General features: G+C 42.5%; 2 protein-coding genes and 1 long non-coding RNA gene across 3 annotated transcripts; 1 reads left to right on the top strand and 2 right to left on the bottom strand.

The window, feature by feature from the left end:
- Nucleotides 1-18125: 18125 nt before the first annotated feature.
- LOC112229640 (stathmin-like) lies at nucleotides 18126-25489 on the bottom strand. Its single transcript, XM_024395583.2, has 5 exons — nucleotides 25376-25489; nucleotides 23460-23506; nucleotides 22716-22888; nucleotides 19446-19637; nucleotides 18126-19117 (listed from the first exon to the last, which is right to left on the bottom strand). Exons 2-5 carry the CDS (start codon nucleotides 23476-23478, stop codon nucleotides 19055-19057), a joined length of 447 nt encoding a protein of 148 aa, XP_024251351.1. The 5' UTR covers nucleotides 23479-23506; nucleotides 25376-25489; the 3' UTR covers nucleotides 18126-19054.
- Nucleotides 25490-25579: 90 nt separating this feature from the next.
- On the top strand, nucleotides 25580-26152 carry LOC121841502. Its single transcript, XR_006080522.1, has 2 exons — nucleotides 25580-25842; nucleotides 25958-26152. It is a non-coding gene; the product is annotated as an uncharacterized LOC121841502 (long non-coding RNA).
- Nucleotides 26153-45251: 19099 nt separating this feature from the next.
- Nucleotides 45252-68395, bottom strand: LOC112229641 (cAMP-dependent protein kinase inhibitor alpha-like). Its single transcript, XM_042310549.1, has 3 exons — nucleotides 68143-68395; nucleotides 45948-46123; nucleotides 45252-45736 (listed from the first exon to the last, which is right to left on the bottom strand). Exons 2-3 carry the CDS (start codon nucleotides 46090-46092, stop codon nucleotides 45654-45656), a joined length of 228 nt encoding a protein of 75 aa, XP_042166483.1. The 5' UTR covers nucleotides 46093-46123; nucleotides 68143-68395; the 3' UTR covers nucleotides 45252-45653.
- Between the last annotated feature and the right edge of the window lie 3694 nt (nucleotides 68396-72089).

The raw sequence follows: 72089 nt of genomic DNA, 5'->3' as shown, positions 1-72089 counted from the left end.
GGAACAAGTATGCTAATGCCCTATTGTTTTTAAAGCCTCTCTCTCTCCTAGCTGCTCTAACTTATAGCATTATGAAAGCCTTCACGGCAATCTCCTCCATTTGTCACGCTGCCACCGCGAAAGTTCACCGACAGAAATAAAACCAGGGAAATGGAGGAGCTGGGAAATGATTTACTGTAAAGTCAAACATGATAGTCTATAAGGTTGTAGGGAAAAGGTGATATTGGTTTTGTTTATGTTTGCCTGCCATATGTAACATTTGGCATGACTGTCTATGTTGATTTACACAGGGAAATGGATGCTTGGTTGTTTGTTGATTGCATATTAAAAAAACATATAGTAGCTCATAAAACTTCTGTCCTGTATGGTTGGGTGGAAAGTCCATTTCTGCCTGCAACCAACCAATTTGTGGTCACCTCAAACACAATAGCAAAACATAACTGGTTTTACTTCAGAAGTCATTCTATGGCTATGCTAAAGATATGAGCTGTGTGTGTGGTATAGGCAATATACAGCTAGGGAAAAAAGTATTTGATCCCCTGCTGATTTTGTACGTTTGCCCACTGACAAAGAAATGATCCGTCTATAATTTTAATGGTAGGTTTATTTGAACAGTGAGAGACAGAATAACAACAAAAAAATCCAGAAAAACGCAAAAATTGTATAAATTGATTTGCATTTTAATGAGGGAAATAAGTATTTGACCCCTCCGCAGAACATGACTTAGTACTTGGTGGCAAAACCCTTGTTGGCAATCACAGAGGTCAGATGTTTCTTGTAGTTGGGCACCAGGTTTGCACACATCTCAGGAGGGATTTTGTCCCACTCCTCTTTGCAGATCTTCTCCAAGTCATTAAGGTTTGGACATTAAGGACGTTTGGCTAGGCCACTCCAGGACCTTAATGTGCTTCTTCTTAAGCCACTCCTTGGTTGCGTTGGCCGTGTGTTTTGGGTCATTGTCATGCTGGAATACCCATCCATGACCCATTTTCAATGCCCTGGCTGAGGGAAGGAGGTTCTCATCAAAGATTTGACAGTATATGGCCCCATCCATCGTAACTTTGATGCGGTGAAGTTGTCCTGTCCACTTAGCAGAAAAACACCCCCAAAGCATAATGTTTCCACCTCCATGTTTGACGGTGGGGATGGTGTTCTTGGGGTCATAGGCAGCATTCCTCCTCCTCCAAACACGGTGAGTTGAGTTGATACGAAAGAGCTCCATTTTGGTCTCATCTGACCACAACACTTTCCCACAGTTGTCCTCTGAATCATTCAGATGTTCATTGGCAAACTTCAGACGGGCATGTATATGTGCTTTCTTGAGCAGGGGGACCTTGCGGGCGCTGCAGGATTTCAGTCCTTCACGGCATAGTGTGTTACCAATTGTTTTCTTGGTGACTATGGTCCCAGCTGCCTTGAGATCATTGAAAAGATCCTCCCGTATAGTTCTGGACTGATTCCTCACCGTTCTCATGATCATTGCAACTCCACAAGGTGAGATCTTGCATGGAGCCCCAGGCCGAGGGAGATTGACCGTTCTTTTGTGTTTCTTCCATTTGCAAATAATCGCACCAACTGTTGTCACCTTCTCACCAAGCTGCTTGGCGATGGTCTTGTAGCCCATTCCAGCCTTGTGTAGTTCTACAATCTTGAGATTAGGAGCACTCCCTCAGCTCGTCACCTGTATAAAAGACACCTGGGATCCAGAAATCTTTCTGAGAGGGGGTCAAATACTTATTTCCCTCATTAAAATGCAAATCAATTTATAACATTTTTGACATGCGTTTTTCTGGATAGTTTTGTTGTTATTCTGTCTCTCACTGTTCAAATAAAGATGTGTGTGTGTGTACATTAGCAAGAGTGTCTGTCAATGTTGTCCTTGGTTTGCATCCCAATTACTTATATTGTGCACTACCTGTATAGGGCCCAAAAGTAGTGCACAATATAGGGATTATGGTGCTATTTGGGACGTACCCTCAGCTTGGCTATTCTTCCCTCTTTCTCTAGGGTTGGCTAGTCCTCCATCTCCTCAGACCCCGGCACCCTGTGCTCTGGTCATTTCTGAGATTTATCAGCTTTGCCACTCTGCCTTACCCCCTGTTTCATCAGATACTACCACACTGACTGAGTTCATTCTCAGAGAGAGAGAGACACTTTCTACCAGAGGGAGGAAACTTTGCTGTCCTGGCCTCAGCAAGCAGTTGGCTGGCATGTTTTATATCAAATGAAAAGAGAAAAATGAACTGACTCTTCGACCTCTCATTCCTTTCGCTTGAATCTCCTCTTTGTCCGACAGATAATAGTCCCGTCTGTCCTCGTCTCTTAAACCTTCATTTTACAGTTATTTTATTATTTTCTTTACACAAACAGAGAACATGTTCAACCTTTACAACAAACTTTTACCAAGGTAAAAGTAAGAATGCTCAAACGTAGCCTAAATCTCCAACAGTTTGAAGGCTCTCACTGTGACTGTCTGGACAATATGATCTGACCCATCACAAACAGTACATATACATCACAAGCACTGTTCATTTGATGCCCTCAGTCTGGTACAGCACAAATAGTCTCCTCTGCTTTATTCTCTCCTCTATCCCTGCCTGCCTATACCTGCTGGTTCAAAATGTCTCACTGCTGGAGAACATATCCTTGAGAGGACAGAAATTAAGTGAATGTCCACCTGTACTGAACCATTTCCCAGCAGCGTATGGCGTCTAAGGCCACTACTCCCATTAAACCCTCGTGTAATAGACCTTGGTCCAAGGTGCTTGATAAGCTTGCATGGGTTTTACTGGTACTTCTGAGTCTATAACAGCAGGGGGTAAAATTACTAGGGATGAGAGGGACCTAGCCAGCACACCATAGAGAATGGTAATACCCATATCACCCTCTCTCTCTCTGAAGAGGACAGTGTTGGGTTATTCAAGGGTTGAGGGATTAAAAGCGTGTGGTCTCGGCCACTCCGTTCTGATGGATTTCTGCTATTATCAGTGTTTATATTAATTCCTGCAGAGATAAATGGATAAATGTGTTTTATTCCCTGCAGAAGCAGTTTAGGGACACACACATACACAGTGGGAGGATGGTACAGAGCGAGACAGAGGTTATAGAGCTGAACAATAATCACCACCTCGACCAATCAGCTGCTCTGATGTGTGCATGATGTTCCTTGTTATGCAATAAGTAAGCCAACATAGATGGATGTGTTAAACTATGAGAGCATGTGAATGAGGACTGATCAGCTCCAATCTGAATGTGCACTTGTTAATTTAGTCATATTTTAGTTGAGTAGAGAGAAGATAAAGCCTGTATGCCAAATGGCACCCTATTCCCTAACGTTATAGAGTACACGCCTTTTTGACCAGCCCCAAAGTAGTGCACCATACACTACCGTTCAGAAATTTGGGGTCACTTAGAAATTTCCTTGTTATTGAAAGAAAAGCACATTTTTTTGTCAATTAAAATAACATCAAATTGATCAGAAATACAGTGTAGTCAGGGCTTGTGAGGCATCTGTTTCTCAAACTAGACACGCAAATGTACTTGTCCTCTTGCTCAGTTGTGCACCGGGGCCTCCCACTCCTCTTTCTATTCTGGTTAGAGCCAGTTTACTCTGTTCTGTGAAGGGAGTAGTACACAGCATTGTACGAGATCTTCAGTTTCTTGGCAATTTCTCGCATGGAATAGCCTTCATTTCTCCGAACAAGAATAGATTGCCGAGTTTCAGAAGAAAGTTATTTGTTTCTTGACATTTTGAGCCTGTAATTGAACCCACAAATGCTGATGCTCCAGATACTCAACTAATTGCAAAAGGCTTTACGAAAGATCAATTAGCCTTTTAAAATTATAAACTTGGATTTGCTAACATAACGTGCCATTGGAACGCAAGAGTGATGGTCGCTGATAATGGGCCTCTGTACGCCTATGTAGTTATTCCATTAAAAATCAGCCGTTTCCAGCTACAATAGTAATTTACAACATTTTTAATTTATTTTTATTTCACCTTTATGTAACGAGGTAGGCAAGTTGAGAAAAAGTTCTAATTTACAACTGCGACCTGGCCAAGATAAAGCAAAGCAGTGCGACACAAACAACAACACAGAGTTACACATGGAATAAACAAACATGCGGTCAATAATACAATAGAAAAAGTATATATACAATGTGAGCAAATGAGGTAGAACAAGGGAGGTAAGGCAAAAAATAGGCCATAGTGGCAAAATAATTACAATACAGCAATTAAACACTGAAGTGACAAATGTGCAGAAGATGAGTGTACACGTAGAGAAACTGAGGTGCAAAGAAGCAAAATAAATAACAGTATGGGGATGAGGTAGTTGGATGGGCTGTTTACAGATGGGCTATGTACAGGTGCATGAGTCTCCAGCTTCAGTGATTTTTGCAGTTCGTTCCAGTCATTGGCAGCAGAGAACTGGAAGGAAAGGCATCCAAAGGAGAAATTGGCTTTTGGGGTGACCAGTGAAATATACCTGCTGGAGTGCGTGCTACGGGTGGGTGCTGCTATGGTGACCAGTGAGCTGAGATAAGGCGGGTCTTTACCTAGCAAAAACTTATAGATTACCTGGAGCCAGTGGGTTTAGCGACGAATATGAAGCGAGGGCCACCCAACGAGAGCATACAGGTCGCTGTGGTGGGTAGTATATGGGGCTTTGGTGACAAAACGGATGGCACCGTGATAGACTGCATTCAATTTGCTGAGTAGAGTGTTGGAGGCTATTTTGTAAATGACATCGCTAAAGACAAGGATCGGTAGGATAGTCAGTTTTACGAGGGTATGTTTGGCAGCATGAGTGAAGGATGCCCTGTTGCGAAATAGGAAGCCGATTCTAGATTTCATTTTGGATTGGAGATGCTTAATTACGGCTCGAAATATGTAACTCTCATACATTCCAAGTGCAATACACCAAATTAAAGATAAACTTCTTGTTAATCTACCCATCGTGTCCGATTTCGCTTTACAGCGAAAGCACACCATATGATTATGTTAGGTCAGAGCCTAGTCACAAAAACACACACAGCTATTTTCCAGCCAAAGAGAGGAGTCACAAAAAGCAGAAATAGAGATAAAATTAATCACTAACCTTTGATGATCTTCATCAGATGGCACTCATAGGTGAATTTTCAGAGTGCCACATCAATTTACAGAAATACTCATAATAAACTTTGCTAAAAGATACAACTATTATGCACAGAATTATAGATATACTTCTCCTTAATTCAACCGCTGTGTCAGATTTCAAAAAAGCTTTACGGAAAAAGCAAACCATGCAATAATCTGAGTACGGCGCTCAGACACAAAAACAAGCCATGCAGATACCCACCATGTTGTGGAGTCAGTAAAAGTCAGAAATAGAGTCTTCATCAGAATGCACTCCCAGGAAATCCCAGTTCCACAATAAATGTTTGTTTTGTTCGATAAAGTCCATATTTTATGTCCAAATACCTCCTTTCGTTAGCGCGTTTGGTAAACAAATCCAAACTCACGTGTGCGCGCGTGATCAGCTCATGGCACTCTGGCAGGCCTCTGGTTGAATCAGCTCTCATTCGCACCCACTTCACAGTAGAAGCCTCAAATAACGTTCTAAAGACTGTTGACAGCTAGTGAAAGCCTTAGGGAGTGCAATATGACCCCATAGACACTGTATATTCGATATACAATGAGTTGAAAAACTACAAACCTCAGATTTCCCACTTCCTGGTTGGATTTTTCTCAGGTTTTCGCCTGCCATATGAGTTATGTTATACTCACAGACATCATTCAAACAGTTTTAGAAACGTCAGTGTTTTCTATCCAATACTAATATGCATATAGCTTCTGGGCCTGAGTAGCAGGAAGTTTACTCTGGGCACGCTTTTCATCCAAACGTGAAAATGCTGCCCCCTATCGCAAACAGGTTAATGTGAGTCTGGAAGGAGAGTTTACAGTCTAACCAGACACCTACAGTGCCTTGCGAAAGTATTCGGCCCCCTTGAACTTTGCGACCTTTTGCCACATTTCAGGCTTCAAACATAAAGATATAAAACTGTATTTTTTTGTGAAGAATCAACAACAAGTGGGACACAATCATGAAGTGGAACGACATTTATTTGATATTTCAAACTTTTTTAACAAATCAAAAACTGAAAAATTGGGCGTGCAAAATTATTCAGCCCTCTTAAGTTAATACTTTGTAGCGCCACCTTTTGCTGCGATTACAGCTGTAAGTCGCTTGGGGTATGTCTCTATCAGTTTTGCACATCGTGAGACTGAAATTCTTTCCCATTCCTCCTTGCAAAACAGCTCGAGCTCAGTGAGGTTGGATGGAGAGCATTTGTGAACAGCAGTTTTCAGTTCTTTCCATAGATTCTCGATTGGATTCAGGTCTGGACTTTGACTTGGCCATTCTAACACCTGGATATGTTTATTTTTGAACCATTCGAAAAGGTCGCAAAGTTCAAGGGGGCCGAATACTTTCGCAAGGCACTGTAGGTATGTGTAGTTAACAATGTCTACACTGTATTTCTTAGCAAGTTGATGTCATTTTAATGGAGAAAACATTTGCTTTTCTTTAAAAACAAGGACATTTCTAAGTGACCCCAAACTTTTGAATGGTAGTGTAGATAGGGAAATGTCATAAGGCAGCTGTCAAGGATAACTGTGCACCATACCTATGTGGCTCAGTTGGTAATAGTATGGCACTAGCAATGCTGAGGTTATGGGTTCAACTCCCGCAGGGATCACATATTGTATACATACTAAACATGTATGCATTCACTCTGGTAAGTGGTATTTAGCATTATTGCTCCTAACTCATCCCCTGTGTTATGGTGTAATATGAAACCTAAAACGCTACTCGGGCTGTTAGTGCGTGTCTGAGTTACTAAGACACAAAGCAGTCCATTAGAAAGTGTATAGAACACCCTCCCAGTCTTCAATGCACCCATTGTATAACAACATCAACCAAGAACATAATTTCATCATGCAGCAAGCACAGATTCTGGGCTGTTTTAATTCCTGTTTACGATGTCCAAATAACAGACACTGTAATTGGAGCGGTTTAATTGTTTTTAGAGAAATAAAGTATAAAAAAGATTGACTAAATCTCTGTCATTACCTTAGCAAATAGAAACCCAGAAAGATAAGAGACGCTGATGTTCAACAATGTCAACATTCTGGAGAAATTCTGAGAAATTCTAGAGATTTATTGGGAGCCTGATGCTCTCCTATACCACAAACATGTACATGTCAGCACACATACACAACGCACTGCTTATCACCTAGTTAGGTGCTTACTGAAAGCAAAGCACAGCTTTAGAAACTGTTTATACTTGTTATTATTCCATTGTAACCTCCAGCACCAAAACCGTAAAAGTTACCAAAACAACTTTAAAATGTGCAGACTGGCACTATCAAACCTTTTGATACTAGTCATACTTTTCACACTACAACAATATTTGCATAAATCCCAATGCATTGAACGGGAAAAATATGGGTCGATACTATAGTCTTCAACCGTTTTAGGGATAGCCCCCTTTTTTTCAATTTTCGGCTAAATTACTTACCCAAATCTAACTACCTGTAGCTAAAGGCCCTCAAGCAAGGATATATATATTCTTGGTACCATTTGAAAGGAAACACTTAGAGGTTTGTGGATATGTGAATTGAATGTAGGAGAATATAACACAATAGATCTGGTAGAAGAAAATACATAGGAAAAAAAAAGTTTTTTTCTACCACAATCTTTGAAATGCAAGAGAAAGGTCCCAGTTCTAGTCATCACTCTGCTTGTAATTCCGATAGTGTCCACAAGATGGCAGCAGTGTGCAATATTTCAGACAGATAACTTGAACTATGAGTGAACCACAAGACTTTTAGTGTGAAGTCCCCAGGTACATTTGGGACATTCGCATTCATATTTCATTTTTATGCAAGAATATTGTCAAATCTGTATACTTGGACTTTGATTTAGCTTTCCAAGTATTAGTAGCCATATTATAAGTTCAACATTTGCAAAAAAACAGTTTGCATAACTTCATAACTCTGAATATTCTTATAATTTTTGTCCAAAATGAAAAAGCATGCTGTCGCACAAGGTTAGTAGCTATATTTTATGACATATACATGGTTTCTGGATACTCCCGTAAAGCCCAGCTCATTGGCTATCTAGCTAGCTTTGTTTGACCCCTATTGGTGCTTACTTGACATAGATAGAGTCGTTTAAGTGATGACCATGAAGGCGTAGCTCTCTGGCCAAATATGGTGTCCTATAGGATATACTACACCCCTAATGATATAGTGAAGTCTTGTTACACTCTAGGAATACATATGAATGTGATTTGACTCAATTTTATCTAACAAAGCGACACTTCATGTTATCACAGTGTCAACCCTTTACTGGAGCTCCATTTAATATGCTTCAACTTGTTGTCATAGAAACACACACACACACACACACACACTAACAAATTTAAAACACTGCACTAGCGATTCTTTCAGAGTAGCTTTGCATAAACTAGTTTGAGTAAAAAAATACATGGCAAATAAAACACTGGATGTTCTTCAGAGATATAGTAGATGGGAGGGGTTGAGGGCAGCTGAAGGATGGGACTAAAAACAAACAAAAGATAACTAATGTAAGATATAATGTGTCCGTAAAATGTATATAGTATGTATAAACTGGAAGTAGAAGACTAATTGTTGTTGTCCATTAGTTTACTCCAATAAGGGGAGGGGTGGTAAGGTTAGGAGAAAATAATAAAGGAAAATATATTTCAAAAATATATATTTAAAATAATATATATATATATATATTTTTTTAAATAAATATATGGGGGATTGGAAATGATGCAGACAATTACACTGATAGAATCCACAATCAATTTGCAATATTAAAGCTGACCCACCCCTTAAAATATATATTTTAAAAATTTAACTAGTTTGAGTTGAAATGAAGAAGTCCAGCTAGAGGTTAAGTACCAGAACAGATTATATCAAATCTACATTTAGTGTAAACTTTTGAAAATTATTAGAGAGTAAACATATGGCATATGTCAAGTCATATTTCAATTTGTGCTCCATGTTGTGGGAGCAGAACAAACAACACATTTCTGATTAACTAAGAAACTAAGAAAGATAAGTTCTAAAGCTCTAAGTTCTATTCTAGACCAACAAGGTCTCAAACTCATCACACAATAAAAACATTAGTAGGAGGAAGCCAGTGGGAAGACATCACAGTTCTGGTATGACTGAGGCCCCACATAAACCTGGAGGCTATTGTAGGCAACCTACCAACTTGGTTTTACACTCCTACACCTGCTGTTGTACTGTTAGACTCTTCAGCTCCACAGAACCACACACTGTGATCCACTGTTTAAGTGCAATGAAGCATGTAGAACCCACCTACGCATAGATGTTTTTTTAATGTAGTGAGAAGTGTAAACCATACAACAGTGTTGATGGGCCTTAGTGAGTTCATTTACATGCACACTAATACTTCGATATTAAACTGATTATGACAGTAGGCCGAGTATGGCAATAGTCATGTAAACACTACTCCGCTTATCTTAATCGGCGTAAGGTCCAAATCGAAGTAAGCATACGCCGATTAAAACACCTGATTTTCTGAGCAATCTTTCGAATGATTAGGAAATGTACACGGTTTAATCAGCGTTCCAGCAGTGTACTTGATCAGCACCGGTAGCACAAGCCTCCCTAAGTGAGTGACTGAAGGGATTTTGGAAAAACTGAAAGTAATGCATCTTAGAAATTGTTTTTACATACAAACTTCATATGTACGAACTAGGAATCAAATATGCCTCGCCAAAATAACATGGTCGCTGTGGTAGAACGTTTTTTTGATTGACGATTTTCGGCATTTATTTAAGTCCCATTGGGAAGGCTGATTTCAGATGTGTCCATGTGAACAGGAGTATTAGGGAAATCGTTGTTCTTGCAAAGCCTGTCAACTTTTTAAACAAACTATTATAACCAGACTATTCACAATAATAGTATTGTTGTGTGCATGTAACTGTACTCGGTGAAGTGATGTGGTGTAGGCAGAGGTTAGATTATTCTGGAACTACACAGAGGGTTTGAGGGTTGAAGAGGCGAAACTGAAGGGGGTTGAGAGTGAGGAGGTGTTTAGAATGGTGGATTATATTGGATTGGTAGTGGATGTTGTTCGACAAACGGAGAATCTCTATTTTTTTGATCCGTATCCTCCTCTAAACGTTATTCCACTAAATCGACCACAGCATCTACCAATCGCCCATAGCACTCCCTCAATCCCTCGGTGTTCACTGCCTCTTATACTTACTATTCATTCAGAACATTGTCAACGTCACCCTCTTATCTCCACACGTCTTCTGTTCAACCGATATTCCTGGTCAACAATACACCCTCAACCTCCTTATATCCATGAAAGTATCTTTTAACTGACGCCTCTCAGCAGCACTCTCGTCATCCCCCCCTTACCTCACATTTGTCTCCTGTGAGAGTAGCAGGAGATTTGGTTCTGGGTGCTAAGAATACCTCACCCTGTCCCCAGTGAGTGTATGGCCTTAACCCCAGTTTCAGCCCAAGCCCCAGTCTCAACACGAGCCTCAGCCTTGCCCTATCTGTTGTGTTCCCTCCTCAGACACTTCCATTAAGATAGTGTCAGGATAAACTCAACTTCATCCTGCATTTCTGTTTACTAGAGGAAACACTGGGCTGGTTGTCTTTCAGTGTCAGTTTCCCTGTTTTACCATCTTTTAGTGTGATAAAGATATAAAAGGAGGATGGGGTAGATAGGGAGGGTATCCTGCGGAGTGTGGTGATTTGTTTTGTTCTGTCAAATGACAGGCGTGTCTTTCGTCTTTATTTCTCAAACATAGATTTAGTTGGCTCTGATGAGAGAGACGGTGAAGATACAAGGTACTGAATCACTTTGTTTAGTTTCAAAGTTGCATCAGGTTTGTCGTGAAGTCATTACCTTTGTATAAAGGAAGCCCACCAGTGAGTTATAACAAGGATATTGCCATTCCATTTGACCCTACTGAACACATCGGTTAAATATGTGTATGTGACCAATAAAATGAGATTTGATCTGGAGCACTTCCCACAGACAGCCAAGCTATTTTACATGATGACATAGGTTCGGTACCAGGAGCTGTGATCCAAAGACAGCAAGCACAGTTAATTACTGTTAAAAGCTCTATGTTCTTTGTTCTGTCTCCAGAGTCAATATAACAAAACAAAGCAATTGATACGACTCCGGCTGAGACGGAATGAATTTGATTACGATAATTACTTTTTCAGCTGGTCTATTATACAGCACAGTAGGGGTTCTCTGCAATTACATTTTCCATGATTCCACAAAGCAGCTCCGAAGAAATCAACAGGTACAGGTGCGTTAGAATATTTTCAGAATAATGTAGCTCCATTTAAAGAAAGTACTAAATTACTTTGAATTGTTAAGTGTTTTTGTGAACAACTGAACGACCAGTGCAGGTAGCCATAATACTTTAGAGAAAACCACATTCATTTACTTCGAAGAAATCAACGGGTACAGACTATATTTGTGATATTCAGAAGTTACATGAGTCATTGGTTAAAAAATCAAATCAAATATATATATGTATACTCCTGAACCAACACTTGCACTTGACCCTCCACCCTGCAGTGTACTTACTATGCCTGTGATATGTGGTTGTCCCACCTAGCTATCTTAAGATAAATGCACTAAATGTAAGTCTCTCTGGATAAGAACATCTGCTAAATTACTACATTGTAAAAAATGAAACATGGATGCCCTCGCACACACACACACTCCCATCTCATCCCCCTGGAGGGAATCATCCGTGTCTGACGTTAACAGGCATCTAGGCTGGGAGGAGTAGAACAGAAAACATCAAACTGAACCAGCCAAAACATTTCACTTATTATGGATGACCTGTTCTCCATTGTTCAAGTCCTGTCTATTCTCTCACCCATTTAAAAAAAAGAAAATGTAAAATGACAGTGCTGACAAATAGATTTTTGTAAAAGCACTTTCAGAGCACTGTCATGTAGCTATGACTTAATGAAGAGGGAACATAAAAGCTCAAATCCTAACCTCACATCACCTACACTACAGTTCCTTTTCTCATACACCCACAGTGTAACTACCCCCTGACAAAGGGAGATGCAGAAATGCGTCAGAGTTTTTCAGATGTTCCTCTGAAAACACCATAATGATAAATGCATTATACAGAGCCTTCAGAAAGTATGCACACCCCTTGACTTTTCCCACATTTTGTTGTTACAGCCTGAATTTAAAATGGATTAAATATCGATTGTGTCACTGGCCCACACACAATACCCCATAACGTCAAAGTGGAATTATGTTTTTGAAAATTTGACAAATTAATAAAAAATAAAAATCTGAAATAGTCAATAAGTATTCAACCACTTTGTTATGGCAATCCTAGATAGGTCCAGGAGTAAACATGTGCTTAACAAGTCACATATTAAGTTGCATGGACTCACTCTGTGTGCAATAATAGTGTTTATTATGATTTTTGAATGACTACCTCATCTCTGTACCCCACACATACAATTATCTGTAAGGTCACTACAGTCTAGCAGTGAATTTGAAACACAGATTCAACCACAAAGACCAGGGAGGTTTTCCAATGCCTCGCAAAGAAGGGCACCTATTGGTAGATGGGTAAAAAAGGAGAAGCAATATCCCTTTGAGCATGGTGAAGTTATTAATTACACATTGGATGCTGTATCAATTCACCCAGTCACTACAAAGATACAGGCGTCCTTCCTAGCTCAGTTGTCGGAGAGGAAGGGAACCCCTCAGGGATTTCACCATGAGGCCAATGGTGACTTTAAAACAGTTACAGAGTTGAATGATTGTGATAGAAGAAAACTGAGTATGGATCAACAACATTGTAGTTACTCCACAATACTAACCTAATTCACAGAGTGAAAAGAAGGAAGCCTGTACAGAATAAAAATATTCCAAAACATGCATCCTGTTTGCAACAAGTCACTAAAGTAATACTGAAAAAAATGTGGAAAGCAATTAACACTTTGTGTTCAGGACAAAAAGTTATGTTTGGGGCAAATCCAATACAAAACATTACTGAGTACCACTCTCCATATTTTCAAGGATAGTGGTGGCTGCATCATGTTATTGTCATGTTATTGTCATGCCCACTCCCCCTCTCTGGCGCTCGAGGGCGCCAGGCAGACCATCATTACGCACACCTGTCACCATCATTACGCACATCAGCATTTCATTGGACTCACCTGGACTCCATCACCTTATTGATTGCCTCCTCTATATATGTCTATTCCTCAGTTTGATCCCCATTTCAGCATTAATGTCATTATGATTCCCTTGTCCAGACGCTGTCCATGTTTTGTTTCATGTCTGTTATTTAGGTTGTAAGTAACAAGACATTTTCCAAAGAAATAGACCTGTCTGATATTGGCAGAAAGCTTAACTTTTTGTTCATCTAACTGCATTGTCCAATTTACAGTAGTTATTGCAGTGAAAGAATACCATGCTATTGTTTGAGAAGAGGGCACAATTTTGAACATGAAAAGTTACAAATTAGGCACATTTGGGCAGTCTTGATACAACATTTTGAACAGAAATGCAAGGGTTCATTGGATCAGTCTAAAACTTTGCACATACACTACTGCCATCTAGTGGCCAACATCTAAATTGCACCTGAACTGGAAGATTACATTATGGCCTTTCTCTTGTATTTCAAAGAACGATTCATCTTTTCTTTGTATTATTTTTTACCAGATCTATTGTGTTATATTCTCCTACATTCCTTTCACATTTCACATCAAATGGTACCAAGAATGTGCATATCCTTGCTTCAGGGCCTGAGCTACAAGCAGTTAGAGTTGGGTATGTTATTTTAGGCAAAAATTGAAAAAAAGGGGTGGATCCTTATTAAATTTGCTTGAAAATCTACAGCAAGAACTGAAAATGGTTGTCAAGCAATGATCAACAATCAATTTGACAGCTTGAAGAAATGTGAAAATAATAGGCGCAAATGTTGCATAATCCAGGTGTGGAAAGTGCTTAGAGACTTACCCAGAAAGAATCACGGCTGTAATAGCTGCCAATGTTCATTCTACCATGTATTGACTCAGGGGTTGAATACTTATCTAATCAAGATAGTGTTTTCATTTTCATTAATGTTTTACAAATGTTAGATTTTTCCTTCCACTTTAACGTTAGAGTATTTTTGTGTAGATTGATGACAAAAAATGACAATTAATTCAATTGTATCCCACTTTGTAAGAACAAAATGTGGAAAAAGTCAAGGGGTGTGAATACCTTCTGGAGGCACTGTAAATCCTATGAGTACCTTACCAAACAGCACCTCCAATTCTACTTCATGGTATTCTAACTCTATTGTAACCACATACCTCTCCCAACCCTTTTTTGTTTGTACCTTATTTTTCCTCCACCCAGAGCGTGTTATCTGAATTTATAATTTGGGTGGTTCAAGCCCTGAATGCTGATTGGCTGAAACCCGTGGTATATCAGACCGTATACCATGGGTATGACAAAACATTTATTTGTACTGCTCTAATTACGTTGGTAACCAGGTTATAATAGCAATAAGGCACCTCGGGGGGTTGTGATATACTGTATGGCCAATACACCACGGCTAAGGGCTGTGTCCTAGCAGTGTACTAAGAACAGCCCTTAGCCGTGGTATATTGGCCATATACCAAACCGCCTCGGGCCTTATTGCTTAATTATACAACGGGTGGGTCTAATCCTGAATGCTGATAGGTTAAAACCGCATTCCAGCCGGTGTCTATTCCACAAGTTACCACTGGCAAAATCTATGATGTTAAAATGCCTATTTACTCTGTTCCATCTGACTGCGCAATCCACTGTCTCATCAGCCTAGCATCGGCTTCTACCTGACCTATGGAGAGCATCAATATTGCAACGTTTTTCTCATGATCTGAGTGACGTTTCTGTATAGCTGGAAATACATGAACTATCCACCTGGGTGTACACCTGCTGCATATGGCCAACTAACCTCTGGACCAAGTGACCTTCGCTTCAGTTAACGACTGCAGGGGTCAAACGGAACATGACACCATAGTTGAACAAACTTCTTGTAAACACTGACACATAGGGCCATCACGTTCACAAAGACATTAGATTATTACCTTGAATCTTCTAGTTTACCACGTGGTCGAAAGGTAAAACCATGGGTTTGATTCATTTCTATAAAAACACCTTCACATAAGGCCTCATCAAGTCATATTATTGATATTAGATTTTAGCTAGAATCTTGGCAGCCATCCAGGGATTAATTATATTTTTCCATTTCCTCAAATGAAAGTGCTCATAAATGGTGGATACATTTTTCTCCTATCTTCCAGACTTGTTAATATAGCCTTTGACAAAATGGTTGTTTGTTGATAAGGTGAGAGATGGATGTCTCAAAGGGAAAATTTGAGATTGATATAATGAAAGGAGATGGTGAATATTTTAGATATCCTGAAAAGAGTGGAGATATGAGAAACTAGATAGTGCTCTTTCTTGAATTAAGTGAAACATTGCCACCTAGTGGTCTTACTATGCTACTTCCATGTTCAATATTCCTATGTACTGTTTGTGTTTTGCAGTCTGCACTCTTCATGATGGCCTCCGGACATTACTTCTGTGTGGCTTGAGATGCATGCTAAAACGCTGCATATCTGTCTACCATCCTAGGTCCCTTGCGGAAGAAATGTGAAGACTGTCTGTCAGCGGAACCACTGCTCCCCAAAATCTTCCAGAATGACTTACCATTGTTTGGAGTCAACCTGAGTGGATGATTGACAGCTAGAGACACGCAATATTAGATTATGTGTTCCTAGATATGACAGAAAATAAGTACTTTTTCTTCTGGATCCCTTGAGATATATGTGGCCACCTGCTCATCGAACATCTTATTCCAAAATCATGGGCATTAATATGGAGTTGGTCCCCCCTTTGCTGCTATAACAGCCTCCACTCTTCTGGGAAGGCTTTCCACTACATGTTGGAACATTGCTGCGGGGACTTGCTTGCATTCAGCCAGAAGAGCATTAGTGAGGTTGGGCGATTAGGCCTGGCTCGCAGTCAGCGTTCCAATTCATCCCAAAGGTGTTCGATGTGGTTGATTGAGGTCAGTCAAGTTCTTCCACACCGATCGACAAACCATTTCTGCATGGACTTCGCTTTGTACATGGGGGGCCTTGTAATGCTGAAACAGGAAAGGGCCTTCCCTAACTGTTGCCACAAAGTTGGAAGCACAGAATCTTATAGAATGTCATTGTAGGCTGTAGCGTTAAGATTTCCCTTCACTGGAACCAAACTTTACAATTGGCACTATGCATTGGAGCAGGTAGCGTTGTCCTGGTATCCGCCAAACGCAGATTAGTCCGTCGAACTGCCAGATTGGGAAGCGTGATTCATCACTCCAGAGAATGCATTTCCACTGCTCCAGAGTCCAATGGCGGAGAGCTTTACACCACTCCAGCAGACGCTTGGCATTGCGCATAGTGATCTTAGGCTAGTGTACGGCTGTTCGGCCATGGAAACCCAATTGTGCCGACATTGCTTCCAGAGGCAGTTTCGAACTCTGTAGTGAGTGTTGCAACCGAGGAGACAATTATTACCCGCTACGTGCTTCAGCTCTCCCGTTCTGAGCTTGTGTGGCCTAGCACTTCACGGCTGAGCCTAGACGTTTCCACTTCACCATAACAGCACTTAGTTGATTATGGAGATTTCATGCCTGTGCACTCAGTTTTATATGCCTGTCAGCAACAGATGTGGTAAATAGTGAAATCCACTCATTTGAAGGGGTGTCCACATACCCTAAACAAAAGTATCAATGCATCCCTAGCTGTGAACCTATCAACTCCCACCACGGAGAGAAGCCACATTGCTCAAACTGATATTTATGGTTCCTTTGTTTCCATTCAGAGAACATTACTATGATAACGCTAGTGACATTTTATGCAACCAAATGTAAACGCTTTGGAGCCGAGTCAAATGAAGCTAGGGCAGAATGCATTCGTTCCCAGCAACTGCAAAAATCGATTCTCATTCTATGGTGGGAAAAGTACCCAGTCGTCATACTTGAGTAAAGGTAAAAGATCCCTTAAGTGAAAATGACTCAAGTGAAAGTCACCCAGTAAAATACTTCAGTAAGTCTGGAAGTATTTGGTTATATACTTCAGTATCAAGAGTAAAAAAATAATTCCTTATACTAGGCAAACCAGACTGCATGATTAATGATTGCATCATTGATTTACAGATTGCTAAATACATTAACAAATTAAACATGTTTAGTGAGTCTGCCAAATCAGAGGCAGTAGGGATGAACAGGGATAAAAGTGTGTGAATTGGACCATTTCTGTCCTGTTAAGCATTCAAAATGTAACGAGTACTTTTGGGTGTGAGGGAAAATGGAGTAAAAAGTACACCTCTAGGAATGTAGTGGAGTAAGTTCTCAAAATATAAAGTACAGCTACACCAAAATGTTTACATCACACCCCTGCTCAGCTTAGAAAGTAAATCCTTCCAGTTTATTTTCCTTTGTCTGAACCAGACTAAAAAAAAAAGTCAACTGTCCAGCGCTTTCTCACCTCCCAAACCCCACTAGAAGGCGCATGGAGTAGAAAACCACACTAATTGACAGGACATCAGAAGCGTCAAGAGAAGAATAAAGCTAGGCCCATTGGTCCTTGTGTGTATTTACATTGTCAAAGATTAAACCCAACATCCTTCCTTGACCTTTGGGTCATGTTAAAATGGCACAAAGGTCCAAAGCACTACATCTCAGTGCAAGAGGCTTCACTAGTCCCTGGCTCAAATCCAAACAGAAGCAGAGCCACATAGGACAGGGCACAATTGGCCAAGCATCATCTGGGTTTGGTAGTCATTGTAAATAAGTTTGTTCTTACCCGAATTGCCTAGTCAAAAATAAACCTTAGCCTAGAATCTAAACAGAAGTATGGATTCCAGAACACCTATATCCACAGAATGCAATAATCTGTTCTAGCTATGCATCAAAGGATGGGCTCCAAACAGCAGAAATCTGAAGCAGCACAGGTATCAATAAAGCACACATGGAAGGGGGTTTGACAATTGTATTTATTGTTTAGTATAACCGTTAAGTCAACTAGTACCATTATCTATTGAGATGCCAAATTGCATTCCATGTGTAGGCCCAGTCTTCCAGTAACATCATAGATAGACAAGCCTGGGGGAAAAAGTTAAATTCATGGACCGACAACAGCAAAGTCATGTGCTTTGAGACAAAACCCCACTTTACATAAGCAAAAAAAACTGCAGTGGCACAAAGATTAGACTTGGGGTGAGTTGAATGGCACCCTATTCAGTGCACTACTTTTGGGTAGTGCATTAGGGAATAGGATCAGGATGCCACAGACCTTTAAAGAGAAAGAGTAGCAGTTCTCTGAATAGTAAGAGATGCTATACAACACCTGCTGTGAAAAAGGTGAAATCGATCAACATGTTAACACAGATCAACAACCATTGATCAATAACTATTAGCCAGGTGTAACAGAGACTAGATTCCAAAATGGCACTATGGAAGAGATCATGTCAAGGACCTATGCATAGAGACATGCTTCCTTGAAGAACATACTGCCAATTTCCATGAGGTCCAAAGATGCAATGACAAAAGCTAAATAGCCAAAGAAATGGTCTGTATGAAATGGTCACTAGCGGTCAAACCCTTGCCTCTTCAATTTCTCTCAAAGGACTTTAGCTCCTCTCCAATGCATTTTGAGAGGAATTGACAGCTAGTAACTTAGACAGCCATGGAATAGAAGCAACAAGGGAACAAAAAGCCACATGTAAAGCTATTGCAAGTACACTTATAGCAGGAGAGTAATTGAATTCAGAAACGGAGAACTTTATTATTTTCTTCAAAAAGGTGGGTGGCAGTGAAGACAAAAATACTGGCCATTAACTAAATATAAATCAATCTTTGGATATGTAAAAAACCCTCTAGTATACAATCCCCAATAGACAGATATTCAGTTCTCGGCACCGCCCTCTTTGGTTTCCTTCTTGGCTCGCACCTCTTCCAGTTTCTTGTCCTGAGAAGAAATAGAAGTTCAAAACAGTGACATTATCCTTCAAAACATTTAAACAGACCGTACAAAGCATGGCTTGTGTCAGTGACGACAACATACATTCATATTTTCCATCAAAAATGTGTCATGGTTGACCAGTGACATTGGTGTTAACTGTTGGTGAGAAATCAAAATGTTGATAACTTCTGAAGTCTCCCAACTCTGAACTCACTTGCAGAGGTAAGTGATCAAGTCCTTGAGACAATCCCCCCCCCTGCTACGACTGGTAGCAGGGTCAGACTGTCACTGCAAGACTGGTTTGCATGTAAACGATAGCAAGAGGCCAACATACCTTCTCCTTGAACTTCTCACTCATGGCTGCCTGAAGGGCCTCCTTGTTCTCTTTGTTGGCTTCCATCTTCTGGTTAAGCTTCTCCTCAGCTATCTTGCTGAAGTTGTTGTTCTCCTCCATGGCTTTCCTTTGCACCTCCTTCTCATGCTCCCTCTTCTCAGCTAGGTGCTTCAGAACCTCTGCTTCATGGGACTGGAGGATGGCGCAAGGGGGAGAGGAGTTTGACACCCAACAAAACATTTGACTACAGCAATACTGTAGAGCAGGGCTCCCCAAAAAGGCAGAAACCAGGCCAAATACAGCCCAAGTTCAGAGTAAATAAAGTTGAGGCTGGACATGACTCAACCAGCACCAAGTGATTTTAATTTGGGACATTTGTTACAAAGTATTACGACTCTAAAACGTAATCCTATACAAATATAAGCAAGGATTAGGTTTAGTCAAATATCAGTTTGGGCTTGTCGGTCAATTTGCAGTCTACAAATTGTGTAATTATGTTCTGGGCCCCGACTAGCCACTCAAAACAACCCTCAGCTGAATCTAGTTAATCTCAGGCATAGAGGCATGTAATGCATCATGGCAAAAGGTTAACGTGTATCCACACACTAGCTCCATCTATCTATCCTGCTCAAAAAAATAAAGGGAACACTTAAACACAATGCAACTCCAAGTCAATCACACTGAAATCAAACTGTCCACTTAAGCAACACTGATTGACAATACATTTCACATGCTGTTGTGCAAATAGAATAGACAACAGGTGGAAATTATAGGCAATTAGCTAGACACCCCCAATAAAGGAGTGGTTCTGCAGGTGGTGACCATAGATCACTCAGTTCCTATGCTTCCTGGCTGATGTTTGTCACTTGAATGCTGGCGGTGCTTTCACTCTAGTGGTAGCATGAGACAGAGTCTACAACCCACACAAGTGGCTTAGGTAGTGCAGCTCATCCAGGATGGCACATCAATGCGAGCTGTGGCAAGAAGGTTTGCCGTGTCTGTCAGCGTAGTGTCCAGAGCATGGAGGCGCTATCAGGAGACGTGGAGGAGGCCGTAGGAGGGCAACAACCCAGCAGCAGGACCGCTACCTCCACCTTTGTGCAAGGAGGAGCACTGCCAGAGCCCTGCAAAATGACCTCCAGCAGGCCACAAATGTGCATGTGTCTGCTCAAACGGTCAGAAACAGACTCCATGAGGGCCCGACGTCCACAGGTGGGGTTTTGCTTACAGGCCAACACCGTGCAGGACGTTTGGCATTTGCCAGAGAACACCAAGATTGGCAAATTCGCCACTGGCTCCCTGTGCTCGTCACAGATGAAAGACAACCCTCCATGTAACATCCTCCAGCATGACCGGTTTGGCGGTGGGTCAGTCATGGTGTGGGGTGGCATTTCTTGCCTCCATGTAATGCCAATTAGGTACTGAGATGAGATCCTCAGGCCCCTTGTGAGACCATATGCTGGTGCGGTTGATGATATGGACTGGCCAGCCCGTTCCCCAGACCTGAATCCAATTGAGCAAATCATGTCTCGCTCCATCCACCAACACTGTCCAGGAGTTGGCGGATGCTTTAGTCCAGGTCTGGGAGGAGATCCCTCAGGAGACCAGCCGCCACATCAGGAGCATGCCCAGGCATTGTAGGGAGGTCATACAGGCACGTGGAGGCCGCACACACTACTGAGCCTCATTTTGACTTGTTTTAAAGGACATTACAGCAAAGTTGGATCAGCCTGTAGTGTGGTTTTCCACTAATTTTGAGTGTGACTCCAAATCCAGACCGCCATGGGTTGATAAATTTGATTTCCATTGATAATTTTGTCAGCACATTCAACTATGTAAAGAAATAAGTATTTAAGAATATTTCATTCAGATCTAGTGTTTTATTTTAGTGTTCCTTTATTTTTTTTGAGCAGTGTGTATATATATATATATAATTTTTAAAAGGTAGTTACATTTCAGGATATAGTAATATTTATTGGGATCCAAACAGGATATAATTAATATATTGTATTGATAAAACTATTTGTACACTAGTTGGTGGTACCAAAAGTACAGTATTTTTTGTTCAATAGCTTGTTTGCTTTTTTTTTTTACAGGGAGACAGCACTTTATTGCCATGACTGAGGAAAACTCATTGTGGCTCAGTCTTGTCAATCTGCAGCAGACAAATGGTGAGCAATATGTCTGGAATATTGAAACCAGTAAAATATGAAGTAGCTTTTTTTGGTCCTCCAATAACCGGTATCTGCATTAAAAATCATAATCTGTCAACCTTTAGAGACATCACTACAGACCCTGATTTGATACTGGGCACCATCACAACCAGCCATGATCAGGAGTCCCATAGGGCAGTGTACAATCAGCCCAGCGTCATCCGGGTTAGGCAGTCATTGTAAAATAAGATTTTGTTCTTAAGTAACGTTCCTAATTAAAAAAGTAGTATACTGCTCAATCAATTTGTGACAAGTCTATTAGCCAATATGTTTTACAATAGTAACAAAGTGATTCATTTTATCTAGTAAAACAGTTCAACTAAACATCAAGAACCACAAAATGCTTAGTGATAAATTAGCTGTATTATTAGTTCAGAATTCAAAAGCTGACATTTATAGGAGCACAGAAATGTGTTCATTTTAAATAAAATTAAAGTTATTGGTTGAAATATTTTTGGTGTTCCATGCTCAAGCACATTGTACCCTCAAATATTTGCATCATTAAGAGAGAAAGTGTTCAGCTGCTCTTTTAAGGGACAGGCCATTAGTGGCAATCTGTCTGCTAGTTGCAGACAGCAACAGCAAACTAATATTGAAAAACTGCATGTGATCAAAACAATGCAACTAGCCAAGACAGACAAAGTCACACTTCAGTAGCCTCTCAGGTCAAGTCGACCAGCTTCTATATTTGGGCTTGGGATTGAAAAACTTTGCAAATTGTGTGACCGCCCAACATGGCTGGTGAAATAACATTCTTAACCATCAAAGCCAAAATATACCTGTGTAAATTTTCCACCTTAATGTCATGATAATATCCTATTGTCAGACCCCTTGCTATTCCCACACCTAGTAAATACATTCCCCAAATAGTGTCAGTCAAGGCTAGGATTTCACCCCCCAAATATGTTTAGATAGCAATACACACCCTTATTCACGGGTGAGGGTAGGCGACCTTTTTTCTGAACAAGTTTTACCTTTATAGAGGACCCCTTTTGGCTCAAGAGCACACCCATAAGCAAAACCTCAGTCTAGCATCTTTAACTGGAGCACAATCTACCTTCCTCCTTTCCTCTGCAGCCTCCAGTTTCCTCTGGATCTCCTCCAGGGACAGGTCCTTCTTCTTGGGGGGAGACAGAGGGAACTCTCCCTTGGCGTCTGGAGCTGGAGTGCCCAGGATCACCTCAAATGCCTGGCCAGATGCACGTTTGTCAATCTCCTTAACCTGAATATCTATGAGCGGACAAATTACACATGTTACTAAATCAAAGTTCATTGGTGGGCCACAGAGATGGAACGAATTGTGTGTGTTGCAACAGTGCAATAACTAACAACTTGCACATAATCCAAAAATCAGAAGCAGCAATGCCAGAGTCCAGAAAATATATAAGTGCGTATAGTCAGCATATGACTAGAAACTGTACATCAGCCATAGTCATATAATGAGCCATGACTAGAAAGCAGTATACACAAATGAACTCCAGATGAGGAATACATGCAGGCTGACAGAGATAAGGGAATGGGGCACTTTTTTGGTAAAACGTCCAAATGAGGGAGGGGACAAGAAAGTGAACATTACAGGGAGAAAGGGTAGAGAGAAGGCCACTGTGTGGACATTGAACTAGGGTTCCCCCATGTCCAAAGAAACACTGCATCTCCTGTCACCTGGACTGCTGGGAAAAGACGTGACTGGTCAAAACAATAGTGGAAGCGCTTCATTAGACTGGCTTCCACTTGGTCATTTCTTTCAGATGGAGAGGGGTGAGAAACAACTAATTTCACAGCTTCCAAAATCACAACTTACCTCCGCAGGAGGCCGCCATTTCAGCAGTGGACAGCAAGTCAATGTACCTGGAAGAAAGTTCAGTCACATTTACTTACAGCCCTTTTAACACTAGCAGTTGTCAGTGCCTTTACAGTAACCCGTCCTTAACCCCAACAACCAAGCCTGCCAACACTTGCTATTGCATTAGTACATCCTTGAACATGAAGAACCACACTCCCAAGGACTGGATGAAACTCAGTCTCATCTTTACAAGGTGCCTGAATAACAGCACTAGCACCCTCTAGTGGGATAGAAACACAATTTACTGTGTGTTTAGGTGGAAGACTGACGAAACAGCAGGGTAAAGTAAAACAAGGTCCACTCAGTGGCGACATCCTTCGGTCATGTTCAACAACGACCAAGCAACACCCTATTAATGTAGCCTATTTTAAAAAGCTGTCTGGAATTCATTCACAGCTAAATAACTACATGGCACATTAAACTACATAAGCCACATGCAAGCAAAATACTGTAGATTGGACCTTTCAATGCCCAGCTACAGCGTCTCAGTGCCATTCTGTTGCATGGATACTTTGAACTAACAGGCCATGGTTAGAACAAAAAGGCTAGAGCTTTTCGAAATGGCAGGGTATTGAAAATGCGATTGGGAAGCTGTAGAGATATTTGGCAGCTATAACCTACAGACGAAGCCAACAAACCTAATCTGAATATTCAAGCAGGATATATTCAACACAAGCTGCAATGGTGCACATAGCGAACTATCTATAAGCCACAGGGGGACAAAGAAAAGAAAAAAAGTTCCAACCGCCGCAAATTCGAGAGCAGCCCAACTGCAAGAAGAATGCGAATCGCCGCAAACATTTGCATGTACAGGAATTTGACTGAAATGGTGCTACTAAAAGACAGACAATGATGCTGAGGTGTGTAAACAGATCACGATCAATTGGGAGGGACACCTGCAGCAATCAAAAGCTGTTGTATTGAGGTTAACGAATAATTAGGTAACGTTTCAGGGTCAACACAAAACTGTCGTATAGCTTCCAAAATATAAATTAATGGCACAACAATGGCTATTTTGTTTGATTGCAATGAACGTCAATGAGACGAGTTACAAACAAAGAGGAGCGCGTGTTCAAGGCAGCTCCGCCCGTTTAGCTATTCGCATGCTGCCCCTCACCACACCAAGTGCATAACGTTAAGTTAAAAAAATAAAATAGGCTAGAACAGTATACGAGAAATAATTTAAACGTCAATAAAGCTGATAATTGTTAATGGCGACTGGACGCTTCAAATACCGATGGTAGCGTTAATTTTGCAAAGCACCCTGCAAACAAAATGTTTAAAAAGTAGTTAATGAAAACGCGCATCAGTTGATGGCTGACCAAAGTAGAAAAATGAGCTACTTTAAAAGATTCAAAGTGACGTATATTATTTCTGTAAATTCATGACTTTACTAGCAACGTCGTGTAGTCAATCAAATAATTTGCGTCAGACTATCAAGTGTGCATCCCTAACCAGCAAAACAAACACTCATTGTTCAACGACAACTAACGTTAATCACAGTCTGAAACTGAACAGATTAAATATGGTTAACGTTACTGTGGAACAACAAGTCACTCACCATCAGATCCATGTTCTTTTTACAATTGCATACATTTTTCACCAATGCATCAATGAAAGACATGAAGTTAACAATGTCTTTAACGTTGACTAGTTACTGTAGATTGGTTGCTAGTTAACGTTAAAACAAATGTATATATTTAACGACGTCGTTTAGCCAAGATTGAAGCTGAGGTAACACATTCCATCACCACTTGACAAAAAAAAATGCTTAAGGTAAAACCAGTACCATCATAAATCAGGCAAGATTACCTACAATTACAATCTTTAAGTCATATTTTTGGTACGGATAACGTTAGCAATATTACACCCACCTTAATAAACAGTGAAACAAAATTTTCCTTAACAACCAGACTTTAACCGCGAATTCTATGCTCGAGCATGGCCAGTTCGCGCATAAAAAGCCCCAAATGTGTGTCGTCAAAGCCAATTCTAGAATTCTATTGGCTGTTTCTTACTCTCTCCGCACTCCTGGTAGTTGTAGTTTTAGTGCTTTCTAGATGTCAACACAGACAGACGAGAATCCTCCAATCATTTCAGTTACTTTGGTAATGAACTTTGAATGAATATATAAATTGATTGTTTCAATTTAATTGATTTTAAAAAATATGGGTATTTTGGGGAAGAAATGTCAAAAGTGTGTCTTTGACCTACATCAGTCAGTCAGCCCTTGAATGAAGTGTGTGATGATTCAGGGTGTGCGCCATTACATAAGTCTTCATTGTTTAGCTCCAACTAACCAGATGCGCGTTCTCCACCGGGCGCTCTAGAGGACTGTAGGGTAGCTATACGATTTATTAACGTTTTGATCACGTTGTCTGCACTATTTTATTTTTTTGCAGCATTCCTCCATAGTCATGACTGTCATTGTGTCCTACTTTGTTTTTATCACACAGAGATATATGACTGCAAAGGATCCATGGAATGACCCATATTTCCTCCAGAGCCAGAAAGCTGCAGTCATACATCATTTACCAACCATTTGTCTGACGTCAGAGGACTTGCGAGGACTACACCCCCAATCCTGAAAGAAGTCAGCTTCTGTCTGTTTGTTTTTAACTAATTCATTAAAAATAAAAAGCTGAAATGTCTTGAGTCAATAAGTATTCAATCACTTTGTTATGGCAAGGCTAAATAAGTTCAGGAGTGCAAATTTGACTAACAAATCACGTAAGTTGCATGGACTCACTCTGTCTGCAATAATAGCGTTTAACATGATTTTTGAATGACTACCTCATCTCTGTACCCCAGACATAAAATGATCTGTAAGGTCCTTTAGTCATGCAGTGCATTTCTAACACAGATTCAACCACAAAGACCAGGGAGGTTTTCCAATGACTCACAAAAAGAGCACATATTGGTACTGTAGATTGGTAAAAAGAAAGAATGAAAAGCAGACATTGAACATCCCTTTGAGCATGGTGAAGTTATTAACTAAACTTTGGATGGTGTATCAATAAATCACATGAATGAGTCCCACTATCCATATTTTCAAGCATTGTGGTGGCTGCATCATGTTTTTATGTTTTATTTATTTCACCTTCATTTAACCAGGTAGGCCAGTTGAGAACCAGTTCTCATTTGTAACTGCGACCTGGCTAAGATAAAGCAAAGCAGTTCAACACATACAACAACACAGAGTTATACATGGAATAAACAAACATACAGTCAATAATACAGTAGGAAAAAATGATATATACAGTGTGTGCAAATGAGGTAAGATAGGGGAGATAACGCAATAAAATAGGCCATAGTGGCGAGGTAATTAGGATATAGCAATTAAACACTGGAGTGATAGATGTGCAGAAGATGAATGTGCAAGTAGAGATACTGGGGTGCAAAGGAGCAAAATAAATACAGTATGGGGATGAGGGAGTTGGATGGGCTATGTACAGGTGTAATGATCAGTGAGCTGCTCTGACAGCTGGTGCTTGAAGTTAGTGAGGGAGATGTGAGAAACCAGCTTCAGCGATTTTTGCAGTTCGTTCCAGTCATTGGCAGAAGAGAACTGGATGAAAAGGCGGCCAAATGAAGATTTGGCTTTGGGGGTGAGCAGTGAAATATACCTGCTGGAGTGCGTGCTGCGAGTGGGTGCTGCTATGGTGACCAGTGAACTGAGATAAGGCGGGGCTTTACCTAGCAAAGACTTGTAGATTACTTGGAGCCAGTGGGTTTGGCAACGAGTATGAAGCGAGGGCCAGCCAACGAGAGCGTACAGTAGTGGGTAGTATATGGGGCTTTGGTGACAAAACGGATGGCACTGTGATAGGCTGCCTCCAATTTGTTGAGTAGAGTGTTGGAGGCTATTTTGTAAATGACATCGCCGAAGTCGAGGATCGTTAGGATAATCAGTTTTACGAGGGTATGTTTGGCAGCATCAGTGAAGGATGCTTTGTTGCGAAATAGGAAGCCGATTCTAGATTTAATTTTGGATTGGAGATGCTTAATGTGGGTCTGGAAGAAGAGTTTACAGTCTAACTAGACACCTACAGTGAGGGAAAAAAGTATTTGATCTCCTGCTGATTTTGTACGTTTGCCCACTGACAAAGAAATGATCAGTCTATAATTTTAATGGTAGGTTTATTTGAAGTGAGAGACAGAATAACAACAACGAAAATTCAGAAAACGCATGTCAAAAATATTATAAATTGATTTGCATTTTAATGAGGGAAATAAGTATTTGAACCCCTCTCAGTCAGAAAGATTTCTGGCTCCCAGGTGTCTTTTATACAGGTAATGAGCTGAGATTAGGAGCACACTCTTAAAGGGAGTGCTATTAATCTCAGTTTGTTACCTGTATAAAAGACACCTGTCCACAGAAGCAATCAATCAATCAGATTCCAAACTCTCCACCATGGCCAAGACCAAAGAGCTCTCCAAGGATGTCAGGGACAAGATTGTAGACCTACACAAGGCTGGAATGGGCTACAAGACCATCGCCAAGCAGCTTGGTGAGAAGGTGACAACAGTTGGTGCGATTATTTAAAAATGGAAGAAACACAAAAGAACGGTCAATCTCCCTCGGCCTGGGGCTCCATGCTAGATCTCACGTTGTGGAGTTGCAATGATCATGAGAACGGTGAGGAATCAGCCCAGAACTATACGGGAGGATCTTTTCAATGATCTCAAGGCAGCTGGGACCATAGTCACCAAGAAAACAATTGGTAAAACACTGCGCCATGAAGGACTGGAATCCTGCAGCGCCCGCAAGGTCCCCCTGCTCAAGAAAGCACATATACATGCCCGGTCTGAAGTTTGCCAATGAACATCTGAATGATTCAGAGGACAACTGGGTGAAAGTGTTGTGGTCAGATGAGACCAAAATGGAGCTCTTTGGCATCAACTCAACTCGCTGTGTTTGGAGGAGGAGGAATGCTGCCTATGACCCCAAGACACCATCCCCACCGTCAAAAATGGAGGTGGAAACATTATGCTTTGGGGGTGTTTTTCTGCTAAGGGGACAGGGGACGGGGACATGTACCGTCAAATCTTTGGTGAGAACCTCCTTCCCTCAGCCAGGGCATTGAAAATGGGTCATGGGTGGGTATTCCAGCATGACAATGACCCAAAACACACGGCCAAGGCAACCAAGGAGTGGCTCAAGAAGAAGCACATTAAGGTCCTGGAGTGGCTTAGCCAGTCTCCAGACCTTAATCCCATAGAAAATCTGTGGAGGGAGCTCAAGGTTTGAGTTGCCAAACATCAGCCTCGAAACCTTATTGACTTGGAGAAGATCTGCAAAGAGGAGTGTGACAAAATCCCTCCTGAGATGTGTGCAAACCTGGTGCCCAACTACAAGAAACATCTGACCTCTGTGATTGCCAACAAGGGTTTTGCCACCAAGTACTAAGTCATGTTTTGTAGAGGGGTCAAATACTTTTTCCCTCATTAAAATGCAAATCAATTTATAACATTTTTTGACATGCGTTTTCTGGATTTTTGTTGTTGTTATTCTGTCTCTCACTGTTCAAATAAACCTACCATTAAAATTATAGACAGATCATTTCTTTGTCAGTGGGATAACATACAAAATCAGCAGGGGATCAAATACTTTTTCCCTCACTGTAGGTATTTGTAGCTGTCCACATATTCTAGGTCAGAACCTTCCAGAGTAGTGATGCTGGATGGGCCGGCAGGTGCGGAAAGCGATCAGTTGAAGAGCATGCATTTAGTTTTACTTGCATTTAAGAGCAGTTACACAGTAATGTCTCTTATAGATGGCGATTATGTTATGATATCGTTTAGGACCTTGAGCGTGGCTGAGGTGCACCCATGACCAGCTCTGAAACCAGATTGCATAGCGGAGAAGGTACGGTGGAAAATGGTCGGGCTAAGCACAGGCAAAATCCTAGGGGAAAACCTGTTCCAGTCTGCTTTCCACCAGACACTGGGAGATGTATTCACCTTTCAGCAGGACAATAACTTAAAACACAAGGCCAAATCTACACTGGAGTTGCTTACCAAGAAGACAGTGCATGTTCCTGAGTGGCCAAGTTACAGCTTTGAGTTAAATCTGCTTGGAAATCTCAAAATAGTTGTCTAGCAATGATCAACGACAAATTTGACAGAGCTTGAAGAATTCTGAAAAATATTATGTGCAAATGTTGCACAATCCAGGTGTTGAAAGCTCTTAGAGACTTACCCAGAAAGACTCACAGCTATAATCACTGCCAAAGTTGATTCTAAACATGTATTGACACAGGAGATTGAATACTTCCTAATCAAGATATATATATCGTGTTTATTTTTCCATAATTTTTTCAACAAATGTTCAACATTTTCTTCCACTTTCACATTATAGTATTTTGTGTCGATCGTTGACCAAAAATGACAATTCAATCCATTTTAATCCCACTTTGTAACACATCAAAATGTGAAGAAAGTCAAGGGGTGTGAATAGTTTCTGAAGGCACTGTAGTTGGAGGATTTCATTTGCGACAGCAGCACTGTTTACTTTCAGTGTTCTCTGCTGTTGTAGCTTATACTGCTGTAACCCACTATGGTTTTGTATTCCATCAGCATTCCCAGTCCTGCTGTGCTGTGTTGAGAGAGAAAGACAGAGTGTGTGGCTATGCGTGCGTGTGTGCACTGTGTAAGGCTTAAAAACAGCTGTAGTATTAACACTGATCACATCATTAAAGGGATAAACAGCAAGGAACTTTACCCCCCACTTAATCTATCTGAAAAAAAGGAATTAGGTTCAGTGAGACAGACATGTTTTTTATATGTTGAGTTTATGGGATAATCCCTATCACTCCATGACAAATCTTAGAAAATTGGGGTAAGGGGGTGCAAGCATACATAAGGTTAAGGCATAATACTTAGGCTATTGACGTATTAGTTAACACAATGCTTCTGTTGGTCAATAAATGCCTCAAAGAGAAGCAAGAATCACATTTCTTTAAGATATCAGACTAATATCTGTTTGGCACCTTGTTTGCCATCCTTTCAAGTCACCATATGGTGGTCCCCTTCAGGCAAGATGGTTAACAGGCGTTACATCCCCCTTTCTCATTGTCTACACCCATCTACCATCATCCAGCTAATGCATAATTAGGATTGAATGATGGTGACTAATTATGAATAATGGTGGTAAGTGGTAGAACAATGTATTCTGTCTCCCATAATGTCAGTAGTCTTTTTAGTGTGATCCCTGCCAAAATTGAATCCATGACCTTGCCATTGCCAGCACCATGCATGCTCTTACCAACTAAGCCACATACTTCTTCGGACAGCATCTTCTTCCTACATGCACCAGGAGCTATAAGATTCATGGGCAAGATGAAACTTATGTTTTGTGATTGAATACACTCAAGGCCTCTGTATTAGACACACAAAAAGAAAGGTGGTTATGTAAAGGTTAGTGTTGGGATAGAAGCAGAATTAAACTTCAATCAATTTGAAACGACAAACTATTTAATTTCATTCTATTTTTAGCTCGATTCTCTATCCTGATGGCAAAGAAAAACAATAACCCAGATTTAGAAGAGGCATTGATTTTGTTCAGGCTGTGATGTCGAGCTCTCTGAATATTTTAAACTTCCCTGGGTTTATATTTAGATTGCAATTTTGCTGTTTGTGTCACTTCGGTTCTAGCTCACTATTTAACCAATTGCATTCTATATAGGTTGCACATACCTTAGTTGAATGCACTGATTGTATTTCGGTCTGGATAAAACTAACTAAACATATATCAACTAAAAATAACTAAAATATACATACATAAGGCATTTTCAATACAAAGCTTTTGTATTGTCATGGCATTGTGTGAGAGCTTTCCAGAGTTTGTGTGACTGTACAGAGAGGATCCTGCTCTCTCTTTCCAGGCCAGTGAAGTCAGTGTTCATTGATTGAACTGCTGTAGTTCAGCATGCTACCCATTTAAACTGTCTTGCTATAATCGCTGAGTTACCTTGACCTTTCTGGTATGGCCTCATCATTTGAACTGTATATCTATCCATGGATACATCCATCCCCTGTTAGTGACAAAGCCAGAGCCTACATGATCAGGCACATTCTGTTGATTGATCTGGCATTGCCATCAAAACAAATCACATGCCATGTGTACTTGTAAAATAAACAAGCATAGTATGAGAAAATATATGTTTATTTTTGCACCTCAATCAAGGAGAGATTTCAATCACAATGTGTTCGAGTTCCCTGGTTTAATAAAGGATACTTAAAAAAAGGATCTGCTGCATTGTCTGCTCCTGTACAAATGGTTTAGGAGGGGTGCCTCATCTGTGCCCTGGAGAGCAGAATGAGCAGATGGTGCCTGCCACTGTCCCCCTCCCAACCTGCCAGCTCTGGTCTCCCCCACTGATTGGTCTGGTCCTCTATTCCACCACAGGAAAAAGACAGACAGAGTGACATCATTGACCAATATGTGCAGATGTGACATGTGTGTGGCAGGGGATTTGGGGACTAGATGAGGCAATGTCTCTCTCTCTCTCTCTATAAAGCCTTATGTTAATTTGAGGGTTCAAGTGTTTACAACAGATTAAAGCATTTTATAGTTGTTGCTCATCTACAAACCAAAACATCAAAAATGTACATTTGGGTCCACCAAAAATATCCTTGTGGGTCTTCCAAAACTATCAGATTAACCCATGTTTCAAATAACCCCCATAATCTATGTTAGATGCCCATTACCCTTTACACATCCTATTAAAAAAGTATGCGAACCATGGGAATTCTTTAACTAGGTTAGGTCCACTATGTAGTCGCTCATTCACAAAACAATTTCTGTATACAACAGGTCTTTGTTGCTGTTCGGCAGCATAAGGATTCCTCTAGTCTCTTGTACGGTGTGTGTTCTGGTAATTTAAATCCCATTTACACAATTAAATGGAGGTTATCTGACTTCAGGTTGTGATGTGCGAAGGGCAAACTGCATGGTGGATCTGTAGCCTAGAGATGAAACAGAGGCTAACTGGTACACACACACACACATTTGTTTTACTATCGAAGTGGGAACCAAAACATGTATTCATCCCATTCAAAATTCTGTTTTATTTAACCCCTAACTGTAAATCTAACCCTTAACCTTAACCCCAGACCGTAAAACTAAAACTAAACCTAACTCCTAACCCTAATTGTAATCATAAACCTAACCCCTAAGCCTAAAATATCATGTTTCCTTTTGAGGACCGACGAATTGTCCCCATTGTCAAATGTTAATCGTTTTATCCTTATGGGGATTTTTAGAACCCAAAAGGTTAGTAAAGTTAGACCACACATGCACACAAACACACACTAGGGGTTAACTGCATGGTGGCTCTCTAGCCTACACTCTTAGAAAGAATGGTGCTATCTAGAACCTAAAAGAGTTCTTCAGCTGTTCCCTTTGCACAGAGGGTTCTACAGTAGTGGCCAAAAAATTTGAGAATGACACACATATTAATTTTCACAAAGTCTGCTGCCTCAGTTTGTATGTTGGCAATTTGCATATACTCCAGAATGTTACGAAGAGTGATCAGATGAATTGCAAATAATTGCAAATTCCTTCTTTGCCATGCAAATGAACTGAATCCCCCAAAAACATTTCCACTGCATTTCAGCCCTGCCACAAAAGGACCAGCTGACATCATGTCAGTGATTCTCTCATTAACACAGGTGTGAGTGTTGACGAGGACAAGGCTGGAAATCACTCTGTCATGCTGATTGAGTTTGAATAACAGACTGGAAGCTTCAAAAGGAGGGTGGTGCTTGGAATCATTGTTCTTCTTCTGTCAACCATGGTTACCTGCAAGGAAACATGTGCCATCATCATTGCATTGCACAAAAAGGTCTTCACAGGCAAGGATATTGCTGCCAGGAAGATTGCACCTAAATCAACCATTTATCGGATTATCAAGAACTTCAAGGAGATCGGTTCAATTGTTGTGAAGAAGGCTTCAGGCCGCCCAAGAAAGTCCAGCAAGTGCCTGGACAATCTCCTAAAGTTGATTCAGCTGTGGGATCGGAGCACGACCAGCACAGAGCTTGCTCAGGAATGGCAGCAGGCAGGTGTGAGTGCATCTGCACGCACAGTGAGGCGGAGACTTTGGAGGATGGCCTGGTATCAAGAAGGGCAGCAAAGAAAAAAGCTTGTCCGGAGAAGACAAGGTGAGCGCTACCATCAGCCCTGTATCATGCCAACAGTAAAGCATCCTGAGACCATTCATGTGTGGGGTTGATTCTCAGCCAAGGGAGTGGGCTCACTCACAATTTTGCCTAAGAACACAGCCATGAATATGGAATGGTACCAACACATCCTCTGAGAGCAACTTCTCCAAACCATCCAGGAACAGTTTGGTGATGAACAATGCATTTTCCAGCATGATGGAGCACCTTGCCATAAGGCAAAAGGGATAACTAAGTGGCTCGGGGAACAAAACATCAATATTTTGGGTCCATGGCGAGGAAATTCTCCAGACCTTAATTGCATTGAGAACTTGTGGTCAATCCTCAAGAGGCAGGTGGACAAACAAAAACCCACAAATTCTGACAAACTCCAAGCATTGATTATGCAAGAATGGGCTGCCATCAATCAGGATGTGGCCCAGAAGTTAATTGACAGCAGGCTAGGGCAGATTGCAGAGGTCTTGAAAAAGAAGGGTCAACACTGCAAATATTGACTCTTTGCATCAACTTCATGTAATTGTCAATAAAAGCCTTTGACACTTATGAAACACTTGTAATTATACTTCAGTATTCCATAGTAACATCTGACAAAATATCTAAAGACAATGAAGCAGCAAACTTTGTGGAAATTAATATATGTGTCATTCTCAAAACCTTTGGCCACGACTACATGGAACCCAAAATGCTTCTAACTGGAACCAAAACGGGTTCTTCTCTGGGGATGACCAAATAATCATTTTGGAACCATTTTTTAAAAAGTGTACAATGATAAACAAAAGTCAACTGATAGCATGAGGGAGAACACAATGGGTGGTTATTGGTCTGTGGTTCTCCTGGAGGGCTACCACTGTGAAGCAGTTTTTTCTAGTATCACTACACAGACAATAACACACACACAGCAGCAGCAGCAGCAGCAGCTGATCTTCAGGAAGCATATCCCTGCGAGACAAAGGAGAAAAAAAATCCCATTTCAGGAGCACTAAGGCCTGGCTCTACGTGCTGTGGCTGGAGATGACCCACTGCTTCTAAGAAGTGGGGATGAAGTAGTCCCAGTTCCCAGTCTGGACAAACATGGCCTCATGTTGTAAAGGTCTGTTTAAGGAAACAAGGCTGATGTGATGTTTGGCTAAGTCCTCAGAGGAAGAGAGGTGGCTATAACATGTGCAGGTAGCTTGAAGCATCTATGAACTCAGTTACAGGATCTTGGATTTCTGCGACTGCAGCTATGCTGTATGGATTTACCCAGCATAACAATGTCATTTTTGCAAATATTGTATATAAGAGGCACGGAACATCTAAATGGTGTTTTGATACAACCATAACTTATATAAGGAGTGTTACATAATATCCTTCTCAGCTTCTCCTTTCTCTACTTGGGAGCCTGCGAGCTGCATCCCAGCTCCCACCTCCCTAGCTATACCATTCACTCTCCAGGCACCCGTGTGTGTGTGTATTTCAGTGTTTATGTCAGTGTGCCCACAGTGCACTCCACTGTACTGCACGGCACATGAAAACACACAGAAATACATCCCGTGCTGTCCATTTGGGTCAAAGTAGAGGAGCACAAACCGCTTGGTATTAAATTAGACTGAATATGCAAATGTGATAGCAAGGGCTACAATTCTGCTGTTTTATTTACGTGATTCTAATATTCCACTGAACAGCCCAAAATGGTTTACAATGAAATCTGGAGGGGAAATCTTGGTGAGATTTCTTTTGATTTTTGATACAATGTAGAATAATAATTAGGTCATCACACCTTTACTAAAAGTATTTGGATAAAAGACTAAGGAAATCTGAATAAGCTAATGCATTTTATGGTAGAATGTAGGTTGCATGTTTAAAGACTGATACTTAGAATACCTGTGAAGACTGTTGACAAAAAATGAATGTGCTCAATACTTTTTCAGGCCTTTTTTGTATACCCTTTGCCCTTGTAGTAAATACTATAACCTCATGTCATGCTCAAACACCTCAATGTCAAGACTTGAACATAAATACAGTGGCATTATTTGGAGGAGTGACTGAGGTCCTCCTATGCCCTCAGGTTGTTGAGGATGAGGCCAAAGCTGCCCTATCACAGCCCCAGATTAGTGATATGACCTCTTGATGACTCGGGCAGGCGTCAGACAGGGGCATCATCCTGGTGTCTCTGTCCCATTAGCTGATCAGCTCTATATTATTCTCCCTGATCTGACACATACACACAACACACATACGCCATGTCCTCGACCCCCCGATCGCTGCAGCTCACAGATAATGGTCACGTCTTGGGCCTGTTGCCTAATGAGGACCAACAGATGGGACAGACTCTCTCTCTCTCTCTCTCACAGTCTCTCTCCCAGTCTCTCTCTCCCAGTCTCTCTCTGTCTCTCCCCCACTCTCTCTCTCAAGGCATAGCATAGCTGATTGTCTCTGTGTGGAGTGGGATGGTGATAACACACTGCAGTATTTTTCCATTGACAGGGCTATTTCTAGACCACACTGTGTTGCTGCATGACGTCCGTGTCTTCGTTCTAGGAGATTAGACCTTGAAGTAGAAGTAAACAAGCAAACACATCTATTGATCAGAGGTTGATAGCTTAAATGAGTTCATGAATAATTCACTAAGCAAAGCATTAATGATAATTGCATTGGACATTAACACTGAAACTGTTCTCCATCAGCATTTCTAGATATGCATAAGGCCTACTTGTTTTAAAAACACAGTATAACCATATTACAGTTTGACCTACATCTCTGTTATTGTAGACGTATCAGGATGTTCAGCTATGTTGTGCATCCTGCGCTTTGATGATGTTTGGCCTTTTGCAATAAAGTAGAAAATGCAACTTGAGAAATGCCTATTTACCTTATATAGTCAAAACTATTAAAAAAAGCACCAACTATGTGGAAAGTGCTCAAATTACATCCTTGACCAAAAGTTATACTGATACACATAACATGGATACATATTAATTGTAGTGCTTCCCTGGCTGGCTTCCTCTATGCCCCAGAAACAGGGAAGAACCCTGCAGTGTTGGTACCAAACATACAGCAGTGAAGTGAGAGCCTGACCCACTTGGGAAACGGTTATTGCTTCATGTTAGGAGTTGTCTGAACCCTGGAGCCTGCTGGAGGCAGGGGAGCTCACAGCAGAGAGAGAGGGAGGGGGGGGAGTGAAAGAGAGGTAGAGGGAGGGAGGGTGAGGGCCTATGGAGAGAGAGCGAGAGAGAAAGGCTGGCTCAATGGATGGGTATGCAGGAGTACAGAGAGAGGGGGAGATAGAGAGAAAGAGAGGGAGATAGAGAGAAAGAGAGGGAGATAAAGAGAAAGAGAGGGAGATAAAGAGAAAGAGAGGGAGATAAAGAGAAAGAGAGGGAGATAAAGACAGAGACCTTGAGGGAGAGAGAGGCTGACTATATGATAGTGTGCAGGAGGGGTGGGTTTGGAGTCGCGTTGCTGAATCAGGGCTCGTTACCATCACAGCGTTCCTCTGGGACCATGATGTCAGGGCAGAATGGGGGGATGTGGAGGGAAGAGGAAAGCAAAGGGAGGCAAAGCTATTGGGAGGAAGGAGGAGGTAGGCAGCGAAGAGAGGAGAAGGAAGATGAAAAGGGAGGAGCAAATGAGGAGGTGGTAACCACAAGGGTATTGACAGAAGAGAGTACAGGGGTGATATAAAGTACAGATGGCTGTAATGCTACAACCTATCAACCACTAAAGTCTTTAGGGGTGAATGGAGACATATGGCAGAGAGCAATTTAGGAGTGATATCACTCTTATCCTATGATATCACTTATCTTTGGATATTACTCTAAGCCCTTTAAGCCAGAATCAATGCAGCCAGAGTTTGGTGGTATCAGTTTAATCCGTTTTACACCGGGTTGTAGAGATTAAAAATACAATCAATATCATTTTGTTTTGCTACCAACACTGAGTGGTTCAAATTGTAATCCAATCTGGATGTATTACTCTGATCCTGACATTATTATACCAACAGACTTTAATATTACAGTAAGAGATACAGCTGCCAGTGAGAACTTCTGGTGTGGTGAGGTCCAGATGCCATGTTAACTCCTGGCATGGGGGACTCTAGTCTGCCATTTCAAAGTATAATGTGACCACATCACCAGGGCTTTTGGGTGGCACTAAATTCAGCTCCATCACAACATGACAGATCTCTTTAGGGGCCCGGAATAGCAAGCGTATTTAATAACAGGTACATTCTCCGAAAGGAATGTCTCTGAACTGTTACAACCCAAAGGGAGAGACAAACAAAGTGATTGCACAGCTTTGGGCACACATTTTGTACCCCACCAGCCCCATATGGTTGGCTTGCTCGTGGTCTTTATTGGACCTAGCAGCCTCTTAGTCTCTCTCAACCTGAAAAACAGTCAGGAACTCCCCTTCTCCCCCTCCCCTTCTCATTCACATGAGTGAATTAAGGTCTGGTGGCAGCAGGGAGGAACTGTGTTTGCATAGGGATTGTACCTTGATTCATTCCAATTCCCAATGGGGGACAGCTGTTGCTGTTGAACACAGTGTGAATGGAGTCAATCAATATTCTAGTGCTACAACCGGTCACCATGTAGACCAGCAGGACAGTCACAATGGATGGGAATGATCACCATGGCAGCAGGTGTTGTCCCCTCTAGAGCAGGCTAAGTGGTATTGACAGTTGCTATCAGGACTCCGGAATCTAAGATAATAGTTTCATTTATCGATGTAACTTGGATCAAAATGTTGTTATTGACAGACCCTTAAACTCAATCATGTCGGAGACAATTTCCAATGTTTTTCTAAGATTTGTGCAAGACACTGATCTTTGGCATTTTACGCATAAAGGCATGTTATTTTAGCGATGATGATTTGATACCATATGAAAATAGTCTCTTGAGCCAGACGGCTTTCTTCCACAATCTTTGAACGCTTCATAGGCTTCCGTTTCTCCAAGGTTGGGGATATCCAAGATGTCGGATGTGAATAGGGCAAGATAATCTGCATTTTGCATTGCTGTATGAGAGCGATGCTAAGCTGAGGTTGTCTGACACAGTTTATGTGATGAGTGCGACACACGCACACACACACCACCCCAGTGTGATGCCAAGCTGACGCTGCCAGCCTCCGCCCCATGCGAGGAGGGATGATGTAATTTACTTAAATTGCACTGTTGGTTAGGGTCTATAAGTAAGCATTTCCCTGTCAGGTCTACATCTGTTGTATTCGGTGCACGTGACAAATAAACTTTGATTTGTCTGCCGCCTCAGTTGTGTGTGTCTATGTGGATGTGGGCCGTGTTCACAGCCTTGTGTTTTGTCTATGGACAAAGGCTGAAGTCACTGCCAAGCATGGCTCTGGTGGAGAGGAGGAGAAGGGGTGGTGGCGGACAGGGAGAAGAAGGAAGATGAGGAGGGGAGCCAAAATCATCAAACCTGCAGATATTTCATAAATGCCTTTTTGAAAAGAATACCTTCACCTGCTGAGCCTGCTTCACAGGATAAAAGAAAACACATGCCTAACAACAACCTTGTTTTTAGTGGTAGAGTCATGTTTTGGACTTATCTTGTACCCCCGTTATGTTCCCAGTTGGAATCTTCCAGACACTTAGGCTGGCTGACCATCATTCATAATAATGTTTTGGTCACACTTACCCAAACACAGGATTGTGCAACAGTCTAATTTGTTTTGAAAAGGGCACTGAACACAAGACTGGCCAATAGATATGGCTGTCAGTTAAAAGGTGGACTCTATGGGAGGACATCCCATCCACTACTGCTCTGGTTGCTGAAATGATCAATGGACTGCATCTCTAGTATCCACTGTGAATAGTCTTACTGGATATAAAAGTAGAAATCAAATGTACAAAATGTTACCACAAAGAAACCTCCCTCACTCTCACTCTCTCTGTCTTTCTGTCGTTCTCGCTCTTTGTCTCCCACTGCCTGCCCTTTTACCCATTCTCTATCCTCCCTATGTCTCGTCTCTCTCTTTCCTCCCTGTTCCTGCCGAGGCTGTGCTTGGGATGGATGGCACGTTGAGCTACACGTGATAAAAAGGCTGCTCCACTCTGCTCTGAGAAGGCTGGCATACACACACTCTCTCTCTGACCCTCATCTCCATGGCACCAGTACCAGCCTGATCAACAGCTCTAGATCGCTCGCTTTCTTTGTTTCTCCCTCAATTTCTCCATCTCTCGAACCCCAACTCTCTCTGTTTCTCTCTATCGGTCGGTCTCTCTCTCTGTCTGTTGGTCTGTCTTTCTGTCTCTCTCTCGGTCTGTCTCTCCGTCTGTCTGTGTAGTTACTAGATCATCCTGTGATACAGTCTTATCAGACATGCCCTGGTCATGCAGGGTGATGCAGCAATCCTAGTTCTGGAGCATTAGGGATGGGACGGAGGGAGGGGTAAGCCATTGAGTTGATGTCAAATGTATTGGAAAGTTTGACTAAAATCTGTTAGTTACATGACATTAATCTGATCGTAATAGAACCACAGTACATTTCAGCCAATCTATTATAGTACATTTCCTCAATCTGTCTGTATTGGTTTATGGTTTTAACCACATGTATTAGTTGCATTTCCTGTTAACCCTGGTGCAGTCATAGAATCTTGGACGACATATCTGATCAACTCTTATTTGGAGGAGTGCCAGTAGTACACTTCCATTATCATTACATCTCTTCTCTACACAATGTGTCTATCGTGCCCCCTCCTTCCCTCCCTCCCTTGGTACTGATACAGTCTCCATCTCAGGCTGCTTATCTTGCCAGCACACAGAACATTGTTATCCCTCGAGTTAAAAATGGGACAAAGCTCTGCTCCACTCATTGCTGTAGAAAGACACAGGCACATATGAATGTGTCCCTTTGGCTTGGGAGGATTACAGTTCAATACAAGACACTGGGGCAGTTGATAGTGTGGCAGAGAGGGAAGGAGTAGGACCTAGCTTGGGACTAGCTGTTATTATAGAATATAGATGTTTTTATTGTTGTCTATATTTTGTATGGTTATCTATGTGTGTTCATTGCTGTGTCTGTGTTGGCTGATGCAATCGAGACAGACAGACAGACAGACAGACACAAACCATCAAGCAGACAAACAGAAACATATTCACTTTCTAGACTAGAGCGAGCATCAGGACAACACAGGGTGTGTCAGCAACTCAACACTCAGCACCTGATGATTTTCATTGGTTGTGATGAACATTCTATTTGTTGGATTGGGGGTGAACAATGAATGTGCAGTAGTCTAACATTCTCTAGGTCTTTGGCATTCAATTAGTTAAGACCGATACATTTATCTATTCGATCTGGTTACAGCTCTTATTCCAGACAGTGTCTCTTTGTGCCCCAGACATAACAGAGACTGTCACAACAAGCCGACATGCTGAAGTCTGGGTGGTTAGTAAGGGAATGGCTCCCCCTGGTGGACATAGAGTACCACATTAGACATTAACACACAGCATCACTGACAAGTCCATCCCTAATGTCTAGCCATCAGTGATGGACAAAGTACCCAATTGAAATACTTGCGTAAAAGTACAAATTCAAGTAAAAGTGTAAGTCACCCAGTAAAATACTACTTCAGTAAAAGTCAAATTGGTTTTGAATATTTATGTATTATTTAACTAGGCAAGTCAGTTAAGAGCAAATTATTATTTACAATGACGGACTACACTGGCCAAACCCGCACGACGCTGGGCCAATTGTGCATCGCCCTATGGATTCGACCCAGAGTGTCTGTAGTGACACCTATAGCACTGAAATGCAATGCATTAGACAGCTGAGCCACTCGGAGCCCAAATATACTTAAGTGTCAAAAGTAAAAGTATAAATCATTTCACATTCAACAAACCAGACGGAATCATTTTCTTCTTCTTTTTTTACGGAGGAGCATACTCCAACACTCAGACATCAGAGACAGTAGGGGTGACCAGGGATGTTCTCTTGAGAAGTGTGTGAATTGGAGTAAGAAGTAAATTATTTCCTTTAGGAATGTAGTGAAGTAAAAGTAGTCAAAAATATAAAATATTAAAGATACCCCAAAAAACTACTACTACTTGCCCTGCTAGCCTTAGCCCTTGTCCTCGCCCATGCAGTGGGCAAAGCTGCTTGTAATGTCACTGGAACCAGTTTTGTCCACTGGGTGTTTTACAAAAATAATTACATTCTCCAACTTGGTACCTAGGTGATCCAATATACACACAAGTATGTGGACACCGCTTCAAATGAGTGGATTTGGCTATTTCAGCCACACCAGTTGCGGACAGTTGAATAAAATCGAGCACACAGCCATGCAATCTCCATAGACAAACATTGGCAGTACAATGGTCTTACATGCTCTAATAAATCAGTGACTTCAATGTGGCACCGTCATAGGATGCCACCTTTCCAAAAAGTCAGTTCGTCAAATTTCTGTCCTGCTAGAGCTTCCCCGGTCAACTGTAAGTGCTGTGCAACAACGGCTCAGCCGCACTCAGGAGCGCCGTGTACTGAAGCGCATACCACGTAAAAATCGTCTGCCCTCGGTTGCAACATTCACTACAGAGTTCCAAGCTCTGGAAGCAACGTCAGCACAATAACTGTTTGCCTGGAGCTTCATGAAATGGGATTCCATGGCCAAGTAGCCGCACACAAGCCAAAGATATGTAAATCTCACTGCCATTGGACTCCCGAACAGTGGAAACGCGTTCTCTGGAGTTATGGATCACGCTTCACCATCTGGCAGTCCAATGGACGAATCTGGGTTTGGAGGAGGAAGAATAATGGTCTGGTGCTCTTTTTCATGGTTTGGGCTAGGCTCCTTAGTTCCAGTGAAGGGAAATATTAACCCTACATCATACTAGGGGACCAACTCCATATTAATCCCCATGATTTTGGAATTCGTTTTTCGAAGAGCAGGTGTCCACATACTTTTGGTCATGTAGTGTACTTTACAATATGCAAAACATGTTACTCCTGGGTGCGCAGCAGGACTGAGGTATTCCAAGACAGAAGTTGAAGAACCACCATCTAACTTAGAAGAAAAACAGCCAACACCAATTACCTATGTGAATCTTTGTGGATTTATTATAGCATGTTGCCTACCCACCTGAAAGAATCGACATGTGGAATTATGCTAAATACAATATACTGCACATACCACAACTGAGAACAGGGTACACTACGAGACACACCTCTGATTTTTCCTCCCCATAGAATGAGCATTTACCTTGAGTTATTACATGAACGACTCCAGTAATAAGTACATCACAAATAAGAGCATCAGTTGCCTGCACTTCAGACAAAACCATACAAAGATACACACAGCCCAAACATTTCATAAAAAGACGATTGATAATACAGAATGTTCATTCTCCTGTGTTGTATCGTGAATGTATATTCACTATATGAACATATGTATGTATAGTGAATAGACTCTTCCTCATGTAATATCCCAATATTTACAACAGTGTAATAACTGGCATCCTGTAATGTTAAACAGTATATATTGGCATTAATTACTAAGTACTGTATATGGCTGTCCTTCTGTTCACCATGCATCTGGTCCTGAGTGTTCATATCATTAGTCTATCGTGATCATGCATATCTCCCTTCTCACAGCTCTATTAATGTGTTGATGAGTGAAATAGAACAGATACAAGTTCTCTCAGACAGGCTGCTAGGTGCAGGCACGGACTGGCCACAGGGCAGTTCGGGCAAATGCCAGATGGGCCAGTCTAAATTTTTTTTTTTGTGCAGAAATACCATTACTTAGATAATACTAGGGGCTTCAAGAAAAAAAGTGGGCCGGTGTGCTGGCCTCCGGGGGGGGAGGGGGCCTGTGTGAATTCCCGGGCTGTCCGTCTGTGGCTGAGTGGAGCAGCAGGAGGCAGAAGGCATGTTGCCATCTCCATACATGATGCAACACATTGGTGGTGGTGTTGCTTGGTGCTTGCTCCCATGCCCAGACAACAGGCATATGCTGACCACACTGCAAGTGCACAAGCCTTCCATCTCCAAGGCCTTGCTGTGAGTGTGGGTGGTATTCCTCTTTGAGCCTCTTTGGTACATCATTAACATATGTACTGTTGTGATAAACCATATAGAAAAATGTCACATTTCTCTTCAAAGACCTGGTAGACATGTCTTCTACGGGTCAATAGCCCAAATACTGTTTAAAAGTACTTCAGAGATATAGGGGGTGTTGGTAAATTCAATCTAGTGTGCTCTGGGCGTTCCTAAATTCAATGTTGTCAGATTGTCCGTTCCTAAATTGAAAGGAGTAGGGTTGATCAGAGCATTCTGACCTTACAATGGCAGTCAAGCACCCAAGCTAACTGGCTAACGTTGACTAGCTACTTCCAGACTAAAATGAGAGAACACCTCACTCTGCTAGGGTGAGTAAAATAGTCAGAGCTGGTTAGGCTGTTTTCATGTCATCCAGAGTGTTGGTGACTGTAACTGTGCTGCTGGCAACGCTTTTTTTGTCGACATTTACTGACACCGGCCATATTCAACGGGTGTTGAGCGTTCATAAATGAGTTATTCTGCGCTCTGGCACCCTCAGACGAAAGTGCTCTGAAATCGGAGTAGATAGTGAATTTACGAACGCACCCATAGAACACAACAAAGCAGGTTTCTTGTGTAAACTGCTACCAGGCACATTTTCTGAGAAGTCTGGAAAAATATAAATCCTTTTAATGAAAGACAGCCTTGAGCTGAGAGGAACACAACAGCAGTTTTCACATGCCATTGTGAAACTGTTACACCAGCTTTACACTAGTGTACACACCCTTATGTTATAGTAGGGGAAATGGTTTCCATAGCTAGGGCTGACAGTGAAGAGCAGAATCTACAGCCTCTGCATAATCAAAACAGTTGCTTTGTGAGGTGTTAAAAGTTCAGTTTGTTATGTAATTGCCAGCTGAAAAGTACCAGCGGCCTGGGTTGGCAACAAGTGAGACCTGGTCCGCCGGAACCAGGGCCCAGTGAGACACGGGTGCCCGCGTAGATGGAAACAGAAAAGTCTGAGCCTACATTGGAGGTAAATCCTGTATGGAAATGCGCCAACAGCGTCGGACTGCTTCAACAGTACATGGTTGGCAGTGAGAAGCCATTTTAGGTTCATTTCAGGAATGTTCTAAAAGATAGGGATTGGATTGTCAGGCTATTCATAATGTTAGCTTTAGCATCTAGCTAACCTTTGCAAATAAACACATCAACACTTCTGGTCACAATCACAGCAATCATCTCGATCCATTAGCTTTAGCCCCATTGGTTGTCATGAAAACCATTTGAACAACGTTTAAAAACCCATACATGCAGTACATACCACACTGCCCTCTGTATTAAAGTCTCAGATGTGAATTCATGATTACATCTATGTCCGTGTGACACCGAAAGAGGAAGCCAGCTGCCTCTTGTTAAACCGTTAACTCACTCTCACCTCATTTTTCATACACATCCAGTACATTATAATACATCATTACTTTCTCTTCCAGATCAATCAGAAAGCTCTGAACCACTATTGGCCACTAGGATCCGCCCATCGTCCCACATGATTGGCTGTGTTGAATCAGTGGCCAATTAACAGACACCAGTAGGATATTGTACATTTTTTATTTTTTCACTTGTGACTTCTCCGTTGCTGAATGTTTTGAGTCTTGATCGAATCATAAAAATGTGTAGTGTACAACAGTATATAATCAGCATACATCCATTGTTTCTCATGGCAGTGTGTTAGAGTAGAGGTGATCTTTCCACCCACACACACCAACACTTTTCTTAAGAGTCTTTTCAGATTGGGTGATAAGATGGACAGGGAATGGTCTCAATCATCATCCTTCTCTCTGCAGCTCAGCTGCTGTTCAAAACAGGCCCATCACTCTCCTTCATCAGTCCTTCTGTATTGTTCTACCCATCCATCCATCCCTCTTCTCCAGTTCTCATCAGCTTCACCGGAGGTAAACATCGGGGCTAGTTAGGGGCCTCCCCCCAGACAGCCTTATGATCCCTCATTCCTCTCAGAGCTCTCTGTAGGGAGTGGGGCCTCCTCTGCCGTGGGAGACTGGGCTTCTCCCAGACCATCTAGACAGAGAGACAAACCAACAGGACTGCAGTTAGTTAGCATTTTCCACCTAATTTCACCAGGAAAGACCCATGGGGTTAAAATCCTATTTTGTGAACAAAACCTGGAACCCTGGGCAAATAATTTTGTTTTAGGCCTACTATCTACTAAATTAGACACAGAGACCGAGAGAAACACAGAACACAAAAAAAACAGGTTAAGCTAACCCACCTGTGAGGTGGAGCTCGGACAATTTGAGTTGCAGGTCAGTGGGGTTGACCCCAGCCGGTGAACCCAGGATGTCAGGTAGGGCATTCCTTCTCCCCGAGCGACCCGAGGATGCAAAGTCCAGCTTGGGCTCTACCACCTCCGTCATCTCCTCAGGATCAGAACCCTGCTACTGCTGCCTGGGAGAGGGGGAATGAAGGGAGAGAGAGACATAAAGAGGGTAAAGAAATAGTCACACCAAAAATATCTACTCTTCAGGATGCACTATTTTCTAGTGCCGTTTTTGTCCACAGGAGGGAGTCCTTGTAATATTGCAAAGACCTCAGATTTCTCACTTGTTTTTTTGCACCGTTAAAGCATTTCAATTTTTGTCCCTCCCCCCCAAAAAACAGGTACCACATCTAATAGGACATTTATCTTCTAATGTTCCACCTCAGCTAGCACAGGGCTGTTTTCATCAGACATGCAGCTCAGATGGACGTCATCCGTTTGTCAGTTTCATCTGGGACATGGCTGGAAACAATAGCTTTCTCCTCTTTGTACATACTGGCTGGCTGGCTGCCTGCCTGCTCTCATGGTGACCACTGTAGTTGGGGAGTCTGTTTTGCATTCTCTAAGCTACATAAGTGACAGGCAGAATTACATCCCCGGTCTCATGCTATTGCGGGGGTGGACACAGCTAAACACCAGGGTTGGGCTCAATTCAGAATTGACTTCCACTCAACTCATGAGTCGAAATTCTAAATTGGCCACACCACAGGACGTAGAATTTGAATTCAAGTGTCAGGAAGAATTTAATTCTGTGCAATTCAAACAAGTTACACTCAGTCATAGAACATACGTTTAATTGAATCTGACAGGTGACACTTCCAGATACCAAAGAATATATCCCTTTTCTCTGGAAACTATGTTAATATACTCTTAACTTTAGTGCTTAGAATATACCATTATATTTTCAACCATTTCATTTGTTTAGCCTATTTCTGAAGGCCTCAGGGTCAACTTGAGTTGAACTAATGTATTCTGGGAACTGTAGTATTCCCCCCATTGAACAAAATCTAGGTAATTAATTAAATATAATAACTTTGAATATTTGCATACAGGTTTTGTTTTCCATGATCATTAAATTTTAAGAGAGTTTGTCCTGAAAATCTATTGCTTATACATATACATGTAAAATATACACGCCCCGTTTATATACACACAATATATACGGGTCGGCAGGTAGCCTAGTGGTTAGAGTGTTGGGGTTGCAAGATCGAAATCCCTGAGCTGCAAGTTAAAAATCTGTTGTTCTGCCCCTGAACTAGGCTGTGATTGAAAATAAGAGGTTGTTTTTAACTGACTTTCCTAGTTATATATATATATATATATATATATTTTATGTTCAAGATGTACACTTTTTATTAGGTACACCACCCGTTCACAAAAATGGTTAGCTCCTACAGGCACGTGAGTCACGTGGACTTGGCTTGCTGTTCTATTGAACGTTAGAATGGGCAATACTAGCGACCTAAGCGAATTTGAGGATGGTATGATCATCTGTGCCAGGCGCGCCGGTTCCAGTATGTCAGAAACGTCCTGGACTTTTTATGCATGACAGTGTCTAGGGGTTACTAAGAATGGTGCAACAAACACAACATCCAGTCAGCCTCAGTCCTGTGGGTGAAAACAGCTCGTTGATGAGAGGTCGAAGGAGAATGGCAAAAATCATGCAAGCTAACAGGCAAACAACGACGCAGTACAACAGTGGGGTGCAGAACGGCATCTCGGAACGCACAACTCGTCGGTCCTTGACACGGATAGGCTATTGCAGCAGACGACCACACCTGGTTCCATTCAGCTAAAAACAAGAAGAAGCGGCTCCCAGTGGGCATGCAATCAGCAACACTGGACAGTGGAAAGACATCCTGGTCCGATGAATTCCAGTTCCTGTTGCGTCATGCTGATGGCAGAGTCAGAATTTGGCGTAAGCAGCATGAGCCCATGGCCTAATTCTAAATAGTGTCAATAGTACAGGTTGGTGGCGTAATGGTGTGGGGATGTTTTCCTGGAACACATTAGGTCCCTTGATACCAATTGAGCAACCTTTCCATACTCCGAAGAATTCAAGCTGCCCTGGAGGCAAAGGGGGGAGGGGGGGTTCAGACCTGGTACTAGATGGGTGTACCTAATAAACTGTTTGTATAGACAACACCTAATATAGAAATAATTTTAATTGAATTTCACTGAATTCAATTTCCTTTCAATTAGAATTGCAATTCTGTATCCTGTTTACTACTTCAAAATGAAATTAGAAAAAAGTCAAGAATTCAATTCTGAATTGAGCCCAACCCTGACACACACAGCGATAGGAAGAAAAAAAACTGCACAATGTGCACATGCATTTATACACAAATACACTCACACACATTGAGCTGCTGTTTCTATGGCAACGGGTGAAAAACCACCTCTGGCAAGCAAATGAACCATTCCCTCTTCTCTTTCCCAGTATTCAGCTCTCTTGAAATAACCCAGTCTTCTTCAGTACAATCCCTGTCTCCACAACCATAGAGGTGCCACACACACACACACACACATTGAAGGACAGGGGCCACAGGTTGGCCATCTGTTAGCTCTGAGCACTAGCGTGAGCCTAATGGTTCCTTCTCCTATCCATCACTGGTTTGTCGTGGCCTAGTTTCAATATGACGTCATCATAGTCGCTGTGTCCTGGTGTCACAAAACCCTTTCATGCAATCACCCACACAAACACACCTCCTCGCTGGTCACATGTTGACTGGTGTCGGGTAAGTCCTCATACCATGTCAACATAATGAGTGTTCTGACATGGGTAAGGAGATGTGTGCATGCACACGATGGCCCTTTGTAACAGTTGTTATCGCTCAATTCACACTGCTTACCCTCACCCTTTCTCTCTCTCTGCTCATCCACTTGTAAATCACTCCCACTCATCCTGTCCTTGTCTCTCTCCACAATCTCATATAGAATCTCTCCCTCCAGTCTCCATTTCTCTGTTTCGACCCTGTCCTATTTCATAGTGAAAATAGGCCAGAAAAACGATAATAAATTTCTAATTAGCATTTTTCTCCAACTGAAATTGCTTTACATTCAATAGGATACTAGACATCTCACCCCAGGCCCTTCTGTAGGGTACGATAACACATCACATTCCCAGGCTTTTCAATTGGCACCCCCTACAGAGACCTTAGGGAGTGGATATGAATGTGTGGCTGTGTGGCTGTGTGTGTGCTAAGCTCTGCCCTCTGTCTCCAGACCGTTAAGTGTGTGTGTAGGCGTCTAGTAAGGCAGGAGGACAGTTTCTTCCTCTTCCCCTCTCAGGCCTTCACATGTCAGAGCTTCTCTTTGTGTGGCCCTTCCAGCCTCCAGAAGCAGAGAAGACAAGCTGTAATTAGCATGGGCAGGTCTACAGCTGCCTTCATGGCTATATACTTTACAGGAGTGGCCTGACACGGTCAGCCTGCTGAAATCATAAGACGCATTACAAGCAGGCAGGAGACAACAGGACTAATCAGGGCCAAGCAGGACCATCATGCAATGGGGAAGGCTGACAAACAGACACACTCCAAACAAGTCTGATGGTCTCCAGAAAAGTACAGAATGTGTTATCCAGGGTTGGCTGGCTGAGACAGACAGGAAACAGGTCTACTGTTATCCAGGAGATGTTTGTGTTATCCAGTGCTGGCTGCTTCAGATATGTGTAATACCACAATCCACAGCAATCAACGACAGTTGAAAAGGAATATATTATGTTTTGATCTATACGTCGCTGTATAAAAAATAAAAATAACATCACATTTCTTGTCTAGCAAATGGAACACTTCTGAATGCACAGCATCTGCAGTGGAGGCTTAGAATAATGACCCCACTAGGTCTTGTTTGGGAGGGATCATTTTGTATAGAAATGGTGACCTATATAATAAATAGGATTGTTTCGTCAGACAATATCTGTGGTGTGTACTGTGTAGAAGACAATACTAAAGCCAGGTAATATACAAGCATTTTGCTAAACCTGCAATAACAACTGCTAAATGTGTATGTGACCAATAAAATTAGATTTGGTAAAAGAACTCTTCATTCAAATCGTCAGAGGGCAAGGGTTGTTACAACACTGCTAAGCATAGAGAGCTCAATAGGCTTCTGACATAGAGTTAGTAGGGCTCACTTCCCTTCCTTAATGTAGATCCAAAAACCTGGATACACTACATTTAAAAGTAAGTGATAATAAATGGTGCCAATTACTCACAGGGCCTTTAACTAACTGCATGTCTAACCAGGCACCGGTTAGTTGAGGTAGTAAGTACAGTTGAAGTCAGAAGTTTACATACACTTAGGATGGTGTCATTAAACCTTGTTTTTCAACCACTCCACAAATTTCTTGTTAACAAACTATAGTTTTGGCAAGTCGATTAGGACATCGACTTTGTGCATGACACAAGTAATCTTTCCAACAATTGTTTCCAGACAGATTATTTCGCTGCATCACAATTCCAGTGGGTCAGAAGTTTACATACACTAAGTTGACTGTGCCTTTAAACAGCTTGGGAAATTCCAGAAAATGATGTCAATTAGCCTATTGGAGGTGTACCTGTGGATGTATTTCAAGGCCTACCTTTAAACTCAGTGCCTCTTTGCTTGACATCATGGGAAAATCAAAAGAAATCAGCCAAGACCTCAGAAAAATTATTGTAGACCTCCACAAGTCTGGCTCATCCTTGGGAGCAATTTACAAATGCCTGAAGGTACCACATTAATCAGTACAAACAATACTACGCAAGTATAAACACCATGGGACCACAAAGGCGTCATACCGCTCAGGAATGAGATGCGTTCCGTCTCCTAGAGATGAACGTACTTTGGTGCGAAAAGTGCAAGTCAATCCCAGAACAACAGCAAATGATCTTGTGAAGATGCTGGAAGAAACATGTACAAAAGTATCTACATCCACAGTAAAAAGAGTCCTATATCAACATAACCTGAAAGGCTACTCAGAAAGGAAGAAGCCACTGCCCCCAAAACCGGCATAAAAAAAGCCAGACTACGGTTTGCAACTGCACATGGGGACAAAGATAGTACTCTCGTGGAGAAATGTCCTCTGGTCTGATGAAACAAAAATAGAACTGTTTGGCCATAATGACCATGGTTATGTTTGGAGGAAAAAGGGGGAGGCTTGCAAGCCAAAGAACACAATAACAACCGTGAAGCACGGTTGAAGCACAGCATAATGCTGTGGGGGTGCTTTGCTGCAGGAGGGACTGGTGCACTTCACAAAATAGATGGCATCAAGAGGAAAGAAAATTATGTGGATATATTGAAGCAACATCAAGACATCAGTCAGGAAGTTAAAGCTTGGTCGCAAATGGGTCTTCCAAATGGACAATGACCCCAAGCATACTTCCAAAGTTGTGGAAAAATGGCTTAACGACAACAAAGTCAAGGTATTGGAGTGGCCCTGACCTCAATCACATAGAGAATTTGTGGGCAGAACTGAAAAAGCGTGTGCGAGCAAGGAGGCCTACAAACTTGACTCAGGTACACAAGCTCTGTCAGGAGTAATGGGCCAAAATTCACCCAACTTATTGTGGGAAGCTTGTGGAAGGCTACCCGAAACATTTAACCCAAGTTAAACAATTTAAAAGGCAATGCTACCAAATACTAAGTGAGTGTATGTAAACTTCTGACCCACTGGGAATGTGATGAAAGAAATACAAGCTGAAATAAATCACTACTATTATTCTGACATTTCACATTCTTAAAATAAAGTGGTGATCCTAGCTGACCTAAAACAGGGCATTTTACTAGGATTAAACGTCAGGAATTGTTCAAAACTGAGTTTAAATGTAGTTGGCTAAGGTGTAGGTAAACTTCCGACTTCAACTGTACATGCAGGTAGTGTTAAAGTGACTATGCATATATGACAATAGAGACTAGCAGTGGTGTAAATAGGGGGAGGGGGGGGCAATGCAAATAGTCTGGGTAGCCATTTGACTAGATGTTCAGGAGTCTTATAGCTTGGGGGTAGAAGCTGTTTAGAAGCCTCTTGGACCTAGACTTGGCACTCCGGTACTGCTTGTCGTGCGGTAGCAGAGAGAACTGTCTATGACTAGGGTGGCTTGAGTCTGACCATTTTTAGAGCCTTCCTCTTACACCGCCTGGTATAGAGGTCCTGGATGGAAGAAAGCTTGGCCCCAGTGATGTATTGGGCTGTACGCACTACCTTCTGTAGTACCTTTCGGTCGGAGGCTGAGCATTTGCCATACCAGGCAGGATGCTCCCGATGGTGCAGCTGTAGAACCGTTTGAGGATGAGGACCCATGCCAAATCTTTTCAGTCTCCTGAGGGGGAATAGGTTTTGTCGTTCCCGCTTCACAACGGTCTTGGTGTGCTTGGACCATGTTAGTTTGTTGGTGATGTGGACACCAAGGAACTTGAAGCTCTCAACCTGCTCCACTACAGCCCCATCGATGAGAATGGGGGTGTGCTCATCCTCTTTTTCCTGTAGTCCACAATCATCTCCTTTGTCTTGATCACATTGAGGGGGAGGTTGTCATCCTGGCACCACACGGCCAGGTCTCTGACCTTCTCCCTATAGGCGGTCTCGTCGTTGTCGGTGATCAGGCCTACCACTGTTGTGTCATCGGCAAATGTAATGATGGTGTTGTGCCTGGCCGTGCATTCATGAGTGAACAAGGAGTACAGGAGGGGACTGAGCACGCACCTCTGAGGGGCCCCTGTGTTGAGGATCAGCATGGCAAAAGTGTTGTCACCTACCCTTACCACCTGGGGGTGGCCCGTCAGGAAGTCCAGGATCCAGTTGTAGAGGGAGGTGTTTAGTCCCAGGGTCCTTAGTGTCCTCAAAGCTCATCAATAAGCTATGTTGTTGAATGCTGAGCTGTAGTCAATGAATAAATCAAATCAAATAAAAAAAATAGCATTCTCACATAGGTGTTCCTTTTGTCCAGGTAGAAAAAGGCAGTGTGGAGTGCAATAGAGATTGCATCATCTGTGGATATGTTGGTGAAATATGCAAATTGGAGTGGGTCTAGGGTGGGTCTGGTATGATGGTGTTGATGTGAGCCATGACCAGCCTTTCAAAGCACTTCATGGCTATAGACGTGAGTGCTACGGGTCAATTGTCATTTAGGCAGGTTACCTTAGTGTTCTTGGGCACAGGCACTACGGTGGTCTGCTTAAAACATGTTGGTATTACAGACTCAGATAGGGAGATGCTGAAAATGTCAGTGAAGACACTTGCCAGTTGGTCAGTGCATGCTTGCAGTTCATGTCCTTGTAATCCGTCTTGCCCTGTAAATGTTGACCCGTTTAAAAGGACTTACTCACGCCGGCTGCGGAGAGCATGATCAGTCTTTTGGACCAGCTGGTGCTCTCATGCATTTTTCAGTGTTATTTGCCTCGAAACGAGCATAGAAGTAGTTTAGCTCGTCTGTTAGGCTTGTGTCACTGGGCAGCTCTTGGCTGTGCTTCGCTTTGTAGTCTGTAATAGTTTGCAAGCCCTGCCACATCCGACGAATGCCAGAGCCGGTGTAGTACAATCCGATCTTAGTCCTGTATTGACGCTTTGCCTGTTTGGTGGTTCGTCGGAGGGCATAGCAGGATTTCTTAAGCTTCTGGGTTAGTCCCGCTCCTTGAAAGCGGCAGCTCTACCCTTTAGCTCATTGCGGATGCTGCCTGTAATCCATGGCTTCTGGTTGGGGTATATATGTACGTCACTGTGGGGACGACGTCATCGATGCATTTATTGATGAAGCCTATGACTGATGGGGTGTACTCCTCAATGTCATCGGAGGAATCCTGGAACATATTCCAGTCTGTGCTAGCAAAACAGTCCTGGAGCTTATCATCTACCTCATCTGACCACTTTATTGATCTAGTCACTGGTGCTTCCTGCTTTAATTTTTGCTTGTAAGCAGAAATCAGGAATTATGGTCAGATTTGCTAAATGGAGGGCGATGGAGAGCTTTGTATGCATCTCTGTGTGTGGAGTCTAGGTGGTCCAGAGTGGTTTTCCCTCTGGTTGCACATTTGACATACTGAGAGAAATTTAGTAAAACAGATGTAAGTTTCCCTGTATTAAAGTCCCCAGCTACTAGGAGCGCCGCCTCTGGGTGGGCGTTTTCTTTTGGGGGAATACAGCTCATTCAAATGCTGTCTTAATTCCAGTCTCTGACTGTGGTGGTACGTAAACAGCTAGTGTGGTCTACAGCTTATCATGATACTCTACCTCAGGCGAGTAATAGCTAGAGACTTCCTGAGATATTGTGCACTAGCTCTTGTTTACAAAAATACATCGTCTGCCGCCCCTTATCTTACCAGACGCCGCTGTTCTATCCTGCCGGTAGATCGTATAACCAGCCACCTGTATGTATGTTGATATTGTCGTCGTTCAGCCACGACTTTGTGAAGCATAAGATGTTCCAGTTTTTAATGGCCCGTTGGTAGTTTAATCTTCCGCTTAACTCTCCAATTTTATTCTCCAAAGATTGCACGTTTGCTAGCAGAATGGAGGGAAGTCTGTTTATTCCATCACTCGCTCACTAATTCTCAGAAGGCAGCCCGCCCTTCGGCTCCTCTTTCTCTGCGCAGAACACGGGGATAGGGGCTTGTTCCCGAAGAAGCAGTATATCCTTCGCGTCGGGCTCGTCAGAGTCGTGAAAGGAAAAAAAGGATTCTGCTAGTCTTTGGTGAGTAATCGGAGTCCTGATGTCTAGAAGTTATTTTCGGGCATAAGAGGAGACGGTAGCGGCAACATTATGTACAAAATAAGTACAAAAATAAGTTACAAACAACGCAATTTATTTAACCAGGTAGGCCAGTTGAGAACAAGTTCTCCTTTACAACTGCAACAGAAAGAGGAACATATGAACAAACAAAACCCACCCATGGCTGCACCCCTGCCCAGTCATGTGAAATCCATAGAGTCGGGCCTAATTTATTTCAAATGACTGATTTCCTTATATGAACTGTAACGCATAACATTTTTGAAATTGTTGCATGTTCCATTTATATTTTTGTTCAGTATACTTTAAAAAAAAATATCTGGTTAATATCCCCGAGATCGATCTTTTATGATTAATCATTGGATCTCCTGAGCTTGACACCATTCATTGAAACACTGCCATAAGTCATTTTGAGACACAAAATAGAATCTGAAATGAACGGCGTTGTCAGAGCTTTGGATTTCATACATTTCTGATCCAGTAATAAACAACAAAAAAATACAAAGTCACCCGTGGGCCACATCTCAGTCTGACTGTCCCTAGATGACTGGGCGTGTGTCATTATTCATCCTTAAATATGAGAGTGGAGCTCAGGATATCTGAATGAGGTCACTAACACCATAGCAGCTATCCTACATTACTGGAATCAGCCCTCGTTAAAACTGACTGACTTGATAGGGGACTCTGGGAAGGGACAGTGTGTATACTGTACTAGCTGCAAGGGAAATGATGTGTTACAAAGCCAACACAGCCATCTGAAGTTACAGTTTAATAAATGATGCTAGGGATTACTGCTCTCTCTATTTATAGTTTCCTCCTCATGCTCTTGATTATTTTCTTCCCTTTCGCCACTCTGTGTGTTATTATAAAGCTTAATGTGTTCCACTGGCTGCCATGGTAACAGCAGCATTGCAATCAGCCTCTCCATAGGATGGGGGGGTGAGAGCGAGCAAGTGAAGGAGCGCAAAAGGAGGGAGAGACAATGAAAGAGTGATAATGAGAGCGAGAAGGATAGAGATATTCTTGACATTCTGTTTACACTGACTGGTTGTCCTGTTTCAGGGGATTCATGGGTCATTATTTTTTACAGTCGGTTGGGTGAAGCCCAATCAATATGGCATCTTTCAGTGCCTTCACAGAGAGAAAGAGAGGAAAGGAAGAGAGAGAAAGCCATGAGGAGGAGAGTAGAGGAAGAGAAGATGGCAAAAGAGAGGTAGACCGATCCAGTGAGACAGCTCGATCACACGCCCCCAGCCTCACACGTCCCAGTAGACCTCTCGCTCGCCACTGATCCCCAGAACGTTTACACAGCATCTCGCCTCTCTCATGTTTCACAAGCTAAGTTCTCAGACAAAGACTAATCAGAGGAGACTTGCATTTGGTGGCTCTCTCTCACAGGAAATCTTAAAGGCTGAATGTGACTGTAATTCTAGCTACCTGGTTGTGCCTCAGGCTACCACCCACCTAGATGAGCCACCTCTAGCTACACGTTCAACAAGTGTGCCCTCAGAAAAAGGTGCTACACTGAAGTGTCCACTTTAAGAACAAGTTGTTTGGAGTGAGAATCAATCTGCTACTCCTGTTCTTTATCCCATCAATATCCAGAAGGCAAAATTGGTAATAAAATGTCATAACTAGTTAATTGTCAGGTTGTAACCTAGTCCTGGTTGAAAAGACATCAGATAACTAGATAAAGACGGATTTTTTTCGCCTGGGACAGACCAGATGCCATATCTTGGTTATTATAGGTCAATCATCCCATGTAGCATTATATTTCCTTCCTTGTGAACACTGGTGATCAGGTTCAAGAGGCCCTTATCATGAAACCATAAAGTCTTTCTTCTTAGAGACGTCAGAAGTTAACAATGATTAACAATGATTAACTCTGGGGCTCAAAGTGTGTTCTAACCCATAAAAACAAAACGGTCAAAAACATGACAAATGAAGCAGAAAGAGTGTGCGTGTGGGAGCAGAGTGCCCTCGTGATCACCAAACAAGCAATCCATTGTGCTCCTTTCCAGAGGGTCAATCACAGCGCTGCATCCATGGTCATTCAGACTCATTAGCATATTTCCAGAGGGTTATGAGCCAGTCTGGCCCCGCTCCATAACATGGGGCTTATACTATTTGTTTTCTTTCAAATACTTTCGCTGCGTTTCGTTGACCGATTTGATCAACGATGTGGCAAAGGTTGACATGGCTCAAGCCTAATGAGATAGTTAAACTATTGCACTAACGGTTAGTGGAGATGACAGAGACAAAACTCATATTACACTTAATGCAATTGCGAGCTGCAGTATCAACTCGCCGTTTATTGAAAACAGTCTGGTGCATTTACTCATAGCGTGTATGATTGGGAGAGGAAAATGCCACCCTGAGAACATTATGGAGTAAAAAGGGGGTCAACAACGACAATGAGCTGAATCTGAGACTTGAGAAGAGATGACAGAGAGAAGAGACTTGGAGAGTCGGAGTCCCCAACATGTGACAACAGCCTGTGCCAATAGCAACAACCAACCATTACACATCAATATTTTAGCCCACAGCCTCTTGCAAGAGTGTGTACAAGACAAGGCTGTCCCCTCTCGCCACATTCCCCCGTCCCTCGTCTAAACAGACATGTAAACAGCGCTGTGCCGTGGGTCACATCTCTTCTCTCTATCTGGCCTGCACGTGCTTCTCTCTCTTGCTGGACAGGGCCACACACACACGCACAGAAAGAGACATAGCCCGCAGGCAGTGTCTGACAACAGCGCTTGGCTGGAAGAGGGACAGTGGCACAGAGACAAAAGAGCAGAACACACACACACACCTCTTCTCTCATCCTGATGGTATAACTACACTGACACACACACATTCTCTCATCCTGATGGTACAACTAGACTGTAGACACACACACACACACCAATATCACCCCACTCACCCTCTTACAGACTATTACATTGACTATATTGTTGTTCTGTTTTTGTCAGAGATTCAAAAGGGATCTTCAGGTCACTCAATGCGAGCCCGAATTAATAAAAGCCTAATTAATAGTACCAATTGAAATCAAATTGAACCCACCATTGTGCCTGAGACCAACATAACAGACTCTACCTTAGGCAATCTATGAAATGAGCTCTTCAGAATATATTATTGCTGCCTAGTAAACATAAACCATGTCTGTCGGACAAACTGTTTAGGAGAGTTAGAGAACTGGTTACAAATGATCTAATGAGATCGACACTCGATTCTCCATCATTATACATTATCCCAGGTCCCAAATGGCACATTACTCCCTTTATAGTGCACCACTTTTGATCAGAGCCATATGGGCCCTAGTCAAAAGTAGTGGACTACATTAGGAATAGCGTGCCATTTGATATGCATGGTCTTGTCTGAAGATTCAGAATTATAAAAGGACTAGTCCTATTGATCTTTGGCTGATGGCTTAGTACTTACTGAAAAAAAAAGACATCCTAACAGAAATCAAGATGGCGCTGAAGAACATGGCTGATGTTTTACATTCTCCCAAAGAATTGTGCAATTTTCATTTTTTTTTGTGTTGTGTAACTTATTTATTTACTTATTGTGGAACATAATGTTGCTGCTACCGTCTCATGACCGAAAATAACTTCTGGACATCAGAAAAGCGATAACTCACCGTGGACTGGAAGAAACGTTTACCTTTAATGAGTTCGACGAGAAGGATATCCTGCTTTCACTGGAACAGGCCCAGATCCACACGTTTTGCGTGAAGAAAAGATGGCGGAAAAGGGATGCAGATCGGGGAGGCGAGCGAGTAATCCGGAGGCGAGCGAGTAATCCGGAGGCGAACCAGTTATCCGGAGGCGAGCCAGTAAACTCCCAATGCCTTCCCTTCTCCTTGCTAACATGCAATCATTAGAAAAGAAAAGAAATGACCAACTATTAAGATTATCCTACCACCGGGACATTAAAAACTGAAACAGTTTATGTTTCACTGAGATGTGGCTGAACGAAGAAACAGACAATATAGAGCTGGCAGGATTTTCCATGCACCGGTAGAACAGAGATGCTACCTCTGGTAAGACGAGGGGTGGGGGTGTGTGTCTATTTGTCAATAACAGCTGGTGCACAATGTTTAATATTAAAGAAGTCTCGAGGTATTGCGCGCCTGAGGTAGAGTACCTTATGAAAAGCTGTCGACCAGGCTATCTACCAAGAGAATTTCATAGCCGTCTATTTACCACCACAAAGCGAAGCTGGCACTAAGACCGCTCTCAATCAACTCTATAAAGGCCATAAGCAAAGAAGAAAATGCTCACCCAGAAGCGGCGCTCCTAGTGGCCGGGGACTTTAATGCAGGCAAATTTAAATCAGTTTTAGCAATTTTTACCAGCATGTCACATGTGCAACCAGGTAAAAAAAAAAAAACCTAGATCACCTTTACTCCACACACAGAGATGCGTACAAAGCTCTCCCTCGCCCTCCATTTGGCAAATCTGACCATAATTCTATCCTCCCGATTCCTGCTTACAAGCAAAAACTAAAGCAGGAATGCTACACTACAGGACTGTTTTGCTAACACAGACTGGAATATGTTCCGGGATTCATCCAATGGCATTGAGGAATACACCACCTCAGTCATCGGCTTCATCAATAAGTGCATCGTTGACGTCATCCCCACAGGGACTGTACGTACGTATTAGAGGTCGACCGATTATGATTTTTCAACGCTGATACCGATTATTGGGGGACCAAAAAAGCCGATACCGATTAAATCGGCCATTTTTTTATATTTTTTAACAATTTGTAATAATGACAACACTTATTTTAACTTAATATAAAACATCAATAAAATCAATTTAGCCTCAAATAAATAATGAAACATGTTCAATTTGGTTTAAATAATGCAAAAACAAAGTGTTGGAGAAGAAAGTAATATGTGGCATGTAAAAAAGCTAACGTTTGAGTTCCTTGCTCAGAACATGAGAACATATGAAAGTTGGTGGTTCCTTTTAACATGAGACTTCAATATTCCAAGGGAAGAGGTTTTAGGTTGTAGTTAACATAGTATTTATTGGACTATTTCTCTCTATACCATTTGTATTTCATATACCTTTGACTATTGGATGTTCTTATAGGCACTATAGTATTGCCAGTGTAACAGTATAGCTTCCGTCCCCCTCCTCGCCCCTACCTGGGCTCGAACCAGGAACACAAACAGCCACACTCGAAGCATCGTTACCCATCGCTTCACAAAAGCTGTGGCTCTTGCAGCGCAAGGGGAATAACTATTCCAAATCTAAAAGTGAGTGACGTTTGAAACAGTATTAGCGCACACCCATCTAACCATTTCACATTGGTTACACCAGCCATTAGGCTGATAGGCTTGAAGTCATAAACAGCGCTGTGCTTGCGAAGAGCTGCTGGCAAAACGCACGAAAGTGCTGTTTGAATTAATGATTATGGGCCTGCTGCTGCTCAGTCAGACTGCTCTATCAAATTAGACTTAATTATAACATAATAACACAAAGAAATACGAGCCTTTGGTCATTAATATGATCGAATCCGGAAACTATAATTTCGAAAACAAAACGTTTATTATTTCAGTGAAATATGGAACCATTCGGTATTTTATCTAACAGGTGGCATCCCTAAGTCTAAATATTCTTGTTACATTGCACAACCTTCAATGTATGTCATAATTACGTAAAATTCTGGCAAATTAGTTCGCAATGAGCCAGGCAGCCCAAACTGTTGCATATACCCTGACTCTGCGTGCAATGAACGCAAGAGAAATGACACAATTTCACCTGGTTAATATTGCCTGCTAAACTGGATTAGTAGTTATAACTAGTGATTATGATTGATTGTTTTTTACAAGATAAGTTTAATGCTAGCTAGCAATTTACCTTGGCTTCTACTGCATTCGCGTAACAGGCGGCTACTCATGGAGTGCAATGGTTAGAGCGTTGGACTAGTTAACTGTGCGGTTGCAAGATTGGAACCCCTGAGCTGACAATGTGAAAATCTGTCGTTCTGCCCCTGAACAAGGCAGTTAACCCACAGTTCCTAGGCAGTCATTGAAAATAAGAATGTGTTCTTAACTGACTTGCCTAGTTATATATAAAAAAACTTTTTATTTTCAGAAATCGGCACCCAAAAATACAGATTTCAGATTGTTATGAAAACTTGAAATCGGCCATAATTAAATCGGCCATTCCGATTAATCGGTCGACCTCTAGTACATATCCCAACCAGAAGCCATGGATTACAAGCAACATCCGCATTGAGCCAAAGGCTAGAGCTGCCACTTTCAAGGAGCGGGAGACTAATCTGGACGCTTATAAGAAATCCCGCTATGCACTCAAATGAACCATCAAACAAGCAAAGTGTCAATACAGGATTAAGATTGAATCCTACTACACTGGCTCTGACGCTCGTCGGATGTGGCATGGCTAGAAAACTATTAGACTACAAAGGGAAACCCAGACGCGAGCTGCCCAGTGCCTACCAGATGAGCTAAATGCCTTTTATGCTCGCTTCGAGGCAAGCAACACTGAAGCATGACCGGAAACTCTCCTTCCTCACATTAAGCATCTCCCATCCAAAATTAAATCTAGAATCGGCTTCCTATTTCGCAACAAATCCTCCTTCACTCATGCTACCAAACATACCCTCGTAAAAACTGACTATCCTACCGATCCTTGACAAAATAGCCTCAAACACTCTACTCAGCAAATTGGATGCAGTCTATCACAGTGCCAACCGTTTGGTCACCAAAGCCCCATATACCACCCACCACTGCAACCTGTATGCTCTCGTTGGCCGGTCCTCGCTACATATTCGTTGCCAAACCCACTGGCTCCAGGTCATCTAAGTCTTCGCTAGGTAAAGCTCTGCCTTATCTCAGCTCACTGGTCACCATAGCAACACCCGTAGCACTCGCTCCAGCAGGTATACTTTACTGTTCATCCCCAAAGCCAACACCTATTTTGGCAGCCTTCCTTCCAGTTCTCTGCTGCCAATGACTGGAACGAATTGCAAAAATTAATGAAGTTGGAGACTTATATCTCCCTCACTAAGTTTAAGCATCAGCTGTCAGAGCAGCTTACCGATTGCTGCAGCTGTACACAGCCCATCTGTAAATAGCCCATCCAACCAACTACCTACCTCACCCCCATATGTTTTTCTGCTCTTTTGCACACTAGTATTTCTATGTGCACATCCTCATCTGCACATATCACTCCAGTTTAATTTTCTAAATTGTAATTACTTTGCCACTATTGGCCTTTTTATTGCCTTACCTCCTTACTTCATTTGCACACACTGTATACAGATTTCTCTTTTGTGTTATTGACTGTACGTTTGTTTATCCCATGTGTAACTGTGTTGTTTTTTGTCGCACTGATTTGCTTCGTCTTGGCCAGGTCGCAGTTGTAAATGAGAACTTGTTCTCAACTAGCCTACCTGGTTAAATAAAGGTGAGATAAAAAATCTAAATAAAAGCATGCACGAGAGCACCAGCTGTTCTGGATGACTGTGTGATAACGCTCTCGGTAGCCGATGTGAACAAAACCTTTAAACAGGTCAACATTCACAAAGCCGCTGGTCCAGGCGGATTACCAGTACGTGTACTCAAAGCATGAGTGGACCAACTGTCAAGTGTCATCACTGACATTTTCAACCTCTCCCTGACCGAGTCTGTAATACCTACATGCTTCAAGCAGACCACCATAGTCCCCTGTGCCAAATAAAGCGAAGGTAACCTGCCTAAATGATTAACGCCCCGTGGCACTAACGTCGGTAGCCATGAAGTTCATTGAAAGGCAGGTCAGGGCTCACATCAACATCATCCTCCCAGACCCACTCCAATTCACATACTGCCCCAACAGATCCACAGATGACGCAATCTCAATCGCACTCCACACTGCCCTTTCTAAACCTGGACAAGAGGAACACCTTTGTGAGATTGAGCTGTAGTCGATAAACAGCAGCGTTCAACACCATAGTGCCCACGAAGATCATCACTAAGCTAAGAACTCTGGGACTAAACACTTCCCTCTGCAACTGGATCCTGGACTTCCTGACAGGCCACCCCCAAGTGGTAAGAGTTGGCAACAACACATCTGCCACGCTGATCCTTAACACTGGGGCCCCTCACGGGTGTGTACTTAAACCCCTCCTGTATTCCGTGCTCACCCACAACTGTGTGGCCAAACACAACTCCAAAACCATCATTAAGTTTGCTGATGACACAACAGTGGTAGGCCTGATCACCAACAATGATGAGACGGCCTATAGGAAGGAGGTCAGAGAACTGGCAGTGTGGTGCCAGGACAACAACCTCTCCCTCAAAGTGAGCAAGACAAAGGAGCTGCTCGTGGACTACAGGAAAAGATGGGCGGAACAGGCCCCCATTAACACCGACGGGGCTGTAGTGGAGCGGGTCGAGAGCTTCAAGTTCCTTGGTGTCCATATCCCCAACAATGGTCCAAACATACCAAGACAGTCGTGAAGAGGGCACGACAACACCTTTTTCCCCTCAGGAGACTGAAAAGATTTGGCACGGGGCCCCAGATCCTCAAATGGTTCTACAGCTGCACCATCGAGAGCATCCTGACCGGTTGCATCACTGCCTGGTATGGCAACTGCTCAGCATCTGACCATAAGACGCTACAGAGGGTAGTGTGAACGGCCCAGTACATCACTGGGGCCAAGCTTCCTGCCATCCAGGACCTATATAATAGGCGGTGTCAAAGGAAAGCCCATAATATTGTCAGAGACTCCTGTCACCCAAGTTATAGACTGTTTTCTCTGCTACCACACGGCAAGTGGTACCGGAGCACCAAGTCTATGACTGAAAGGCTCCTCAACAGCTTCTACCCACAAGCCATTAGACTGCTGAACAATTCATTTAAAAAAAAATCGCCACCGGACAATTTACATTGACACCCCCCCCGTCTTGTACACTACTGCTACTCGTGGTTTGTTACCTATGCATAGTCACTTCACCCCCACCTACATGTACAGATTACCTCAACTAGCCTGTACCGCTGCACACTGACCTCGGTACCAGTGCCCCCTGTATATAGCCTCGTTATTGTGTTACTTTTTATTTTAGCCTACTTGGTAAATATTTTCTTCTTCTTGAACTGCACTGTTGGTTAAGGGCTTGTAAGTAAGCATTTGACAGTAAAGTCTACCCTTGCTGTATTCGGCGCATGTGGCAAATAAAGTTTGATATGATAACTACACTGTAAACGCACACACACACACACACACACACACGAGACGGCTGCAGCAGGGGGATTGACATTGAGCAACCTCAGAGAGACAGGTCAGACTGGAGGCCCTTCATTTGGAATTCCACGTCGGGAGTAATGTGTGTGTGTTTGTGCTGCCTGCTGTCAGTGGAAGCCTATTGAGTTACCGCTGTCTGTGCAGCCGCTGTCTGTGCAGCCGCTGTCTGTGCAGCCGCTGTCTGTGCAGCCGCTGTCTGTGCAGCCGCTGTCTGTGCAGCCGCTGTCTGTGCCCATCAGAGGCTGTTGGGGAGTGCCACACACACGCATGAAAACACACACACTCATGCTTGTGCTGGGGAGCGAACGGATGACTGATGGACGGACTGGAGGGTGAAGGTCAGCCTAACCCAAAGAGCAAAGCAGCCAACTCATCCTTCTCTCCAGAGAGGCAGAGGACTCCTCCCTTACTATAATCACTCTGTCCTCCACAGTGTACCTATCAAATAGAGGATAATTATTTGTCTGCTGTGCTTGTGCTGGTGTGTGTGTGTGTGTGAGTAATATATATATTTGTGTGTGTTATACTCTCATTGAAATCACAGATCCCCTGGAGAACCTTGACTGACATTTACCAATGGATAAAATGAAAACATCCCTTCTGAAACGCCACCCTGCCATAGGTCACAGCAAAGGTCAACAACCTTCAGCTTCAGTCAATCACTGACTGGGTTGCCATTCTTAGGTCACTGGCCTGCTCAATACAATACAGAGGAGTAATAAAATACTAGCATTTATTTCACTGCTCTCTCTCACACACACACACACACACACACACACACAGTGGTCTAGCAACCAAACCAAAGGCTGAAGCCTCACATCAATGTGAAGTGAATTCACTGCACTGTTTTGAACTACATAGTGACAACTGACAAACAACATGTTATCTTGTTACAAGGACACCCCAAAGCCTGTCTATCCCCTCCATAGGCCTACAGATCATCTTCCTTACAGCAACTGGTCACCACAGTGCAGTGAATTCACTCTGCTGCCAATGACTGGAACGAATTGCAAAAATCTCTGAAGCTGGAGTCTTATCTCCCTCTCTAACTTTAAGCATCAGCTGTCAGAGCAGCTTACCGATCACTGTACCTGTACACAGCCAATCTGTAAATAGAACACTCGACTACCTCATCCCCATATTATTACTTACCGTCTTGCACCTCAGTATCTCTACTTGCACATCATCATCTATCACTCCAGTAGTAATGCTAAATTGTAATTATTTTCACCACTAGGGCCTATTTATTGCCTACCTCCCTACTCTTGCACATTTGCACACACTGTACATCGATTATTATATTTATTTTATGTTATTCACTGTACGTTTGTCTATGTGTAACTCTGTGTTGTTGTTTATGTCGCACTGCTTTGCTTTATCTTGGCCAGGTTGCAGTTGTAAATGAGACCTTGTCAACTGGCCTACCTGGTTAAATAAATAAACATATTGGTCTTCATAACCACCTCATGTCAGACAACAGGAGGAGTATGAGGTAATGGGATCATGTTGATGGAATGGTACTGAGAGCTACAGCTTTCTTTGTCTCGTTCCACACACACACACACACACACACACACACACACACGAGTAAAAGGCAATGAAGCACCTTCCCGGCTGGCCACCATCACATTACACAGCAGCTCACTTAGTGGTGGTGTATGTGGCCTCCATCACATCACACAGGAGCTCACGTAGTGATGGAAACATAAGCTTGTTTTTATAAAACCAGCCGACCACCACCGCAATGAGATCAGTTAGAATATGGAGTATAGAATGGTAGTGTTAGCTAAGGTTCTCTCTATCTCTCGCTACAGGACCACACACCCAGGGCCTAGGCAGAGTGAGAGGGAGCAGCAGTAACCCATAGTCAGTCTCTTTTATAAGGGACACTCACCACTCTCTGTTAAAGATCTAGTACAGTCAAATTTCAGCTTTTTCTCCTTTGTTTTGTGTCATATTGTACAACAGCTGATGAAACTAACACTGTAAAAGTGTCAAAACATTTGATCAGTGTTATTTCCTGATTGTATTTTAAAATCAGGAGGTTTGCATTAGCAGGAGTTTTGGATTTCCATGGTGACATCACCATGCGGTAAACTGGTTAATAGACCAATTTCAGTTTTCCCCTCCCCATTCAGACCACCCCCAGACCTTCCTAGCAAAATTATTAATCCTTGAGAAAGTTCCAAAAAGCTATTTTTGCCCATTTTAAATGAAAATCTATTACAGTAAGGTACTAAATTGTTACCCAGAAATGGCTGCATTGGGACTTTAATGGAAGAAGACCTCCAAACGTCTTAAGAGGGCCAGAAGGCTGATGATACAGAGGAGGAGGAAGAAGAGGGAGAGAGAAAGAGGAAGGATGAGGTTAAGTGGTTTCGCTGATTACAATAACAGCCTCTGTTCCATTCCATTCCCTGGGATACACAGAATATGCTTTTTTCTTGCATCGGAAATGTCACTTGAGCTTGGAGTGAGTCCTGAGAAGAGTGAGTGAGTGGTGTTGTAACTGGTCAGAGGTCAATAAGCCACTTCACTGATAAAGAACCAGCCAGAGCCAGTCTGTCATTTCACAAAGTATGTAGCCTACTGTCCATATCTTTCATTCTATGTATATTATTCCAGGTGACCAGCTGGATGCAGTCAAACTGTTTGCCAGGTGTGAAATAGTAGTTGTTGAAAGGACTATGCCTAAAAAAACTAAAAGGAGTGTCACTGTTAGTTATTTCACTTCCTGTACTACAAGAGAGAAGATGTGTCTGAAAAGCAGTGGCACCATGGGGAGATGGGAGCTCTGTCATTGTCCGACTAACCCACACACCAAACTGACAACAGACTACACAGGCACTGTGATATTGGTCTCCTGGGTCATTGTCCCTTCTAGTCCTAGATCTGTTCTTTCTTCTATCCATCACAAAAGAGATGATGAAAGCACACCAGATATGTAAATAGACAGAGAAGCACACACACGGCTGGTGGTACCTTCATTGGAGAGGACGGGCTCTTTGTGAAGGCTGGAAGGGAATAAATGGAATGGTATTGACCATTCCATTCCAGTCATCATTAAAAGTCATCCTCCCCTCAGCAGCCCCCAGTGACACACACAGCAGAGGAAGAGTTAAATAAACTGCTATCTGATCTCATTTCAAGACAATGGCTTCAGACAGAGCAGGCTTGTATACAGGCCTCATAAGATCACAGTTTTGATCTGGCTTGCCTTGTCAGATTCAGCTGAGCTGCTCAAATAAGCCATCATGGTGCCCCAGGCTAACTTTTCCTGCATTTTCGATCTTGACATTTGTGCCTCCAAGGTTGACACGATAGACAAACAAGACAGGTCTGAGGCAGGCTAGATTGTAATAATTATGGGTCCCCAGTGCACAAATAACTGCTCATCGCCCCCATGGAGACAGATGTCAAAATGTTATACATTCTGTTTTTTTCAGAGAACCTTGGAGAAGCAGATGAAAACCAGTTTAGAGGGCTGAGGGAGCAAGCATTTATGAAAACTACCAACTTGGTCTAAATATGTCTAATTCTGTTGGAGAATATCAACAATTGCCGTTATTATAGAGCATTATGATGATCAGTTAGGCACAGTACCGTAGTACCCTTCAGTACCGTAGTACCCTTTGGCCGCCCACGTGTTGGGGCAATTACACATTGGAACAGAGCTGAAAGCTTTGCTTCATCAGCCCTAAAGGCAACACTAGGCGTGCTCATCTAGAAGTGACAGATCAGTAGGCCACTGTCGTTAAGTAATAAAGAAGCATTAAAGAAAGGCCTAACCCTACCTTCACATTCTCATTCATTCCATTCTAAATGTTTGTATTGCTATAGAAAGCCCACGTTAGATACCACAGCTGGCTTGCTTATAGGTGTCCAACGGTCATATTATTGCGCATACACTTGACAAGGAATTAAAGAATACATTTTGAATATATTGTAGCTCTGAAATGGCTTACGTCAGATTCCTAGGTAAAAAGCATAAAGCTTGCTGTTGACGCACTATTCCATAGCCTTTATTGGATTTAAATTTTACCAAAAACTTGTGACATTGCAGACTACAACTATCCCTCTCACATCCCATACAGGTGGTTATGATGTGCAACAATATAACAACAATGTAGCCTATCATTCTCCATCTCCAGTGGGCTACTAGTAGCACTCACCTCACCAACTGGATCAGTGCGCGTGCCAAGGAACAGCAGCGTGTCCGAAGTTGTGACTACCCGGCCACCATCCTCCTCTTCGAAGGGGAAAAAAAATGAAATTATGCCGTAGTGTGGTGTTTCCTTTTCTTAAAGTAGAATAATCCGATCAATTACCACCGAAATTGGTCCACTTCATGTTATACGGATCAGGTTTCCCGTTCTTCTAGTGCCTCAATGTACGCTCGCAGCGCAATTGAAAAGAACGTACCAATATTTTTTAAAGAAGGGGCGCGCAATTCGTACAGTTTTTCTAAACGTTAACAAATGTGATATCTTTAACCTTTTTTTGCATTACATAAAATATATTCAGTTGAAAATAATGTTTTATTAAGATTATATGAAGTCCTGACCAATAAAAGCTATAATGATGAGCAAATAACAACCAGCCCTCCAAAATGGAACAGGCGCAGTTTTGTCCAATAGCGGAATTGATAGAATGTGGATTGTGTTTCGGGATTTATCCGGTTTCCAAATCGCTGAGTGCATTTACACAGGTCTTCAAGATTTGTTGATAAAAATGCATTTGTGACCTGCAAGATGTACGGGGGTAATGAATGGGCTAATAATCATAATCACAATTAAAGGATGAATTAGGCCTAATTAGCACCTTCTTTAGAGGCCCAGTGCAAACAAAAAAATATTTTAACGTGTTTAATATATATTTTCAAACTATGAGGTTGGAATAAATCGGTGAAATTATGAAAATCATGATAATGGCCTTTTAGTATAAGAGATATTTGAAAAGACTGCCTCAAAATGCCTGTTTTGGTGGGTTGGAGTAATAGCCTGTGGTAAATGAGTTAATAAACCTCTGACAATAACAGCTAGGTTTCAGTTTTCCCCTAACTACTCAGACCACTACCAGATAGTCCTAGCAAAAGTATTGATTGAGAAAATGCTCTTTGCTGAGAATCTATTTGTTTCCTTTTGACCATTTTTATTGAAAACAATCACAGTAGGGTACTTACAGTAATTGTTACCCAGAAATGATTTGAAAATGAGATATGCATAGATAATAATGGAGAGGAGTAGCAGCAGCGGAGAAGGGGGGGGGGTGCAATGCAAATAGTCTGGGTAGCCATTTTGATTAGATGTTCAGGAGTCTTATGGCTTAAGGGTGGAAGCTATTTAGAAGCCTCTTGGACCTAGACTTGGCGCTCCTAGTAATTAACCGTTTTAGGCCCAAATTGGTGAAAGCGCAGAAGCCTACAAAAATATTTGGTTTCCCTTCAATACAGATTGCTATAACATATGATGTGTTAGCTGATATGTAAAATACCTATCCAGGCATTTTAAGATCTGAAACGTATCAGTGACGCCTGGGCAGAGGAACGCGACCAACATGATAGCCTTGTTCCTCTGATGGTGACGACAGAGATGGTTGCCTCGCTTCGAGTCCTTGGGAAACTATGCCGTATTTAGTTTTTTTTATGTATTATTTCTTACCCCAGGAAATCTTAAGTCTTATTACATACAGCCAGGAAGAACTATTGGATATAAGAGCGACACCACCTTACCAACATTACGACCAGGAATACAACTTTCCCAAAGCGTATTCTCTGTTTGGACCACCATCCAGAACAACGGATCTTATCCCAGAAGCTGAACCAAGACAACGGCGCCGCAGAAGGGGCAGACGGAGCGGCCTCCTGGTCAGGCTACGTAAACGTGCACATCGCCCACCGCTCCCGAGTATACTACCTGCCAATGTCCAGTGTCTTGACAACAATGTAGACAAAATTCGAGCAAGTGTTGCCTTCCAGAGAGAGATCAGAGATTCTAACATTCTCTGTTTCACGGAAACATGGCTCTCTCAGGATATGTTGTCGGAATTGGTTCAGCCAAAGGGCCTCTCCATGAATCGCGCCGAAAGAGATAAACACCTCTCTGGGAAGAGGAAGGGTGGGGGTGTATGCTTCATAATTAACGAATCATGGTATAATCATAACAACATACAGCAACTCAAGTCCTTCTGCTCACCCAACATAGAATTCCTCACAATCAAATGCCAGCCATATTACCTTACAAGAGAATTCTCATCAGTTATCTTCACAGCTGTGTACATTCCCCCTCAAGCAGACACCAAGATGTCCCTAAAGGAACTTCACTGGACTCTATGTAAACTGGAAACCATATATCCTGAGGCTGCATTTATTGTAGCTGGGGATTTTAACAAAGCAAATTTGAGAACAAGGCTCCCTAAATTCTATCAGCACATTGATTGCACTTTGCGCGGGGGTAATACACTCGACCACTGCTACTCTAACTTCCGCGATGCATACAAAGCCCTCCCTTCAGGCAAATCCAACCACGATGCCATCTTGCTCCTACCGTCATATAGGCAGAAACTCAAACAGGATGTACCAGTGATGAGAACTTTTCAACTCTGGTCTAACCAATCGAAATCCACGCTTCAAGATTGTTTTGATCACGCGGACTGGGATATGTTCCGGTCAGACTCAGAGAATAGCATCGACCTATACGTTGACTCTGTGAGTGAATTTATAAGGAAGTGCATTGGAGATGTTGGACCCACTGTGACTATTAAAACCTACCCTAAAGAGAAACCGTGGATGGATGGCGGCATTCGCGCAAAACTGAAAGCACAAACCATCGCATTTATCCATGGAAAAAGGTCTGGGAATTTGCTGAATATAAACAGTGTAGTTATTCCCTCCGCAAGGCAATCAAACAAGCGAAATGCCGGTACAGGGACAAAGTGGAGGCCCAATTCAACGGCTCAGACATGACACGTATGTGGCAGGGTCTACAGGAAATCACGAACTACAAAAAGAAAACCAGCCACGTCACGGACAACGACGTCACGCTTCCAGACAAACTAAACACCTTCTTTGCCCGCTTTGAGGAAAATATAGTGCCACCGCCGCGAGCTGCAACAAGAACTGAGGCGCCCCTCTTCTTCTCCGTGGCCGACTTGAGTAAAACATTTAAACGTGTTCACCCTCGCAGGGCTGTTGGCCCAGACGGAGTACCTAGCCGCGTCCTCAGAGCATGCGCAGACCAGCTGGCTGGTGTGTTTACAGACATGTTCAATCATTCCCTATCCCAGTCTGCTGTCCCCACATGCTTCAAGATGGCCTCCATGGTTCCTGTACCCAGGAAGGCAAAGATAACTGAACTAAATGACTACCGCCCCGTAGCACTCACTTCTGTCATCCTGAAGTGCTTTAACTTAAGAGACTAGTCAAGGTTCATATCATTTCCACCTTCCGGCCACCATAGACCCACTTCAGTTTGCATACCGCCAAACAGGTTCACAGACGATGCAATCGCCATCACACTGCACACTGCCCTATCCCATCTGGACAAGAGGGATACCTATTTAAGAATGCTGTTCATTGACTACAGCTCAGTATTCAACACCATAGTACCCTCCAAGCTCATCGTCAAGCTTGGGGACCTGGGCCTCAACCCCGCCCTGTGCAATTGAGTACTGGATTTCTCTGACGGGCCTCCCCCAGGTGGTGAACGTAAGAAACAACACCTCTACCTCACTGACCCTGAACACTGGGGCCCCACACGGGTGCGTGCACAGCCCCCACCTGTACTCCCTGTTCACCCAAGACTGTGTGGCTATAGCACGCCTCCAACTCAACCATCAAGTTTGCAGACGACACAACAGTAGTGGGCTTGATTACCAACAACGACGAGACAGCCTACAGGGAGGAGGTGAGGGCACTACGAGTGTGGTGTCAGGAAAACAACTTCTCACTCAACGTCAACAAAAAAAAGAGATGATCGTGGACTTCAGGAAATAGCTGAAGGAGCCCCCCCACCCCAACACCTACATTGAAGGGACACCAGTGGAGAAAGTGGAAAGTTCATCGGCATACACATCAACGACAAACTGAAATGGTCCACCCACACAGACAGTGTGGTGAAGA

The sequence above is a fragment of the Oncorhynchus tshawytscha genome, linkage group LG31 (assembly GCF_018296145.1).
Source record: "Oncorhynchus tshawytscha isolate Ot180627B linkage group LG31, Otsh_v2.0, whole genome shotgun sequence".
NCBI lineage: Eukaryota > Metazoa > Chordata > Actinopteri > Salmoniformes > Salmonidae > Oncorhynchus > Oncorhynchus tshawytscha.
This window is presented reverse-complemented; position numbering and strand designations above follow the sequence as displayed.

Bases quoted from the DNA above. Each gene is read 5' to 3' on its own strand.
- LOC112229641 (XM_042310549.1), bottom strand. From the start codon at position 46,092: ATGACGGAGGTGGTAGAGCCCAAGCTGGACTTTGCATCCTCGGGTCGC. The intron at 45,737-45,947 runs GTGGGTTAGCTT...CTCTCTGTCTAG, and splicing joins GTCCGAGCTCCACCTCACAG to ATGGTCTGGGAGAAGCCCAG.
- LOC112229640 (XM_024395583.2), bottom strand. The intron at 19,638-22,715 runs GTAGATTGTGCT...GCCATCCTCCAG, and splicing joins CTGCAGAGGAAAGGAGGAAG to TCCCATGAAGCAGAGGTTCT. The intron at 19,118-19,445 runs GTATGTTGGCCT...ATTTCTTCTCAG, and splicing joins GTGAGAAGTTCAAGGAGAAG to GACAAGAAACTGGAAGAGGT.